Source organism: Spinacia oleracea, chromosome 6 (assembly GCF_020520425.1).
Source record: "Spinacia oleracea cultivar Varoflay chromosome 6, BTI_SOV_V1, whole genome shotgun sequence".
Classification (NCBI taxonomy): domain Eukaryota; kingdom Viridiplantae; phylum Streptophyta; class Magnoliopsida; order Caryophyllales; family Amaranthaceae; genus Spinacia; species Spinacia oleracea.
In genome coordinates, this window is record NC_079492.1 from 84,570,262 (window position 1) to 84,642,350 (window position 72,089).

Below are 72,089 nucleotides of genomic sequence, written 5' to 3' on the forward strand. Positions count from 1 at the left end.
CTTTGCTGCTACGGTTTTCTACAACAGGCATCAAACATCAAATCATGCTATCCTCCGAAAATACGGTTATATACCTGTATCTCCAAACACAAACAGATGAGCATTTCAAGAATACAAAGTCCGAAAAATACAACAATTTAGGCGTTCGACTCTCAACGGACCCAAGCTCCAGGAAAGTCAGCCGAAATTTCAAAATCTTAAGAGCCAATAAAAAGATCTTATCCCCAGTGAAGCACATCCCCAGCGGATCAATTCCGGGTATTCAAAATTCAAAATTCAAGGTTCAAGAGTTCGAAATTCAAAATTTTCGATGCCAAGCTCCGTCCTAAACCAAAGGTGGAAGAATAGTACAAGTATAAATCGGAGTCATCACGACCACACGGAGGTAGACTCTATCTTTTTTTTTCTAACACCTGTTTTGTGCATGTACCGGCATACGAAGAATGGTCTTGATTGCAGAACATCTTGACCGTTCTCCGTCCCAAGTCGAAAACTTTGACTTGCGCTTTCCTAACCGGACGCTCAGTCAAAGTGGGGGCTTCTGTAGACACCTAAATCGTGTCTCCCCATTGGGATGATGACGATACCATTATCCTTATTAGGCGGCTGGAGCAACTCCGTGTGGAAGTCCCAATTGCTAAGAACATTTCCAAAATCCAAGAGCCAAAATCCAATCCCCGAGGTCGTTCCCATTCCGGAACTCGGTACAAAATACAATTTCCAAAAATCAATTTCAAAATCCAAGTACAATCTCACCCAATGGACTATCCCATTGGTTTTACAAGGCCTTTTCCAGTCGAAATGACATTAAGCAACCTAAATTCGGGTGCCGACCCACAAAACCGAGCAAGCCTGGCCTCGTCCCGTAAATTCAAATTCAAAAACCTGAAACGGCTTGTTTTTAGACGCAAACCAAGCCTTAATCATAAAGAAAACACTACGTGCCAACTTCTTACAAAGGTACACCATTACAAGCCAAAAGCAAGGACGTCATCTTTCGTCCTTGTTTGGCAGCTTCAACGCCACGTCAGCAGCGCCTGGCGCTGGCAGCTGCACTGGACGCTGGCGTGGGCTGGCGTTTAGCAGCAAATTTTCCTATTTAAACCCCTAATTTTGAGCATTATAGGGAGGCAAATCGAAAACACAACGTCGTAATACAAAAATTGGCACTCAAATCAAAATACAAAAATCCTCCAAAATCACATACAATTTCCAAGTTCTAAGCAATTGGGATCTCTAAAAGGAATTCTTGCCTAAACCTAACTAGGTAATTCCGAATCCCAACCCTAATCTATCATGTTTCCTTGATTTTCTCTTTCAAAAATGATTAGTAAGTTGGCACTTTTAATCTTAAAAGTGTCACTTACAACAATCATACATTTCTTACAAAATCCAAACTTTATGTGATACAAAAATGCAAACTTTCAAGACTCAATGATGGTCAAGGGTGTTTGTAATTACTTCCTTGAACTAGAATCATCTTCAAAATATAGAGTAATCAAAGATGATGCCTTTCTAATGTTTAAAGGTTTAATCTTTGAGATTCAAGACTCCACTTTTCAAATTTCAAGTTCAAGTTTCAAGATCCAATAATGTTTAGGGTTGTTTGTAATCACTTCCCTAAACTAGGATCATTTCAAAATAAGAGCATATCAAAGACCAAACCTTTTCAACATTAAAAGGTCTAATCTTTGAGATTCAAGACTCTTAAGTTCAATATTTCAAGTTCAAGTTCAATATTTCAAAGTTCAACATTTCAAAGTTCAATATTTCAAGTCCAATATTTCAAGATTCAAACTTTTCAAGTTTAATTTCTATGTGCAAATTGTTAGGTTATGATACATATGACAATTCATAAATCATGCGGAAAAACCATATAGCCAGGAAAACATATTATTTACACATAATCATTTAGCATAGTTTAGATGCATATTCTTTGTTGCGTGCCTTCCCTAGCTGCGCCCGAACCGAACAAGAACAAGTCTTTAGGACTCCAAGTGTTGTCCCTCCGTAGATAGTCCACAGCACGTCCGGATCCGCCTTAAGATTGACCAACTAGAATCGCCCTTAAGGTACTATTATTTTCGGCATTTTATAGGCAAATGTGTGACTGAATTTTTCTCTCAAAAACTCACTTTGAATACTTGAATGCTCGATGTAAATATGTGACCCTAGGCACTTGTTTATAGAGTTTATGGAAAGGAATTATAATCCTATTAGAATACAAATCTATTTAATTATAATCCTACTAGGACTCTAATTAAACAAACTTTATCTATTAGGATTAGATTTAATCATATTATGAATCCCGGTAGCCTTAGGATTCCGAGTAACACACACGAGTGGCGCACAAGCACCGCACGCCCGCACGCAGGCCTTGCGGCCCACGCCGAGCGCACAGCGCATTGCCCACTGTCGCAGCCTTGTTCGCGCGCGCGCCCAAGCTTCGGCTGGGCCTGGCTTTTGCGCTGGGCCTGGTCGTATGCTTGGCGTATGGTTGTTGCGCTTGGCTTGCTGGGCGATGGCCCGGCTTCGTGCTGGGCCTTTGTCTGGCAGGCCTCGTCCGATGCTATTTCGTACGATACGCTTCCGATTAAATTCTCGATTCCGGAATTCATTTCCGATACGAACAATATTTAATATTTCCGATTCCGGAATTAATTTCCGTTTCGAACAAATATTTAATATTTCCGTTTCCGGAACTATTTTCCGATTCCGATAATATTTCCGATTCTGACAATATTTCCGTTTCCGGCAATATTTCCGATTCCGGCAATATTTCCATTTCCGATAATATTTTCCGATACGTACCATGTTTCCATTTCCGGTAACATCTACGACTTGTATAATATTTATATTTCCGATACGATCCATATCTCCGTTTCCGGCAATATCATCGTTTCCGAAGTATTCATTTCTTGCCTGTGACGATCTCAGCTCCCACTGAAACCAAGATCCGTCGATTCCGAATATCCATAGATGGAGTATTTAATGCCATTAAATACTTGATCCGTTTACGTACTATTTGTGTGACCCTACGGGTTCAGTCAAGAGTAAGCTGTGGATTAATATCATTAATTCCACTTGAACTGAAGTGGCCTCTAGCTAGGCATTCAACTCACTTGATCTCACTGAATTATTAACTTGTTAATTAATATTGAACCGCATTTATTAGACTTAACATTGAATGCATACTTGGACCAAGGGCATTATTTCCTTCAGTCTTCCACTTGTCCTTAGGGACAAGTGTGCATTTCCTAATTCCTTTGTCGCTCGATGCTTGCTCTTGAACATAAGGTAAGAGTTGTCATCCTTATTATGTCCAGAGGTGTTCCTCGGTTTCAGAGTTCAACTGATCAAATAAACAGATAATCACAGCCTATGATTCATCCGAGCACGGCCATGCATTTCACAGTTTCTAGCTCTCCGAGTGGCCTTGTACAACTTTTAAGCATCTCATCCCGATTTATGGGAGGACAATCCCAATCTTGCGATCTTGAGATTAGACTTCGTTTGATAGGTGATTACCTGAGCGTTGCCTTTATAGCCTCCTTTTACGGTGCGACGGTTGGTCAACGTCAAAGCAACCAGTTCTCAAACAAGTAATCTCAAATCACTCAGGTATTGAGGATTTAGTGTCTAATAATTTTAATGAAATTTACTTATGACAGATTTTCATCTCTTACAGTAAAGTTTCATAGGTCTTGTTCGATACTAGTCTTCCCAAAGTGAGTATCTATGCAAATGATTATGACATTGCCATGTCCACATAGTTCAAGAAACAGAACTACTAGTCATCTTGCATTCTAATCGTCTAACGTTTTCTATGCGTCCAATTTTATAGAAAACTCCGACTAGGGACCATTTTCAACCTTTGACATTCAAGTTCACTTGATAGACATTTCTTAGTCACAGGACTGGTCCTGACAGTCTATCTTGAATATATCGTCAAATTGAAGGGACTCATCATTTAATACTAAACCAAGATTAAATGGAATATGAAAATACATTTCATATATGATAAATGTTCAACCCCAATGTTTTACCACCATGGGCCTCAAACCCATCTTCTAAAACAGTTCATGGAATTCAAAGCTATGCTTGATTTCCAGTGCTACAATGTGAGTGTTGCTTTTCACTTGTTGCATAGGTTTAGTTATCATGCTTTGCCAATCTTAATATCCTTTTCATCGAATGTCTTTTCGAGATCTGACAGTCTATCTTTATAGAAAACTCCGACCAGGAACCATTTTCAACTTTTGACATTCAAGTTCACTTGATAGACATTTCTTAGTCATAGGACTGGTTCTGACAGTCTATCTTGAATATTTCGTCAAATTTGAAGGGACTCATCATTTAATACTAAACCAAGATTAAATGGAATATGAAAATACATTTCATATATGATAAATGTTCAACCCCAATGGTTTACAACCATGGGCCTCAAACCCATCTTTAAAACAGTTCATGGAATTCAAAGCTATGCTTGATTTCCAGTGCTACAATGTGAGTGTTGCTTCTCACTTGTTGCATAGGTTTAGTTATCAGGCTTTGCCAATCTTAATATCCTTTTCATCGAATGTTCTTCGAGATATGATGATAAGATCTTTTTGAGTTTGTTTATTATGTGATCTAGTCTTTCTTACTTCAATAGTGGTTCTACGCATTTTGCAATGAAGAACCATTAATTCAACAGACATGTGATCTACCCAAGTTCAGTGAAGAACTCTTTAACATAAACAACCCTGTTTTATTGCTTCTTAGGCAATAAGTACTTTTACTTCAACTGTATAGGTTGCTAGTGATGCTTTTGTTTGGAATTACTTATCCAAGCAGTTCACAGATATGTGGAATACTTTCCAGCTGTATCTTAGAACATAGAAATTAATATTTTAATATCCCACGCAACAACTCATGGTCTCCAATCAAGTTGTTTTAACCTTAAGGATTTGTAGACCTAATCAAGAGTTTATGACTAAAAAGGGCTCCCACTTAAACCAATAAATTCATATGCTTTACTAATTTTAAAGATAAAAATGTATTTCTAGTCTAACCGGAAACATACAAATTTAATTAAAATTTAAAGCTCATATAAATTTATAATTGAATCCATAAAGTTTAATTTAATTTCAGTCGTATTTAAATTAATTCATGATTTTAATTTTAGTAAAATAATTAGAATAAATAAAATTTATTATAATTACAATATTCAAAATTAAAATCCAAGAAAATTATTTAAATTATTAATTTTAAAATTAATTAAAATTACGTAAACTGAAAATTTCAAATTAAAATTTCAAAACGATCTAATCGCAACGCAACAACCTCACGCAACGCACGCCCATGGGCCACACGCACACAGCCATCGCTGGCCATGTGCGCGCAGCCCATGCGCTGCCTTGCATCGCTGCTGCTTACCATTGCAAGGCTTCACGCATGGTGCTCGCTGTGCGCGCCAGCGCTCAACGCACGCGAGCCATCGCTCGCTGCGCTCGCTCGCCAGCGCTCGCATCATGCGAGCCAGCGCTCGCTGCGCGCGCTCGCCATCGCTCGCTTTATGCGGGCCATTGCTCGCTGCGTGCGCTCGCCAGCGCTCGCTGCGCGCGCTTGCCAGCGCTCGATCCTGTGAGCCATTGCTCGCTGCGCGAGGCATCGACGCTGGGCGTAGCACTCGTGGCACGCGAGCTTGCGCTCGCTGCGCGCGAGGCTCCGCACGCTTGCGCGAGGCAGTGCGCGCTGTGGCGCAGCTCGCTTGCTGCCCACACGCGACTGTTGTGCCTTGCTTTCGCCCTTGCCCATTCGTCCATTGCTCACAGCCCACGACACAAGGCAGGGCTGCTGCCTTGTGCTCGTGCACCATGGCCTTGCTCATTGCATTCGTGCCGCATGGGCGACGAGCTCCCTTGCTCGTCGTCACATGCCCGCACTATACAACACCCTTAAGGGTAACACGTAGCGTCCATTGCTTTGTGCGTGCAAGTTATATGAGCGAATCGCATAAAATTTAAAAAAATTATATTTAAAATTAATGACAAATTAATAAATAATATTAATTTCATAATTTTAGGGCGAAAAAATCGAAAATTTATTATTCAATTGATTTCCGATTAACATGGATTCAAGTCTAGGTCATAAAAATTTAAAATTTAACATAAATTTACAATTTTTATGGTGGTTTTAATTCATAGGTATCTAATTAAATTATAATTAATTATGAAAATCAAATTAATTCTAAATTATTCTAATTTTCAACAAATTAATCATAATTACAAATTAGATTGCATAATTAACAAGGCTAGGCATTCAAACTTGTTAAACATATACAGTAGGTCAATCAAAAATTCAAGATTTATCAACAAGAATCGCAAATATTTAATTTAACGTCTTAAATTTACGAAATTTTGCATTCGAAAAACTAAAACCTCCGAAAAGTCATAGTTAGGCTTCGAATTTGAGAATTCTGGGTTCGGCAGAAAAATATTTTTTTTTTGTCAAAATTTTAGAATGCCTTTTACATGCGGAATTGACACAAAAATCACTCGATTTGGATGAGTAACGAAGAAACTGCCGAAAAACTGCGTACGTATAATTAAATAAACGCAATTTGCAATTAATTAACAATTACGAAAATTAATCACCCCTTTTAATTCTTGCAAATTTGTAATATTTAACCATGTTCATGCAATTTTAGATTATGAAAATAATAAGAGGCTCGTGATACCACTGTTAGGTTATGATACATATGACAATTCATAAATCATGCGGAAAAACCATATAGCCAGGAAAACATATTATTTACACATAATCATTTAGCATAGTTTAGATGCATACTCTTTGTTGCGTGCCTTCCCTAGCTGCGCCCGAACCGAACAAGAACAAGTCTTTAGGACTCCAAGTGTCGTCCCTCCGTAGATAGTCCACAGCACGTCCGGATCCGCCTTAAGATTGACCAACTAGAATCGCCCTTAAGGTACTATCATTTTCGGCATTTTATAGGCAAATGTGTGACTGAATTTTTCTCTCAAAAACTCACTTTGAATACTTGAATGCTCGATGTAAATATGTGACCCTAGGCACTTATTTATAGAGTTTATGGAAAGGAATTATAATCCTATTAGAATACAAATATATTTAATTATAATCCTACTAGGACTCTAATTAAACAAACTTTATCTATTAGGATTAGATTTAATCATATTACGAATCCCGGTAGCCTTAGGATTCCGAGTAACACACACGAGTGGCGCACAAGCACCGCACGCCCGCACGCAGGCCTTGCGGCCCACGCCGAGCGCACAGCGGAATGCCCACTGTCGCAGCCTTGTCCGCTCGCGCGCCCAAGCTTCGGCTGGGCCTGGATTTTGTGCTGGGCCTGGTCGTATGCTTGGCGTGTGGTTGTTGCGCTTGGCTTGCTGGGCGATGGCCCGGCTTCGTGCTGGGCCTTCGTCTGGCAGGCCTCGTCCGATGCTAATTCGTACGATACGCTTCCGATTAAATTCTCGATTCCGGAATTCATTTCCGATACGAACAATATTTAATATTTCCGATTCCGGAATTAATTTCCGTTTCGAACAAATATTTAATATTTCCGTTTCCGGAACTATTTTCCGATTCCGATAATATTTCCGATTCTGACAATATTTCCGTTTCCGACAATATTTCCGATTCCGGCAATATTTCCATTTCCGATAATATTTTCCGATACGTACCATGTTTCCGTTTCCGGCAACATCTACGACTTGGATAATATTTATATTTCCGATACGATCCATATCTCCGTTTCCGGCAATATCATCGTTTCCGGAGTATTCATTTCTTGCCTGTGACGATCTCAGCTCCCACTGAAACCAAGATCCGTCGATTCCGAATATCCATAGATGGAGTATTTAATGCCATTAAATACTTGATCCCTTTACGTACTATTTGTGTGACCCTACGGGTTCAGTCAAGAGTAAGCTGTGGATTAATATCATTAATTCCACTTGAACTGAAGCGGCCTCTAGCTAGGCATTCAGCTCACTTGATCTCACTGAATTATTAACTTGTTAATTAATACTGAACCGCATTTATTTGACTTAACATTGAATGCATACTTGGACCAAGGGCATTATTTCCTTCACAAATCTAGGATACTTTGATGAACAACTTGTCCTAAAGTTGAGATTTTTGGCTTTGAATCCGTGTCGAACGCACTTATTCTTAAGAAGTCGTTTGGCGTTCGGATCTCATGTGCTTAAGTTCAATTTCAATATTGCAATTTCAATATCGCACCTTTCAATTACGCACTTTCAATTACGAAATTTTTGTATTTACTACCTTAAAAATACACCACTCTTGTATTTACTACCTTATGAAATTTTTATTTTAAATTACTACCTTAAACTTCCAATTTTTTTTATTTACTACCACTTTACAGTTTTCTCATTTTAAAATTAAGATATCTATTTCGTTTCTTAATCGTTTAATGTGATTCAAAGTTCATTATTCTCCTTGCTCTATAGGGATTTCATTGAGAACGACATTTCAAAACAATTAATTTGATAATTCATATTTATTTTAGACTTTTACAAATAATATTTAATTCATTTTACGTTTTACAAAATTTTAAAAGCAAGATCCCTATGGAATCCTTACACATAATGAGAAGAATGGGCTTTGAATCACTTAAAATGATTAAGAAACGAAAGATATATCTCAATTTGAAAATGAGAAAACTATAAAGTGGTAGTAAATAAAAATAAATTGGAACTGTAAGGTAGTAATTTAAAATAAAATTTTCATAAGGTAGTATATACAAAAGTGGTGTATTTTCAAGGTAGTAAATGCCAAAAAATCCTTTCAATTATGCAATTTCAATAACGCATTTCAATTCCGCACTTTCAATTATGCAATTTCAATAACGCATTTCAATTCCGCACTTTCAATTATGCAACTTTACTTGCCTAGTCCTTCTAGGCAATGTGGTTTCCCACCTAGTCTATTTCTAGGTGGTGATGTATTTTACTAATTTCGCACTTATTTTCTATTGTGATGTTGCTTTACTTGTTTATTGCTTTCATCACCTCACATGCTAACTACAACAAAATACGAGGTTACACCACGCTTAACAAAGATAATTTCTTGGACAAACCGATCTTAGGTTCCCTTAAATTAACTTTAAAGCAAAGTGGTCACAATACAAAGTAGAAATTCTATGTGTTCTAAATTCAAACCCACATAGTCTAAACTGGGGTATTTTCGAAAATGTTGTGCCATGCATTTGAATTATTTCTAAAGCTCTCGGTATAAGCATCTCGTTCTCTTGCCCAGATCTCACCCATCCGTTTCTAAGATTTAATGCCTTATCCTAATAGAGTCACTTTTTGGTCTTTCCAAACGAGACCCTAAATAATGTTTGGTGGCGACTCCTTTAAAATACAAAGATACAAAGGTTCTAAAACTGCCCCCGTAGGAAGGGAAAAAGCAACGAAAATACCCCCTACAGGAGGACAATCCATTCTTGCAATCTATGAACACTCACTTTGATTCATAGTACGCCCAATAACTACTTATATAGCCTCCTTTTACGGTGTGACGTAATCTTCAAACGAGCAATCATAATTACTCTTGTTCTGAGGAATGGTTCTAATCACCATTAATGAGAACTGCTTATGACATGACTTTAATCTCTTAAAGTGTTCTCATGGTCAATCCGATACAAGATCCAATAAGTATTTATGCAAAAGATTTTGACATGCAGTCAATCCAGTTCAAAAAAACCGAACTATAAATCTACTTGCAATCTAATCTTCATTAGTCATTGGTCGTCCACCTTTCAATGACCTGGATTAGGGATCTTTTGTGACTTCAGTATTCAAGTTCACTTATGGGTGTTTATTTGTCGAAGAATCCATCTTGACATCCTATTTAAATGTTTTGAATCACTTGGACTTTTCATTTAATACTAAACCAAAATTAAATGAATAATGTAATAAAGAATTTCATAAATATGAAATGATTAAACCAATTGTTTTTGAAACACAGATCTAACAGATGTTCTAAAACAAAACTTAGCATATCAAAGACATTCCCCAATATGCTTGATTCCCATGGTTGCTACATGTGCGTTGTGCTTCACTTGTGGCAACGGTTTAGTCAATGGATCTGCGACGTTGTGGTCAGTTCCAACCTTGCAAATCTCGATTTCTTTCCTTTCAACGATTTCTCAAAGTAAGTGAAATTGCCGCAGTACGTGCTGGACTTCTGGTGGCTCCTAGGCTCCTTTTCCTGGGCAATGGCTCCGTTATTGTCGCAATACAAAGCCATTGGTCCTTAATGGAGGAGACAACCCCAAGTTCTTCGATGAACTTCCGAATCCAAACAGCTTCCTTTGCTGCTTCTGAGGCAGCAATGTACTCGGCTTCAGTTGTAGAATCCGCAATAGTGCTTTGCTTAGCACTTCTCCAGCTTACTGCTCCTCCATTGAGGCAGAACAATACACCAAACTGTGATTTGAAATCATCTATGTCGGTTTGAAAGCTTGCGTCCGTATAGCCTCTAACAATCAACTCATCTGTACCACTATAGACCAGAAACTGATCCTTAGTCCTTTTCATGTACTTTAGGATATTCTTGACAGCAGTCCAATGCTCTTCACCTGGGTCTGACTGGTACCTGCTCGTTGCACTGAGTGCGAACGAAACATCCGGCCTTGTACAAATCATAGCATACATGATGGACCCAATAGCCGAAGCGTATGGAGTTTCACTCATCCTTCTACGCTCATCAGATGTCTTGGGACACTGAGTCTTGCTTAGATATATGCCATGTGACATGGGTAGATGGCCTCTCTTGGCTCCTATCATATTGAACCTAGCTAGCACTTTGTCAATGTAAGTGCTCTAGCTTAGTCCAATCATCCTCTTAGATCTATCCATATAGATCTTGATGCCCAATATGTACTGTGCCTCTCCTAAGTCTTTCATTGAGAAACACTTTCCAAGTCAAGTCTTTACAGACTCCAGCATAGGAATGTAGTTTCCAATAAGCAGTATGTTGTCTACATGCAATACTAGGAATGCAATTTTACTCCCACTGACTTTTCTTGTATACACAAGATTCGTCCTGATTCTTGATGAAGCCAAACTTATTGACTGCTTCATCAAATCGTATATTCCAGCTCCTTGATGCCTGCTTAAATCCATAGATGGAAAACATGAAGGTTCCTAAAAGGGAGAAAAAGAAAAAAAAAAAAAAAAAAAAAAAAAAAAAAAAAAAAAAAAAAGAAGAAAGAAATTGAGGAAAAAGAAAAATTAAAATTCATTACTTTCGAAAAAATTCAAAGCATAGTTTCACTCAAGTGTTACTATTCTTTATTCTTGTGAGTGGACGGTTGTATACATAAAAAAAGGTGAAAAAGTATTGTATGGTTTGTTTGTTGCATTTTTATGTGTTGAGAGAGAGAGAGTTGTGGTCATTGTTCACTTTTTTAAAATGGGATACATTAGGAAGACCCAAGGTCTTTCCAAAGCTAATGCTATACGGTCACATTTTACCCAAATTCACCATACCCTTACCTAAGCCTTACATTACAAGCTTTGAAGACATTCCGACCTTTGTGCATATAGTAATATTAATGTGAAAGTAGTTGTCTATCAATGCAAGTTATGACATGACATTATTTCGAGTCGACTGTTAGGTTGAGTGCATGTCCTTTTAAACACATGAGTGTTGTGAGTTTGGGAGGGCATTGTTCACATAAATTATTGGGAGGAGATCGATCGGGTACATCTTTTACCCGCCACATAAATGAGTGAAGAGAAGAACTAGTCTTGAATTCCATGTGCACTTGTTGTTTGCTCTGCGTTATGATTGTTGGGGAGGATTTTGTAGTCGAATGGATTTGATTAGTTTACATTTATGCATATTTGTTAGATTTTACCTTGAATCGTATCCATTATTTTGAAATGTATCTGGGGTGAAGTTTGATCTATGTATTCATCGATGATTTGTTTGCTTAGGGACAAGCAAATATCTAGCTTGGGGGAGTTTGATATATGCATACTATATAGTGTTTTTACCCCCATCCTTTAGTACTTTTCTATGTCAAATGAGCTCTTAGGAGTCGTTTTTAGTACTAATGTGCGTTATGTAGTGTGCTTTGAGTTTTCAGGTTGTTTGAAGAGAAATTGGCCTTTTTGGGCTCATTTCACGATATTATGGGACACTACACGATCTCGAGCATGTTCGGGATGATCATTGTCAACTCTTGAGAGCCTAGGATGTTCATATTTTAGCCCCAAGAGTTAGACTTGGTGATTGGGAGGAAGAATGACGTGCCAAGTCGGTCGCCCTGCGATCTGTGGGCGAAAGGAGCCCAACCAGGCGTGCAAAAAGGAGAAAAGCTCCAATTAGCATGCGCCCGATCGGGCGCCATTCACCCGATACCCATCGGGCTCTGGGTTCGTCAACCTCTCCAAGGGCAGCTGGATGCTCTTCGGGCAATAATTAACCTTTCGGCAAGCGCTCGATCTGGCGCCGATCGCCCGGTGCCCATCGGGCTCCTGCGCTGCTGCATTGATTTCTGTCGAGTTGTTCGCCCGATCGGGGGACGATAACCTAGGCGCGAGTTTTACTTAATGATTTCCGATTTTTTTTTTTTTTGGGTAAGACTATAAATACTAAGTCCTGAGTTATCGGTAAACATCTTATTTTCAGCATTTAGACTCTTACTTAGTTTAATTATTGCTCTCCAGCTTTGTCAAACACTTAGTTTTATTTTCAATTCAAAGTTTCAATCTTTCGATTATCTCTACCATTCATCAATTAGGTATTGATTATTTCTTTCTTTTGTTATTCAATTTCAATTATTTTTCCATTAAATTTTTGTGCCTTATTTATTTCAATCATGTGAGAGTAGTTTTAATTTAGGATTTTGAGAATCCATGAACTAGTATGAAGGGATGATTGCTTATTGTTAATTGTTGGTATTGTTGGTTAATTTCCTATTGATTGATTTTATATACTATGCGATTAGATTTGCGCAGGTTTTATTGTATTAGTCTAGCAATATCAAGTTAAAGTCTGAGAGATGCAACTTGACGTTTAAGCTAGTTTTAATAGGTAGAATTGAGTTTTATAAATTGTGAGAGCCTGTTAATTCCAATTCTGTGATTAGTATTGATTCCAGAGAGCATGTTAATCTTATTAATTGCTTTATTGGCTGTTAGTGATTGTTTATCATCCCGGATATTGTTCTATGGTGAACTTATACCCTAGGCGTTTTATTAATTGATTTCTCCCTGTTTAATTATTATCGTAGTTTAATACTCAAACCAAATAAATTTCTTGTTACCTAGTAGTCTAGACCTTTCAAATTAGTAATAGGAAGAACGTTATTTCCCTGTGGATTCGATCCTTACTTTCCTTGCTATGTGGTTAGTGGAATTAGGTTTATCTTTGATTAGGTGATACGACTTTAGCCTATCACTGATGTCTTCTCTCCAGGTCCACACATTCCTTAATACTGACTTGCTGTAAGGATTTGAGTTCAGAAAAATATTTTGGAATTTTGACATATAGTAACTCCTATTTATAAAATAGTGACTAATGTTATAGTTACCGATTTTTCACATATAGTGACCCCAACCCTAACTACTGTTAAATTTAACTTTATTTTATATATAATGACCCCTATTTACATGAGTTACTCATTAATTAGCCTTGAAAGTTAACTTTCTAACATATTGTTATCTTTACATAGCCTATGTAGGATTCGAACCTACATTGTAGTGCACTTGCACTTGGCTCTACCAATTGAGCTAATAGGTTTTACCAAACTGAGGCATCCCTCCCATTACAAATCACCTCAGCCCAAACGAATACTCCACCATACAACCAACTGAAAAAACAAGCATAAAACTAACTGGAAAAAAAACCCAAAGTCAATGCGAGTCAACTTAATCATGATAACTAACATAACTAAAACAAACACTAACTTCAACACTGCTCATGCAGAACACAACACCAGAGACCTAAGTCAGACCAACACCACTGGAGCAAACCTTTAGTGAGCATATTATAACACCAAACCACAAGCATCAGGTCTGCACCAGTCAAGACCAAGAGCACAATACATGAATAATCACAAGACCAACAAATGAGCAATTAGCCTTGAAACTGAAAACGCAACAGACAATACAGTCTTCTATGAAACTGAAACTGAAACTAAACAGAGCCAAATTCAGATTGCACAACAAACTTGGTTAAACAGACTGCACAACATCAGACCGCAAAACAGTCTTCTATTCAACTATGTGTCTATGTCCAGGAAAAAAACTTCACCTTCCCTCTGAAGTTCAAACCAACAAGTTGCAATCAAGATTTAGAGCTAAGACAAACTAATGCACTGATTTATCAACAAAATGTATTATACATCAGAAAAGTAACCTTAAAAAGAAAACACAAGATTCAATCTATTACAAACATATATAGTGACCGGCCCTTTTGGTTGAATAGTCACCCTTAAAATTGAAAGTTTGTTTAAAAGTTCAAAACTGTAGACATGGTAATTGTAATTGGTATCATAGTAACCTCTACGAAAAAAACCCTAATAATAATTATAATCAAATCATTTTACATTAGTAACTAAAATTTTAGCATATTGTCCTTTTTTTTTTTTTTTTTTTTTTGCAGAGTATTGATGGAATAGCTATCCTTATAATTATGAGCAGTTACTATTTCATCAAATTTACACATCGGAATTAAAATAGTAGCATAGTAGCAAACCGCAAAATTAAACTTAGCAAAATGCATTGTTATTATACATACTAGTATTTGCCCGTGCATAAGCACGGGTTACATAAAATGTAAGAAGGTTACATTTAAAATACAAAAGGTCTGCGCGCACAAGGTGTACAAAGCATGTGAATTTGAGGGTTAAAACACATTCAAATACTAAGTTTTGGACGTGAATTAGAGATCAGTTAAAGCCTAAAGGGTATGGAGTTGTTTCTTTCAGATAGAAAAATAATTGATTTGGTTGAACGCTGTTGAAGACGCTGTATTTTAGTTATTTACACTAATATAAACCTGGTCCATGCTAACTTAGCGTGGACCAGGGCAACGGAGTAATTTGTATGGGTAACCTATGTAACTGTCACGTGACAGTTATTTTGTAATTTTAAATAGTAACTATATGCGTATTACAGTAACTATGTGTTTTAAAGAGTAACTATGTGTTTTGAAGAGTTTTAATGCGATTTGTGTCTAGCCCACTTTATATACGTTTTAAACTTTTTTATTTTTCAAAATTTCAGATCTACAATCTGTTCATTCTCTTTCATTTTCTCTCTCTTCATTTTCTCTCTATGCTTTTCAAAAGCCCGACTTTCTAGGTTTTGTTCGATTTTCTTCGTAATTATCTTATAGTTCTTATGATTGGATCTATTAGATGAGGAAAAATTGGAGGAAGTAGTAGATCAAGAAGGAGGTTCGTCGTTGCCGAAATCGAATCGAAGAATTTGCGCTCGCCTACCAATCTTCGCAAGAATTTTTAGAGATCACATCTCGGTTTGTTGTTTTTTAAAGAATTTTAAGTCTATTTTTACTTAAAATTGAAAATATTTGTTGTTTTGAAGAAATTAATGTTTGTGTTTTACCGAAGTATCGTTTTCACTTCGCGAATTCGATCAGTGACTTCACGATTTTAAATAGTAACTATATGAGTAATACAGTAACTATATGGATTAAAGAGGTACTATGTAATTTTAATGGTTACTATATGTGTACAATAGTTACTATATTATTTTAATGGTTACTATATGTGCACAACAGTTATTATATGTGTACAATAGTTATTATTTTGTTGAGTGATTCGAAATGTTTGTTGTTTTGTTGAAATTAGGGTTAGTGTTTCACATAGTTAGTATATAAATGATATAGTCACCTTTAATTTATGTTGCGAAATAGTGTTTTTAATAGTCACTGGAATGTTCGTTGTGTTTATGTTAGTAGTAGTTTTTAGAGTAACTGTATTTTTTAAAAAAGTTATTATAACTTTAAAATAGTAACTATGTGTTTAAAATAGTCACTATATTTTTTAGAAAGTTATTATAAGTTTAAAACAGTAACTATGTGTTTAAGATAGTTATTATGTTATGAACAGTTTATAGTGACTTTTTGATAAATAATAGTTACTATACGATTACATTATGTACTATGTTATTTAGAGTATGTATTTGTCCGCTTCTTAGATAGTGACTATATGATTATAATGGTTACTATATGTGTTCAATAGTTACTATATTTTAATAATAGTTACTATATGGTTTATATAGTTACTATATATTTGATATTTGTATAAGAAAAGAATACGAAGTATCAATCACATGTTATTCCAGGTCCTAAAGTTGCACTATCTAGTGACGAATCTCCAAAAATACTTTACAATATCATTTGTATAAGAAGAAATAATGCCTTAAATTTAGAAAAAAGAGACAAAGGCTGTGAACTTTAAGAATTGATGCAGCAAAGCACAAGAGGTAGAAATAGTGTTTGTTGTTCTGGTGAAATTAGGGTTAGTGTTTCATATAGTTAGTATATAAATGATATAGTTACCTTTAATTTATGTTGCGAAATAATGTCTTTAATAGTCATTGGAATATTCGTTGTGTTTATGTTAGTAGTAGTTTTTAGAGTAACTATATTTTTTAAAAAGTTACTATAACTTTAAAACAGTAACTATGTGTTTAAAATAGTTACTATATTTTTTAGAAAGTTATTATAAATTTAAAACAATAATTATGTGTTTAAGATAGTTACTATGTTAAGAACAGTTTATAGTGACTTTTTGATAAATAATAGTTACTATACGATTACATTATGTACTATGTTATTTCGAGTGTATTTTTGTCTGCTTCTTAGATAGTGACTATATGATTATAATGGTTACTATATTTGTACAATAGTTACTATATTATAATAATAGTCACTATATGTTAAGCTAGTTGTTGTGTGATTATAATGGTTACTATATGTGTACAATAGTTACTATATTAGTTACTATATGTTTGAAATAGGTACTATGTTTATTTTATCATGATTTGTTACCATATGTTTATTTTCTTCAATAGTTACTATATTATTTATATAGTTACTATATTATTTATATAGTTACTATATGTTTGAAATAGATATTATGTTTATTTTATCATGACTTGTTACCATATGTTTATTTTCTTTAATAGTTATTGTACGTTTTATATAGTTACTATATTTTTGAAATAAGTACTATGTTAGTTTATTATGTTATGTGCATGTTTTTATGTTATTCTATATTTTTAATGATATAGTTACTGTATTATGGATAGAGTTACTATATTATTATCACATCAACTATGTCTGCAACTCTGTGACTAAATGACCATCAATAATATTTATAGGTATTATATCTTGTATTATAGTAACTATATGTTTGGTATAGTTTTTTGTGTATATTATAATGTTCTTTTTATGTTCTTTGTTGTCTTCTATGTTATTAGTAATAAAAGTTACTATGTTATGATCACAACAACTATATGATCATAACAATAACTATATCTACAACCTTGCTCGTATATGACTATCATTAATATTAAGAGTTACTATATCATGTATAATAATAACTATATATATTTAATAGTTATTATCTTATCATTATGTTCTTTTAATGATCTTTCTTTGTACTCCATGTTATTATTAATAAAAGTGACTATATTATTTTGACAGTAACTATATGACTATAACAATAACAATAACTATATATGCAATTCTGCAAGTATTTTACCATCGTTAATTGTAAGAGTTACTATATGATGCATAATAGAAACTACACGTTTTACATAGTTATTATGTTATTTTTTCATATTTAAATGTTAAATTATTAACTTAGTTTAAATATTATTGATTCAGAAATACAAAGATGATGCACTCAAAATTGAAATCGTGCAAAGAATAAATTCTGCAAGGAAAACAAAAGCAGGAGGAGAAGAAGAAAATCCTGACAACAATGGAAACCAAGAATGTGGTAGAGGAAGCACATGATGTGTTGGTGGAAAAAAGAGACGTGGTCCACGTGGACGTGTCGATTAGTATTTTTTAGTTCAAAAAACATTTGAGTTTAACATGGTTTATTTAATAGATGCAAAGAATTAGAATGTCGTAGCTAAAACAACTAACCAAGTAGTTAATGTTTTCTTTATTATTGTTCAAGAGTTATAATTAGTGTTACTTTTGATATAGTTACTCTTTTATATTTCAGTAATTATGTGATATATAATAGAAAAAATTACTATATGACCTCTAAACCATCTATTTCATATTGTTTATTTTTATAATATAGTAATTTTTTTACAGCTAAAGTTATTTTTCTATATAATATAGTTAATCTTTGGATAGAATAATTGTTCTCATCGAAATTACTATATTATTATTATTATTATTATTATTATTATTATTATTATTATTATTTATTTCATAGTTACTATTCTGAAAATATAGTTACTTTACAGAACCTATAGTTTCTATAATTTACTCTTTTTGTCTGCAAGAATGAATATATAGTAGTAATTATTTTACAGTTAAAATTACTTTTCTATATGATATAGTTACTCTTTGGATAGAATAGTTATTCTTATCATTATTATGTTCATAGTTATTATTCTGGAGATATAGTTACTTTACAGAACCTACAGTTTCCATAATTACTCACTGTTAAAATTACCTAATTAACCTGGTCCATGGTAATCTTATGGTGGACCGGGTCCATACAAGTGGGATTGTGTTTTAGTTGTTGTGATAATGGTCTCCATAAAAATAGGATAAAGTAGGAGAAGTAGTGGTAGTTTCTTGTATGGGTGAGTTGGTTAATGAACGTGGGTTGATTTTTTTTTTTTTTATATATATAATTTATTTATTAATATCTATTTGAATTTTGGATTTTAGCGTATTTTGATTGGTTTTGGAGGGAGTGGATGAGATTGCTGGATTCGGGTTTTGGAGGTCTCACATACTCCAGTGACTTTTTTATTATTATATAGGATGTAGGATAGATATCCCTAATTGCTATACCCAGGTACAGCCAAGATGGCTGTACCCCCTGCCCAAAACGACGCGCAGCGTCGTTTGGGTAAAATACCCAGGTACAGCCAACTTGGCTGTACCCCCTGCCATTGTTAGGCGCGTGGAACCCACGCGCGGGTAAGCAAATATTGTGGCACGTTATGGGAATAAATTTCGCGCAAGAATCGCCTATAAATACAAAAAAAAAGGAGAAAAATCATTTCGAAAACCTTTCAAATTCTCAGCACGCAAAAAATTTTCTCTCTCCTCTGCCCACTCTTCTACTTCGTTGTTTTCTCTCTCTTAAAACCGCCATTAAACTTCCTGCAACCACCTCAATCAACTTTCTCTCTCTTCAAACCGCTACTAATCTTCATTATTAAAGCTGAATTTCCACAAAATATCAAGAGAAGAAATCTGTGACTTCTTTTTACTGAAAAAAAAGAGAAAAATGGATGTTCGTGACGAAATTGACATGAACAAGCTTCAAAATCCACCGAAAAGCAAAAAGTAAGTAATTACAATTGATTCTGATGTTTCGATTTTATTTTCGAACTAAAATGAAATCTAATTTTGCTTATTTTCGTTCTATTTCAGAAAAACGAAGATGCCGAAAGAAAAAAAGGAAACGTATGTAATTTAATTTCAGATTTCGAACATGCAACTGTTTTATTACTTAAATATTTGTTTAATTCAGTTATTTTAAGTATTTTTCTTTATAATGTTCAAATAATTTCATTATAATGGTCAATTTTTTGGTTTATGATGTTAGCAAACCCTAACTTCTGATTTTTTGGCTATAGGACTGGAAGATCTAGTGAAGAGCAAAAAATCGGGAATGCAAAGCAACCAGACATGAAGGAGTAAGTTATTTTAAGTTTTCGTAGATAAATTCATTTTAATTTACATATGTTCAATCAATTTTATATTAATGTTCAATCGTTTTTAATTTAATGTTCATTTTCGTTGCGTGATGATTTAACCAAACCCTAACTATTGGTTTTTTGATCACAGAACTGGAAAATACGAAATTGAGAAGGAAATTGAAGCTGAAAAGCAAATAGACACATTCCAGTAAGTAATTTTTATGTTTTTGAATATCTATTTCTATTTAATTTGCGAATGTGCCGTTTTTGACATTTGATACAATACAAATACAAATTAATGATACATTGTTCATATTCATAGAAATTTAACAATAATCTTATTGATGATTAAAATTTGGATTGGGAATGTCAATTAATTTAAATATTATTATAATAATGTAAATGTGATGAACTTTTGTTGAGTTTTTCTAATCTTATGTTAGATGTTCAATTTATGTGTAAAATGTTCATATTGTTTAAGCTAGATATTCATTTTGGTCCACTGAGTTTTGTTCATTCCTCTGTAAAATAAATTAAGTCTTGAGAACTCATGATAACTATCTTATGCAAAATGTTCAATTGATTATAGCAGAATATTCAATATCTTTTTGGAAAATGATCATATATTCCAAACTGGATATCCTTTTTGGTCTACTGAGATTTTCTTTAGGAATACTGAATTATTTCGAATGTTATATATATAATTAAAATGATTTGAACATTTGTTCATTCATATGTCCAAAAACTAAATCCAGAAATCATGGTAACTGTCTGTCTCCAAAATGTTCAATATATTTTGATAAAATATTCATTTTCTTTTTATAAAATATTCAATATATTTTGATAGTTCATTTTCTTTTTATAAAATGTTCAATTTTTTTTCTGGAATATATTTTGTTACAGAGTTTTGTTTTGGAATATACTATGAATTATTTCTAGTATTATATTCATAATGGAAATGTTCTTTGTACTAATATTCAATTTTTCTACAGTATAATTTTAAATCTACACTCATCTGCGAAAAATGTTCAATTTATTTTGCTAAAATATTCAATTCTTTTTAATAAAATGTTCGTTTACTCTGATATACTAAGTTTGGTTTAGAAATCTTCAATTATTTCAACTACTATATTCATAATTTCAATGTTTGAACTTTTGTTCATTTCTTCAGTCCTTTTTATTATTAAAACTCATGATAACTGTTTTTATGTTAAATGTTCATTTTGTTTTCATAAAATATTCATTTCTTCAAACTGAATTTTGCTCTGGACACTCATTAGTTATACATTTATAAAATCTAGAGAACAACCACAAAGGTTAATACTCAAATTTAAGCGAAGACCAACTAAATCCCAGCCAGAGGTTCAGAAAGTATTAAGGTATAAGATAATATCAATTTTTTATTAAATTTGAATGATTTTTAATATTATATAATATAATGTGTGCATTAACATCATATTAATAAAAAAATACAGTGAAGGAGATGGGAAGGCATGTACAACTTCTGAGACAGAAGTTCAAAAACCATTGAGGTATAATATAATGTCCATTTTTTTACTACATTATGCATGTAATATAAATGTTCTTTTTCTTAAAGTTATTTGTTCAATTGTGTATGGCTTAATATTCATTCATAAATTGAAAGTTTATCTCATCTGCGTTTATGAATTATGTTCAAAAAATTTCCTCCTTGTGTTCAAATTTTTTATGAATTATGATCAAAAAATTTACTTATTATGTTTAAAGCTTCTCCTATATGTTCAAAGCTTTTCTCCATTGTTCGTTCAAATTTTTTAACCTTTATGTTCAAAGTTTTTAGTCATATGTTCAAAGCCTTTCTTTCTGTTTATATCTCAGTCAAACTATTTGGTTATATGTTCAAAGCTTTTCTCCATTTTGTTCAAAGTTTTTAACCTTTATGTTCAAAGTTTTTAGTCAAATGTTCAAATTTACCTATTATGTTTAAAACTTTTCTCCATTTTGTTCAAAGTTTATTACCTTTATGATCAAAGTTTTTACCCTAATGTTCAAGTTTTTAGTCATGGGTTCAAATTTCACAGTATAATATAATGTCCATTTTTAGCTTTTTAAATAATTTTTTATTAATTTTATATAAAATGACTTGTACGTTTACACCTTACTATTCAAATTACAGTGAAGGAGATAAGAAATCTTCATCAAAATCACAACCTGAAGTTCAAAAAACATCAAGGTAAAAATTAATATGAATTTTCAATTTAGTTGAATCGTTCATAATTTTTATATAAAATAGCATGTATATTAAAAATATATTATTCAAATAACAGTGAAATAGATCAAGAAGAGTCTTCAAAATCTTTGGTACAAAGAAAGATTGCTACAAAAAATAGGTAGAATTTGGCATTTTTTTACAATTCATTTTCTTCTGCATATTTGTTCATAATGGTTTCATTGTTTGTTCATTCATTTGGAATTGTTTGTTCTTTATTTTTTATGGTTTATTCTTTATTATTGAACAACTCTTTCTTTCTTCTTTATTTGTAACTTTATATATAAATGATATTCTTCATACGTTTTCATATATATGATCACACATTTGTCGGTTTAATTTATTGAATTTTTTTGTTCTTTGTTTATCAGGGGCAACAACTTACTGAAACAACTTTTAGCAAAGAGCATAAAGCAGAACAACAAAAAAAAGGTTGCACAAATGGTAGCTGCAGCTGCTGCTGCTGCAATGGCCAGCAAAGAAGCTGACGAAAGGATAGATATAGCTGCCGTTGCAGCACAAATAGAAGCTGAGAAAATGGCACCTGCAGCTGATGCAGAAGACAAAAGAGTCGCTCAGGAAAAGGCGTCTGCAGCTGAGAAAGAAGCCAAAAAGAGTGGCTGAGGAAAAGGCATCTGCAGCTGATGCAGAAGCGAAAAAACTGGATGAGGAGAAGGCATCTGCAGCTGATGCCCAAAGAGAAGCTGAGCTGAAAGAAGCTGAAAACAAGAGGATCGAGGCTAATAAGAAGAAGGAAGAAGAAGATAAAGCTGAAGCAATGAAGAAGGATTTAGAGGAAAGAAAGAAAGAATATGAAGAAAAAATTAGCCAGCTTATGGCTAAAAACAACAAAGAGTTGATAAAGGAAGCGGAAAGGAAAGAAGCTGAGAGAAAGAAAAGAGAAGATGAGAGAAAGAAAAAAGAAGACGATGATGCCACAAAAGCAATTGCCATGGTGGTTGAAAATGTAAATGCTTCAGAGAGTGAAGCTCAAACCATTGGTGGTAAAGGCACAAAAAGAGGAAAGAAGACAACAGCTACCAAGAAGAAGACCATTCTAAGTATTACTATGGATGAAGAACTACAAAAGAAGTTGCATAACATATCAGATTCATACAATCCGAGAAGAAGTACAAGATCAATAGTGAAAGTGCAACAAAATGTTTGTGCTGAAGTAGTTAGCAAAGAAGAATTTGAAGGCAAAGGTAACTATTTACATTGTTCAATCTTATTTCAATAAATATTCAAAATATATTATTATGTAAGTTGTACTTAGTATTTGTTAATAATGTAGATGTTTCTGGAGTTACTTCCAAAGTAACAAATACTCCAAAGAAAAGGAAAGCGGTTGAGAAAGAAGATGAGGATGAGCCTTTGGATGTTGAGATAATAAAAATAAAAAAACAAAAAGGTAAACATATTTACAAAAAAACATTGTTAAAAAATAATCTAAGATATTTGATAAAATGTTAATATGTTAAATACATTGTAATTTTTTTTACAGGAGTTGAAAAAAAAGCACCTGTTAAGGGAAGAATTCTTCCTCTTAGGAGTGCATTGAAAAGAAATAAGAAAAATGATATTGAAGAAGTGAAAGAAGAACAGAAAACAGGTATTACATTTAACATTGTTCAAAGTTTTTTCAAGGAACGTTCATTTGGTTATCATAAAATGTTATTTTTGTTTGGATAAAAATTCTTTCTGTTTTTATCTCACAGTTATTCAAACTATTTGGTTATATGTTCAAAGTTTTTCTCCATCATGTTCAAAAGTTTTCTATATTAAGTTCAAAGTTTTCTCCATTATGTTCCAAGTTTATTATCTTATGTTCAAAACTTTACTATTTCGTTCAAAGTTTTTGGGTAATATGTTCAAACATTTTTACTATTTTGTTCTGTTCACAGAACTTGCAAAAGTCAATGTTAAAGGGAAAAGGAGAATGAAAAAAAGAAAGGAAGAAGAAGAAGAAGAGGTTCAAGAAGAAGAGGAGTTAGAGGGAAATGATGAAGAAGAGCAAGAAGAGGAGGAAGAACAAAATGAGGAAGAAGAGGAAGAAGATGAGGAAGATGAGGAAGATGAAGAATGGGAAGAAGAAGAAGAAGAAAAAGAACAAAATAAGATGCCAAAAGGTATATTTAGTATACTAAAATATTAAACATTGTATTACATGTTTATCAAAACTTCTTAATTGTATGTTCTTCTCCAACAGAGAAAACGGTACCGGTGAAAGATAGGTTGGTTCAGTTTGAAAAACAAAGACAAAAAATAGGTAAAATTAAAATTTATTTGTTCTCCATAAAATTAAAAATTCTACAATTGTTATTAAAACTTACTTATATGTGTTCCTTTTCTAGCATCAAAAAGAACAGCAACAAAAGCAAACCTACCTGCTGAAAGAAAAACAAAAAGGAAAATAACTGATGAAGAATATGAAGTGAAGGAAGAAAATATAGAAAAAGGTAAAATAAAAATACTTGAATGAATCTATGTAATTTATTTTTATTCTTATTATTCCTGCATTAATTTTTGGTTTTGTTAATCAGCTTTAATTGTGGAACGGGAGGTTTCCCCTTCGGCGATGATTACCAAAGAAGTTCCTGCAAAAAAGAAACCAAAGAAATCAATTGCTGTTTACAAGGAGAGAGTAGCAGAAGAAGAGGAAGAAAAAACTGGAGTTAGAGGAGGACATGGAAAATTCATCACTTTCATTTCCATGATGAATGAACAGAAGAAGGAGGCCGTTCGGAATATCGGTCTAGGAGCATTGCTAGATTTCCAGCTACCTACTTCATCCCAACAATTTGTTACATGGCTATGTAACAACTTTCAGGAAAACAGCCAATATCTTTATCTGCCGAAGAATGAGAAAATCCTGATAGAATTTGAGGACGTGAAAAAGATATATGGCCTTCCTAGCGGTGAAGTAGACATAGTTGAGGCAAAGTCTGACAAGGCTAGTGAAGAATTTTCTGCATTCATGGCAAGGTAAATGATCTTAAATCTATACTTAAATTTTCAATATATTATAGACTTCAAAAATCTAACTGCATTATGCATGTACTACAAATGTTCTTTTTCTTAAAGTTATTTGTTCAATTGTGTATGGCTTAATATACATTCAGAATTTGAAAGTTTAACTACAATTATAATGAGAAAAAGTTTTTTCTGTGTTTCTCATAGAATTATTCATAGTTTTTCCTTCTTATGTTCAAAGTTTTTATCAATTATGTTCAAAAAATTTCCCTAATATGTTTAAAGCTTCTCCAATATGTTCAAACCTTTTCTCCATTATGTTCAAAGTTTTTTTCCTTTATGTTCAAAGTTTTTAGTCTTATGTTCAAAATGTTTTCCTTAATTAAATTTTGTTCATTAACAAAAACAGATGGAAGAAGACAGTAATACATGAAAAGTGGAATCCTAAATAAATTTTGTTCATATTTAATTAAATTTTGTTTTTCTTAATTAAATTTTGTTCATATGTCTATGCTTGTTCTTTTTCTATAACCCTGATTCATATAATTGTTCATAATTGTTCATAGTTGTTGTTGAGTTTGTTCTTTCTTTTTATATTGGTTGTTCTTTCTGTTTGGGAATGTTTATCTTAATTAAATTTTGCTCATTTAAAAAAACAGTTGGAAAAAGATCTTTATAGATTCAAAGTGGAATCCTAATGGGAATAAGGTCCCATCAGTTCAGAAAATTTTAAAGTACTACAGTCAAGAAGACCAAATTGAGGCTGGACAGGATGCAAATTTCATTACAAGCTTCTTGGTGGTCACTGTCAACACGTTGATCAAGAGCACGTTGTCAAACCAAGCATACTTCAAATTTTTGTTCTCAATGATGAATCATGAGCAAATCCGGAACTTGAATTGGTGCAAGTATGTGTGGGAGGCACTGCTCTCAACTACTGCACAGTATAAGAAAAACCTGAAACAAAAGGACAAAGCAACATTTTTCACAGGACCATTGCCGTTATTGACGGTATAACTTCATTTACACCTTCTAAATTGATGATTTTAATGTACTTGATCAATCTTAGAGATTTTCTAACACTTATACTTTGTATGTCAGATTTTCTATTTTGACAGAGTTCAAAGAATGAACTTTTTTCCTCCAAGACGAATTCCACTTGTGTCCTGCTGGACAAAGGAAATAGGACACAAACGGAATAAATTGGAGGAAAGTGGCTTTGGATTGGGGAAGGTGTTACCCAAAATCAATATTGAAGAAAAACAAACTCGCAAGGTATTACTAAATACATCAAATTCTAATAGATTAAATTTAATTCTTCTGCCAAATATAAATATGGGTAATATTAATTTTATGTTCCTTCCTTTAATATGTTAAATAATATTTTTAGAACATATATAAATAAATGCTCATAACCCTTTGCTTAAATGTTCTTTATTTTTGCATATAATGTTCATACCTCTCTAAGACATATCATAACATAACATAATGAAGAATTAGTGCAATATATAAAGATAAAATGTTCAAACTTCTTTAGTTATTTATTCAAACTGTATCAATAAATGATAAAAAATAAGTGTTCAAGCCTATTTATTTATATATTGTATATGTGCACAAGTGTCATTCAGTATATATAGTTGTTCATACTTTTACTTTTAAATGTTCAAACTGAAACACCTAAAAGTTTACTATTCCCTAATATATGTCAATGGGTTTTAAAACACAGGAGTTTATGGATGAGTTTGTCGGTATAATTCAAGCTGTTGGTGACAATTTGTCAAAACTTTCTGATTCATTGAAGAAGGCGCAAGAATTCTTCCCAGGAAATGAGTTGGTATCTAAAGTGGAAGAGTTCTTGTCAAAAATGGCAAAAGAACCATCATTAAGCCAAGATGAGTGGTCTGATGACTTCATTAAGGCTCTGTTGGAAAAAGAAAAAGAGTTGTTGGATGCAATTGAGCTGGAGAAAAACAAAGCAAAAAAGGATAAGCAGAGATATGAGTATGATATCAAGAATGCATTCGACTTGGGACTTTCACCATCACCGATAATAGATGATGACAAGTTGAAACGTGAGAAAGCTGGTACATCCACCTCTACGCCAAGTTTGTCACTTGAAGAAATAGATGAATCTTTGGCTTCTGCTATGCTGAATCTAAAACAAAGAAGGGAGGAAGAGAAAAAAGAAAATGAAATTGCAAAAGCTAAGAAAATGATGCAAGCAGAATCAGAAGTGAGTGAACCAGCTTCAGAAGAACCAAAAACAACAGTGGAGGAGATTGTTGTACAAGAAGAGAAGATTGTGAGCTCGGATGAAGCTACAGTGGAGCCTGAGTTGCATGTATCAGAAATGATGCCTGTAACTAATGTAATTGAAGAGGAGCCTGCACCAGAAGTGAGAAATGAAGAGGATTCTGCACCACAAGTGATTGAGAAGAAGGTTACACCAGATGGGGTCGAGGAGCAGCCTGCAAAAAATAAGACAAATGAAAGTGCTGAACCACAAGTGCTTGAGAACACGGTTGCACAACAAATGGTTGAGGAGCCAGCAGAACCTCATACTCCTACACAGCCGTAGGTGCAACAACCAGTGGAAGCTGAACTATCTGTTGGTGCAGAACAATCTTTTCTTCCTTCACCAAAAACTCCATTGAATGAAGTCTCAATATCAACATTAATTTCAAGCACAAAAACAGATTTGAAATTGGACGAAATTTTTGAAGACAAAGGAGAAAAAGAAGATGAAGGAGAAGGGTAAATTTTAACTGTATTAAAACTGAATTAGTATTTGTGAAACTTTGGTTATATTATGAAAACTATTTTAAAGACATAATAATGTTTTGGTTATTTAAAATGTCATAATAATATGTCATACTCTTCTAGTTTTTGTTCTATCTTTTTCAAACCTGTTAAATTTTTTTGGATCATTCTTTTGGAATGTTATGTTCTTTCTTTTTGTACCTTTTGTTCATTCTTTTTACTTTATATGTTCATACTCTTAATATTATATGTTCATACTCTTAATCTTATATGTTCATTTTATAATTATGTTGATTTTTTGTTAAATTTTTGGTACTCTTAATCTTATATGTTCATATTATTAATCTTATATGTTCAATTTATAATTATGTTGATTTTTGTTAAATTTTTTGTATATACAGAAATGAGAAAGGTGACAAAGGAAAAAGACCTCAAAGGATTCACAAACTACCGGCTACCTTCTCTTCTCCATATTTGGTCAAGTATCGAGACTTGTTCAAAAATCTGGACACAATGCATCAAAGCCTAGCAGATTATGTCTTAAGTGGTCAGGACAACAGGTATTTTCTTTAATTTCACGTAAAAATAATTTAAAATTTAAATTCTTATACTTCCTCCTAATTTACTTCCTGTTTGTAGTGAGGTTCTTTATTTTGATGGATACAACTACATCAATAGAGAGGACATGAAAACACTGGTTGATGAAGCGGAAGTGGTTGACTGTGTGATTGATTCATGGTCAAAGTATCTAAATGCAAAGGGCCATAAAGATAAACTCTTCCTTTCAACAGTTCCATATGTAAGTATAATAATTGATGTTATTTAAAATGTTCATTTTGTTTATATAAAATGATCAATTTTCTTAAAAAGAATGTTCAATATTAAAACAAGTAATGTTTAATATATTTAAATAGAATGTTCATAATTACAATACATAATGTTCAAAATTTTGAAATACAATATTCATTATTGAAATAATTAATGTTCTACAAAATTAAGATAAAAAATACAAATGATTAAATTGAAATTTTCATTATCATTGTAACTAATTTTACATATATTTATAATTGAATGTTGATTATCTTTAAATGCAGCATATTATGTGCACAAACAAGGTGTATCCAGCAGGATCCTCCTACGAAAAAAGGCTTGAGGATTTTAACAGAAGGGTTAACGAAGAACTGGTTAACTATAATTTCAAAAACATTCATCAATTTAAACAGGTAAACCTATATAACTACTAACCCATTCTTCAAACTTTAATGTTCATTTTAATGTATGTAATTTGTTCATTGTTTTTAAGTTAAATAATTACCTCTTTTTCAGATATTCATCCCTGTTCTTGCTGCAAAACACTTCTATCTCCTAGTCATCAACCATTACAATGCAACTGTGGATGTAATTGACAACAGGCCTCTACCAAGAAATGTAAAATTTGAGGCTAAATATGAGGGACACCCAGAAGTTGTGGTAAGAAATAAATCATTCATAAAATGTATATTTGAAACATCGTAGATAATTATCTTACATTTATGAAAATAAATTCCAGTTGGATGCTTTTGCAAAATATATGGGCACATTTGGTTATGAGGTAGAACCAATGCAAAAGTATGAAATGAATTTGGTCAAGATGAAATGGAGAAGCATGAAAGACTATACAAACTGCGGTGTGTATGTCATGAAGCACATGGAGACCTATACTGGTGATCCAGAACATGAATGGATCTGTGACTTGAAGGCAAATGATGTAAGTTGAATTTTGTTCATTCTTCTTTTGTATTTTGTTCATTTATTTTTATTGTTTTGGTCTTTTCTGTTTTATTGTTCTGCCTGTTGAATTTCTTTTATATTCCTCAAATTTATAATTTAATATTTGGATTTTATAAAACATTTTTTATTTTTTTATTTTTATTTTGATATACAGACAAATCAAATAAGGAAGCTTCGTGTCACTTTCTGTGGTCTCCTAATGCTTTCAAAGCAAAATGAAATGCATGAGTCAAACATAAATGAAGCATGGAGGAGTTAATGAAAAATTAAGCAGATAGTATTTCAAGGTTAACAAACAATAGATAGATTTTTAGTACAATGTAAAGACAATATTTTGGTATTTTGGTGGTTTGTTCAAAAACATATAACTTGGTGTTCATTTCTTTTATGTTTAATATTCAGTTTCCTTTGCTGTAGAAAATCCAATGCACAAACAAATACTCCAAATCAATAATGCATACAAAATAAATGTTTTTTAACTGCTTGATTTATGAAAGTTACATATAATGATTAATATCGTTAAACAATGTTCATTGTAAAAATAGGTAATAATCAATATGATTCATACAACGTTCAATTATTAAATTACTGATATTTATTGTATTTCAATAAAATGTTCATTATTAAAATACTTAATGCTCAAAATTTTCATATAGAATATTCACTTTGAAATACGTATTGTTCAAAACCTTTAAAGAAAACACATTGACAAATACGTATTGTTCAAAATCAAGTGAACAAAAGTAGATAATGTTGAATATATTTGACTAAAATGTTCATAAACTTCAGAAGGATGCCTTAAAAAAAAAAAAAAAAAAATTCAAACATAAAATATTATGAAAAATGGTGATGTTCAAAATGTTTGACCTCAATGTTCATTCTATTAAAACTAAATGATCAAACAGAAAAAGAGCACGTACTACTTGAACTCAATGTTCATTCTATTAAAACTATATGTTCAAAATGTTTGAACTCAATGTTCATTCTATTAAAACTAAATGTTCAACTCAATAATCAACAGTTACTAAATCCTTGACTTTTAATGGCTTCTTCAGCAGCCATTGATTCATCAAAAAGAGCTAAGAAAGCATCATACTTAAATTTCAAATAAGCTTGATCATTAGCAGATTGATGAGATCCTTTAGTACCCAACGGAGGTTTAGTAACCAATGAAACTTGAGGTCCTTGAACCTTAGATCCAACTTGAGTAATTTTTTCAGCCTGAATAGATCCGTGAACTGTAGGTACTACTTGAATAATTTCTGAAGCATGAATAGGTCCTTGAACTTTAGCTTCAGTACAAGATGGAGCTTTAGTAACAGATGAAACTTTAGTAAGCATCGGTGTTGGTGAAAGTCCCAAGTCAAATGCACTCTAGATATTATACTCAAATCTCTGCTGATCCTTTTTTGCTTTAGTGGCTGATGTTCCTTTAGTAGCCAATGGTGCTTTATTAACCGATGGTGCTTTAGTAGCCGATGGTGCTTTATTAACCGATGGTGCTTTAGTAGCCGATGGTGCTTTAGTAGCCGGTGGTGCTTTAGTAGCCAATGGTGCTTTAACTTTTGTACATGCATCGGTTTTAGTACTTCCATGAACATATGAATCATTTGATGTTTCATTTGTTGAATTGTTTTCCTAAAATTGACACAAAATGTAAAGACATTCAAAAACAGAAATTTAAATATTCACTTTAAAGAATTAAATATTAATATCTACCTTGTCCGATGATTCCACATTTTTATCAACAGCAGCACCTCTTCTAAAATATTTTGGAGGTGGCTTCGGAAAAGAAGCATCAACCTGAAATAATATAGTGATCATTTATCAGATAAATGTTACTATATTTATAACTAAATGTTCAAACTTCGCAAGAAAAAAACCCTAAAATAGTGATGGATCTAGTACAACTAGATCAGATGAGTCATTAAGAGAATTAGAAAAAATCACAGGAGCACCAACTTCATCCAACTCCTGCAAAAACCAAGCAAAAAAAAAGAAAAACAAAAATGTTCAATTAGTTATAAGCAAATGATCAGTTTATAAAACATATATGTTCAATATTAATAAATATTTACCATGACTGCAGATTGAGCCTTAAACCTTGTTGCATCTGTAAATTTTGCTTTCCTCCTCCTCCAATTCCCTTTAGCTTTATTGTAGATTTTTTCAACTGTACCCTTCAATCTGTCATTCCTCTCACCTTTTTTCCTTAAATTCTGTGGGTTTTTTTACTAACGGCACAAAGATATCTTCACCCTCTTTAGGATCAGAAAAATCAATAGTACCCCTAATACTCTCCACTTTTTCTTTTAAAAGACCAAAGGCAGAATCAACCTCAGTCCTAGCTTGAAGAGAATCTTGACTAGACATAACAAGCTTAACAAAATTCCTAAGGGTCTGTGCCCTCCAAACAGAAGCCGCAACTATATTAGACTTTTCACCATCATCTTCAACCAAATGACTGCACATAGCCGCTTTTGTCCACCTCTTCAATATATAAAGATTGGGAATCTCTGGGACACAATGCACATGATAAACACGAAGCGCATGAGAACATAAAAAACCCATTTCAGTAAAGTACTGACAAGTACAATCCACTGCAAAAGTCTCTTGGTTAAACCGAACTTCATGTTTAATCAAGTCTTTTTTAGGCCTCCACACATAATAATTTTTCTCTATAGCTGTGTTTCCACGTATTTCTTCTTGAGAACATGCCATCCCTTTAAGAAATTGTTCTTCAAACAAAACATATGCTTCTATAGTGTAAATCTTTCTCGCATGAAGAAGAATTCCGCAATTTGCAGCTGCAACTTCTGGTCTACCTTTCCAATTTCTGTAGTCATGACCATTCTCTTTGCTCCTCCAATAAGAAATAACATCCAAAAAAACATGATAAAAATCACATAACCCTTGTGTCTTATCAAGTCGATGGGAAACTGACTTGTTGGTAGTTTCACAACGCTGTGATGATAACACACCACCAGACCAATAATTCTTAGAATAAGCAGGACACCACATCTCTCTAATTGTATATAAATTCTTCAACCATGGATTTTCAACGCATTTATAGTGAGTCAACATTCTGAAAAACAAAATGTTCAATATAAAAATCAAATTTGTTCATCAGAATATACCTATTTGATCAAAGTCAGAAAGCATATAACTTAGTAATAACATGAAATTCCTAAATGTTCATTTGTTTGTAAGTAGATGTTCATAAGGTTACAAGTACATATTATTTATTAATTAAAAGTAAATAAGTAATCCAAATTAATTACCTTGGCCAATGATATTCAAACTCAGCAGCAGTTTCACAATACTTCAGAAGATAATTGAATATGTCAGAAAAACCATCTAAAGCTCTATACTGCCCAATATGCTTCTTTGAATTCTCCCCAATATGCCACGTACATAATCTATGTCTAGCATCTGGAAAAACATTCCTTATCCCAGCAGCAATGGATGGAGCTTGGTCTGTCATAATGGTTATTGGGGGATTTCCACCCATGGATGTAAGGAAAGTTTGAAAAAGCCAATTAAAAGATTCGGTTTTTTCATTGATAACAAAACCCATTCCAAACATAACATTATTAGAATGATGGTTCATACCAACAAAAGGAGCACACACTAGTAGAAAAACATTCATTTGAGGCGTCACTTTTATATTCATTAGCGGCGTTTTTGGCGTAGCAGCAAATAGAGTGGCAGCAAATGAATAGGATTGATTTGCGGCGTTTAAAAACGCCTCAAATGAATAATTGATTTGCGGCGTATATGTAGAAAAACGCCTCAAATTAATAGTATGGTTAAGCGGCGTTTTCTACCTAAACGCCTCAAACATTGTAAAATGGCTGGACATAAAACGCCGCGAATAATGTGTAATATTTTTTTTATAAATAATTTCTTTTCTGTATTCAACAAACCCAAAATGTAGAACCTGTACTCACGCCACATTTATACAATGTCCAAAAGTATCATCAATCACCAATAACTTCCAAGAAACTTTGATTTTTACATATAATACCACCATCATATGTTTACAAAAATAAACCACCTAAATAGTTTCAAGTTGATCATAACTATATCTTTTACACTTCGTACGTTACAAATTCACACCAAAAGTATAATAAAACAATTATATATAATTTCAATAGCAGGAAACATCCAAAAAAAGAGACCGATGAAGTGTTAATTATCTACAAAAAATGTTCGGTGAAGTATGATGCCCATTTGTCTCGTATTTCATCAATTTGCTCATCGGTGAAAGGATCTCCACTTAGTGACGGGAAAAACTAACAAAATAATATATATATATATCATAAAATAAGTTATCTTCTGTTAGATGATCTAAAAACAGCTAGGAAAATAGAAACGTACCAAAACAAGAATCACAAATTATAGAAGATAAAAGTGCGGTTGTCATCTTCATCCAGCTTGTAACATAATATATAGTACCAAAACAAGACCTCACAGAAATTCAGGAACCGAAAGTTATATTTAAGAAAGTACCACGTGACAGCTAATTTACAATGCCCTAAAGTATAAGTGTTACTTATGTGCAAGGAGGGAGTACATGGTTTTTAAAGGAGATGGAAAAGGAAAAAAAAGTAACTTCACTCACGGTAAGATAAAGGCTCCACCAAAACAGCCACGAGTCCTTCTTGTTCATGCGAGCCAATGACTATACAACACAAGAAGATGATATTACAAAGAGAAACTCAACAAGTCGTACCTTTGGGCTAAAAAAACATTTAGAACTTACCATATGGCCAAATTCATGGAAAAGACTAACAACTTTAGAGAATCGCAGTAATGCAGGAAAGTTAACATCCCCCTTTAAAATATCAGACATCAGTAGAACAACTGGAACCTGAGTATAGAATGATGATGCACGGTGAAAATCCAGTAAAGAATGTGGAATTCGGATAACACGCATATATCAAATTTTTAAATGAGAAGACGTATGCGTATCACCTGTCTAGCAACATTTGCTGATAATGAACCATTTTGGAGAGGCGAAACACAAGTCTGGCCATATTTTCCTTTCCTGGATTAATGACATTGTTGTCAGACAGTTTGTTAAGTACAATGAGGATAAGGTCATCAGAAAGAGAGATAGTTGCAGAACCTGGAGTAGAGATCGAAGTACGCATAGCCCATAAGTTCAGAAGAGCTCAAATCAAAGACAAGAGGAAAATACTCTTTAAGGGATCCAAAACCTAGATGGAACTTATCTGCTTCATCCTTTTTTACATAATATAGCAAGTCCTCAATTCCAAAAGGAATGTCTCCTTCCTCTGTTGTACAACTTTGACCAGAACTAACATGCAATAGAATGGCTGCGTGTGTTCTGTTGTGTGTGTGTTCTGCTGTCTGTGTTACCTGTGCTGTGTGTTTGAGTGTGTTGTGTGTATTTCAGGTGTGTGTGTGTGTGTGTGTGTGTTCTGCTGTGTTGTGTCAGATAAACGTACACATAGCTCAAAACAAAAACAGAAGCTTGCATCTGATCAGAACTAAAAGTCTAAAACTGATCAAAACTGAAAGTCTAATCAGAACAAAGCTTGAGTTGATCAGCACTGAAAGTCTGAAACTGATCAGAACTGAAAGTCTGATCAGAACAAAGCTTGAACTGATCAGAACTGAAAGTCTGAAACTAATCAGAACTGAAAGTCTGATCAGAACAAAGCTTGTGTTTTGTTTCTTTCAACTGCGCCGATATGAATATTCTCCCAGGAAACTTTGTCATTCCTTCTTATCTTTAACATTTGAGATTCAAATTTTCTGTTTCATGCTTAAACAGACAACTATTTTTAATTTTATGCAAGACCTTTTCTCTTAGGTTCATTGGAAATCAAAGGATTATTGATGCATAATAATGTGAACTCCAGTATATGACAATACTAACCATAACCATGAATTTTCACCAGATTGATGCTTCTCTGTAAAAATATTAAAACTAAGAATCAAAATTGATGAATGGTGTAACCATAAAGAGTCGAGAGTTCCAAATTAAATTTAGATATTAAACAACTAATTCCTTATAATACTGTCCGTTCAAACTTATAATTGATTTGCACCGATAGAAACTCACAAGATATAGATGAGTTTTTATTCAAAGAGACAAATGTGTCTTTTTTTTGGAAATTAACGTCTGAGTTCTAACTATCGTCATTGTTAAATCATATTCTTTAAAAAATTGTAACTTTGCAAGCTTTCCCATAAAAAGTGGAAAATATATCAGCAAAAGAAAATAAGGTTACAAAATAACTAACCTCCCAAGAAAGGGCTCAAGCCATATATTATTAACAACATGAAAGTTTCACAAAATAAGAGCAATTAGACCATGACCAGCCGGATAAAAGTTAACATATGAAGTTATCATATTGGATGTTGGTCATTAAAAGAAACAAAAGTGGCAATAGTCAATAAGCTATACTGTAGTTTGTCACTTGTTTCCAGCAATAAGATGAGAGAAGGGGGTGGGGGGGGGGGGGGGGGGTGGGGAATGAGTAAAGATCACCGAAACACTTAGGTAGCAGATAGGAGATCTAGAGTACGATTGCATGCATATGCATACACATATAAAATGGTGCGAATATCAGTTTAAACAGATTTGTGATAGAAAAATTTGCCCACATGAGAGATCAAACGTTATCATACACTACCTCAGCAGTGCCAAAAGCTTCAGTATTTGAAATCAAAAAAAAAAAAAGCAGTCTGAATTCCTTTAGCTCAGCTTCTACAAAGGCATAAATTCTTTTTAAACTGAATTTCTCCTTTAGGATATCAATCCACAACTTCCAAGATTATTCTACTTGCTCTGTATCAAAATTCCAAGGTTCATGATAACATGTTTCTAGTCCCAACACTGCACCAAATTCTTCCCTCCTTGGAATAAGAAAGCTCCAAATACCATGCTTGAAACACATGCGAGATAAAATTAAAGATAGCTTGGAAATGAGGGGGTTAAAAGACTTGAAAGTGATCAGGAGTCAAAATGGCATCTTACAAACTATGAGCAAGTAAATTCCTTCATTTCTAGGCCTTGTGTCAAATTTAATCAGCAACCAACCAATTTACCTCACTTTACAAGTTTTCTAAAGAAACAGGTTTACGACATATACAAATACACAGCAGAAAATTAAGAATGATGAAACGGATTTTTTCAAATGGAGTTGCATAACAATGAAGACGAAGAAAAATGGTATCTAATGCTGATCCAAAATAATTGGTATCTAATTCTAAAGTTGGGATTCATTATGGAGTTGATCATGGTTCCGGACTTCCGGAAATACAACTTCAATGTTCTTAAATGTAATTGTAGTATTATTAGCAATCAATATGAATAAGACTTTCAGCTTCAAACTCAAGTTTGCACTTGAGAAACATTCCCTGACAGATATAAGTTGTAGTGCACACCAACCATCATACACTATGCAATCAAATGAAAAAACAAATGGCAATCAGAAAAAGCAATGAATCATAAATATGGCATCCTTAGTTCTTTATTCTGGAAGATGATACTACTCACACGAAGAAAGGACAGACAAAGGACAGAAGTAGATGACAATTTTGAAACATAAGTGCAGAAAATAAATAAAATAAAATATCATGCTGTTGTATGAGACACTTAATAACTAACAGGAACACTACCTGCAGCTTCTAGATCAGCAGTTAATGTGCCAAGCTTCACAGCAAGTGGGTATTTTGTCTCATTGTAATGCTCGACAGCATGGTTGTTGCCACCAGTTCCATCCCAATTTTTTCTACCACAGAGGATCATCCCATCTGTTAAAGTTAACCAGTAGCTAATTTCGGGTTACCTAATAAGTATATAAAAGATTTGTTTGTTCCATAGAGGTGTTACCAATCTCCTAAATTAAGCGATTGGAGAAGAAAAATAAACAAAACCTCGAATAAGAAACACAAGCCTTCTCCAACGACATCCATGTTGAAAATAAACCAGAAAAACCAGCTCAACAGATAACTCTGAGAAGGGCAGCAGCATCAGACATCTACTCATACACATCAAGACGACGCAATACTGTTATAAATTTAGAAGAGTACAGAACTGTGATATTTTGCTGTACAATGAGATATAGGTAAAAAAAATGGTATGTCTGGATTATACATATACGATTTTCACCACATCCATTAATTAGTTGGAAAGACCAGCTACACTGATACTCTTCAATTTATTCTAACCTGATTCTTTCAGTCTTTTATTGCTTAATGGTAGTTTATATAAAGTAATAGGCAGAGTATTTGTTTTCTTGTTTGAATTTTAGAAGAAATGTTTAACTTATTTACCACCTTATTTGGTTCTTTGTTTGCTTCCATCCATTTGCCCAGTTAATTAGAAGGTACAGTTAATGTTCTATTTTGCTCTCAATAACCACTGCATTTATAGTGAAGTCTAAAACTAAGTCATAGCCAAATGTAACCCAAGAACAAATTCAGTCCATGTGGACACACTACCTAGCATGACACGCATCTAATTCAACCCTAAACTGACCTAGAATGACACGAATTTAATTTCATGCAGCAATATTGTTTCTGAAAATGAGACTAAAGATAGCAGAACAACCTCCATGTTTTTTTAGACCACAACAAATCAATAAATTTAATTCAAAAATTCACCTCCTGAATTATCTTCTAACACTTGAGGTTGCAACAGCCTCCATCATTTCTGCACTAATTTCAAATCAAACCCAGAAAATATAAATAAACAATTCAACAATTAAAGTAAAATTAACAAAATTAGTAGAATTTCAGCAAGAAAAATTATGTCTTACTGGAATAAAACTTGTGTTTTTCTTAAATTTGTGATCTTCTTTCTTCGAAGCACCTCAACTAAACATCAAATTTGCAAAAGAAATTAGACATACGAAATTACCTTACCTCAAATTTGAAGCAATTTTAAGGTTCTTCTAAGCCAAAATTTGAATTTGATAATTAGGGTTTACATTTTCGGTGGAGATAGGAGAGGAGAGGAGAGAGCAAGAGAGATTCGATAACTCATACACAATTCATGTTAATTGAGAGACTGAAACGAGGGGAATAGAGTAATTGAACCGAATAAACGGCAAGGATGAGGAGGAGTCAGAGGAAGCATAATTTACCTTAAGGAAGAACAGTAGTAGTGGAGATGAGGTCGAAGGATAGTGACGGCGTAGATGAATCTGAAGCTTCACTTTCCCGGTGAATTCGGTGGTGGAGATGAGGCGAAGGACAGACGACGATGGTGGAGATGAGGTTGAAGGAAGAAGAATGTGGTTTTGTGAAAGGACGAGAAGCAAAAGAAAGAAGCTAAACGCTTGGTGAATATGTTTGTTGGGACAACACTTTGCGGCGTTAAACGTGATGACGCGGCAAACTAAAATGGTTTGAGGCGTCATAATTCAAGATAACGCCGCAAAGGAATCTTTTTTCACCTAATTCATCTACTTTGTCATTTAGTTAGAGGCGTTCTCAAATTAACGCCGCTAAGTCATGGCAGCAAATAAATAATTTTCTACTAGTGACAAATCATATCATATTTATTGGTCCTATAAGTAGTATCAAAAACCAATAAATCCCCAAAATAATCATAATCTCTCTTCATCCGACCATCACGCCAAAAGAAACTTAAAAGTCCCTCTTCTTCACTAAGCTCAAAGTCATAATAAAAACCTTCTTCACTGGAATTTCTCTGAGAAAAATACTTGATTAACTGATGACAGTCATGACCTTCAAGTTTATTAGCTTTTGCACGTGATAAAGCATTATAAGCATCACTAGCTGTAAAACCGACCATAGGTGATCCGCCTACTTCTTTCCTCAAAACCCTCAAGGTATCAGACACTTTAACACCACTAGCTTTTAAAGTAGACATAAAGTAAAGAGCCTCCTTACTAACCTTCCTTTGTGATCTTATCAAATGCCTCTTATTTAGAGGAACCATAGCATGATTATGAATCATATTATGATTCACAACCATCCATACACCATCTTTACCAATAGAAAACTGAACAAAAGCAGTACACCCAGTACGCGTATCCAATCTAGCATAAGACCTTGTTCTCTTCCTTTTTTCATCTTTAACCCCTTCACAGCTACACAAGAACCGTTTCATAGTATAAAATTCACTGTTTTGACGCTTCCGACCTTTCCCAACCCTAATACCAAAACCTTTACTAAAAGCATATTCATTATACAAATCATAAGCTTCGTCTTCATTTTTAACTTCCTTCATCATTAACATAGATTCTGACCCTTCAACAAAAAGACTTACTTCCTTATTCACTGCGAAAGGAAGAAATGTTCAATGTTAAACTAGTGATTGTTCAATGTTAAAATAGTGAATGATCAATTTCAATAATAACTAACAATGGAAAATTGAAATGTTCAATATCCTTAAATAAAATATTCAATATTAAAATAGTAATGTTAAAAATAGAATGTCCATTGCTTAATTAGGTGTTGTTCAATGTACTTAAATAAAATGGTAATTACGAACATAGGTAATATTCAAAATCATTAAATAAAATGTTCATTATAAATTATAAATAATGATAAAATACTTGAATTAAATGTTCATTGTAACATAGGTAATGATCAATAACTCTTAATAGAAAGTTCAATATAATACAATACAATGTTCATTATCTAAATAAAAAATATTCAATATATTTCAATGCAATGTTCATTACTAATATATGTAACATTCAAAGTCATTCAATAAAATGTTCATTATTGTTGTAGACAATGTTCAATTTCCTTGAACTGAATATTCATATATTTGTTAAGAATGTTATAAGTAAACAATGAACAATATTTTCTTTTGGGACAAAACAATTCAAAAATTCATAACATAATATGTATTTTATCAAAATATATAATGTTCATAAGATCTGAGCTAAAAATTCATTAACATTATATACATTGATAATAAATAAAATTATGAATAAAAATCGAACAAAAAATAACGTACAATTGCAAAAAAATAAGAAAATCTGCAGAAAACAAAAACAAAGAAACAAATCAAAATCGAAATATCCAGCGAAAACACGAAAAATAACAAAATTCTAAACACATTTTATCCAAAATCAAAATATAAAATCGAAAACAATCAAAACCAAAAACATTGAAATCAAAACAAATAAATGAAAATAATAAAAATATAAACTTACGTTCTGACATCAATGTACTTAAAATTCCAGAATTAGATTCGAAAAGAGCTTCAGAATTTTCCATAACTGCGAGCTCCATGGAAACAGAGGAGAGAGAAAATAGGAGAGAAAAAATCGAAATAAACCCTAAGAACAAGATATATCGCAACTTGAAAAAGAAGAAACAAAAAAAAAAGGGTTAGAAAACTTAGGAAACTCAGGAAGGGGATAAAAATACGCTGAACGACGTCGTTTTCGGGGGGTACAGCCAGCGCTGGCTGTACCCGCATCACACGACGTCGTTTGATTAGGGGTACAGCCAGCTTGGCTGTACCCGAGGGCAGCCAAAAAATTGCGGTAGGATAGGATAAGCCCTAATTTTGTGAATTAGTAAATCAATCAGATGGGCTGGCCCACAGCCCACGCACGATTTGCGAAAGACAACATTGACAAAGACCAAAAAGAAAAAATATCAACGACGACAACAGCAGCAACAGAAACGGTTGCGGTAGCTGCTGACGGTAATCGGACGGTGGAGGATACCAGTCACTGCTGGCTGGTGAGGGCGGACGACAGAGGACATTGGATTTCGCTGGAATAGTGAGAGTAGCACATTATAGGTAATTGTGTTGCTTCTTTTTATTGTATTGGGGATTTCGATGATTCTTTCTTCCAATTCTTCTTTTCAATGTCCAAACTTATAAAAATATATTTATGGAATTAGAACTTTTTTTTGTTGTTGATGTTTAATCTAATTCATGTAAAACTGTTAATTCTTTTATTGCTTTTGTTTATATTTATAGTTTTTGTGGTCGCAAAACTCGTAATCGTCGGCGATAAGGGCTATTTTTTGTATGGATGAGATCAAATTCATTGGAGATAATCATCCTGAAGATGTCAGATGGCTTTGTTCACTGTCCGAGTCCGAACTAGTAAGCTCAACCTTACTTGTGGGCAATGTCCGTGCTTTGTGATCAGATGACTGAAGTCTTTCACTTGTGTTGCTTATGTAGTGTATCAAATACTTTGAAGTTGTTGAGTTCTATGTTAATAGGACTCGGGTATTTGTGACGGACACGAGTGTGTCCATGAGTCAGACTAATGAAGAGTTGGAATGCCCATACCCATGCCGGGGCGTGGAGGGTCTGACACGGGTATTGAGATAAAATGAAAGTCCGAATAGCACAGATTGAGTTTAATTGTGGCTAGCTGATTTATTTGAATCATCTACCCATCTCTCTTCTCTTATCGCCTCCCCTTTTCTTTTTTTAATCCAGACAAACATGTGATGATAGATATTCATTCATTTCCTACTTTCCAGATCTAGGAGCTTCCTTTTTGGTACTTAAGTGAAGTTCTATCCGGTAGAACGAAAGACGTTTTGGTGCTTTAAAAGAGGAGCTTGGATGCTTTGTTTTAAAATTTGGAATTTAATTTATCTGATATTTAAAAAATTCTTATTTACAAAAAAGTTAACTCAAAATGTTTAAAAGTTAAGCTTATTTATGTAAAAGTTATCTATTTTTTATTGATAAATTTTTTCATTTCAGTAAAAACATATTTGTTCAAAACCACTAATAATGTATAAAATTAATCATTTAATCATTTCTATCAACATTTTTACTAATATAAAAGTTAATCAAAACTAGGTTAAAGTTACAAAAAAATGGGTAAAAGTTATCTTGGTGTACAATAAATTTATTGTACACCTTGTGCGCGCAAGACCTTTTGTTCTTTTATTTCCGAGGAGCTTGTATAGTTGGCGCATAGCACTTTACTGCTAGTCCGGAAACAGCCTTGTGCCTATGATTTTGCAGATAGGATCAGGCTTGGTTATAAGATTGAGAGGTTGATATTGTCTAAGATTTTTGGCTTGTGAAACTTTTAAGTGACTTTGGGGGCATGATATGTTTTTTGACCATGTCCTGTACTGGGTGGACAATCACTTAGTGTGTTTTTTTAATGATAACCTACAGTTTATCTAACCAACATAAATATCATAACAGTTGCCCGTTTAATATGTGAAGTACTTGGTTTTGCACAGTAGGAGTTCACTAATCAATACTGTCAGGAACTTCTGTATTATTTTTGTGATTATTATTTCGTCTATTGATGTTCACCTGTAAGTTGAGAAAAGGTGGTTGCAACTATTCGAAAGTTATGCCTGATGCACGGTAATTTGATTCATAAGTGTGAATCAAGTTATGATGGCAACTAATTCATGCTGATCTTGTTTTCATAAGGCTGCACTGTTGCGCTCCACTGATACTAACCCCCCCTCTGATTCCTATGGCTTTTGCATCATTTACTAGTAGAGCATCCTACTCCTAGTTGAGTCATAATCAAGTAACTTCTTTTAAATTGTCATTGTCTTCAAAATGGATAATACCTGCCAAATTAGAAGTATAGAAATCGGTGACCTGGAAGTTCCTTATAGCAATAATATAAATAGATTAACAGAAATGTTCATCTTCTCTTGTTAAAGAACTAGAAGTCTTATGCTCAATATACTTGCTCATATGCTTGTAAATTTGTGTTTACAGAATTACAAATCTATAGTAGGGGTGTGGTAGATAAAACATTGTAGAAGGGGTGCATAGCAAAAGCCGAAGGAGCCTTCAGTTTGTTTTGTTAACTTTTGGTCGTGTTGTAGTGAAAGGTGGTTAGAAAGGATATGCAGTCTCATAGTGAGCCCATTAATTAGAAGTCCATTCTCATAATAACTTTCTAAACTTATATTATAAGTTTTCTGGACACTCCTACCTTCAGTGGCGGACCTAGGCTTGGGCAACCTAGGTCACGTGACCCACTAATATTAAAAAAAAAAAAAATTAATTTTGAAAACCCAGAAACGCGGAAAGCAAGCAAGCAGTGTAGCAGCATCCAAATCAAAACAGAAAACCTAAAACTTCTCCCTGCCTCCCTCTCTATTCGACGCAGTCACGCAGGCCGCAGCCACCGCCCACCGGCCCACCAGGTCATCCGACCACCGAAGTGACCGAACCCAGATCCCGTAATCCGCAGCAGAACCAAGTCGGAGGCACCGTGGTCGCGGACTCACAGGGAAGAGGAACCGAGCACTCGAGCAGCGTCGAGCATCGAGGAAGAGGAGGAGGAGCGACTAGCCGAGCCACCGAGGACTCGAGGAGCGGAGGAGGCGAGGACTCGAGGAGGAGGAGCCGTCGAGCACTGCTGCCGTCGAGGAGCGGAGGAGGCGAGGACCGATTTTGAGGTATAACCGTATAAAATATATAATTTTAATTATTAAACATTAAATTTTTAATTACTGAACCTATAAATTTTAAACTATTGATAATAATTGAATTTTGATTTGTGAATTTTTGTGAATTGTAATACGTTGATAATTTGTAAATTGTGATATTTGTGAATTTGTGAATTTGGATTATTTACATATTGTTTGTATATTGTGATATTTGTGAATGGTGATATTTGGGAATTTGTGTTGAATTGAATTTTTGAATTGAATTGAATTTTTGAATTGAATTGAATTTTTGAATTGAATTGAATTGTTGAGGAATTAGGAATTGAATTGAATTGAATTGTTGAATTGAATTGAATTTTTGAGGAATTAGGAATTGAATTAAATTGTTGAGGAATTAGGAATTGAATTGTTGAGGAATTAAGAATTGAATTGAATTTGTGAGGAATTGAATTGTTGAATTGAATTGAATTGTTGAGGAATTGTTGAATTGTTGAGTTGAATTGAATTGTTGAGGAATTAGGAATTTGTTGATTTTGATATTTAAATAGTTGATTTAGGAATTTGTTGATTTAGGAATTTGTTGATTTAGGATTTATATATTGTTTCAATGTTAAGTACTCCCTCCATTCCCTTTTGTTCTTCCCCTAAAGAATGTTGGGTGTGGTTTAAGAAAACTGAATCTTGGTTTGTATTGGGATATGAGTAATGATTGGGTGTAAGAATAATGATTGGGTGTAAGAAATTGAATAAAGTAAAGAGAGAGAAAGTATTTAATTAATAGGGAGAAAAGTAGATATTTTATTAAAGTAATGAAAGAAATCAGCAAAAAATTTCAGTCACATGGGGTATGGGGACCCATCAGATGTTACATGGACCAATCAGATTTAATCATACAATGACTCACGTTTTTTTTGGCTGGAAATTAAGCCCAAACAATTGATTTCAGTTTTCCCTCCAAATTTTCCCCCCAAATAAAAAAATAGGGGATTTTTAATTTCCCTCCAAATTTTTGAGGGGTTGACATAGTGAATTCCCTTTATAAATAGGGTCACTTTCCCCCCACAAAAGACCAAAATCTGACTTTTACCAAGTTCAATAAATACAAGGAAAACACCAAAATTTCTTCCTCAATTCAGCATTAAATAGCAAAAAAACAGGGGACTTAATGGCTTCAGATCAAGAGGATGACGATTTCCTCGGATTTTCTGATGATGAAGGCGATGGCATTAACTCCGATTCTGACTCAGAGGTAGGTGATGATGCTGCTGACTTGGTACAAGCTTCTCAAAATACTGCTGCTGATTTTGGGGACATTGGGTTTAATGAAGATGTACCAAACAGCACTGAATATGTACAGCAAGTACTAGAAGTAGAAGGGGAAGGGCAGCAGCAAACTACCAACTTTCAAGAGGTACCATTTCTTTTTGATTTGAACTTTCCACCACCATCAGAAAATGCATCACCAATTCATCATCAAACAGCAACACCCAGAACAGATCATCATAAGCCTAGGACTCCTAGAATAAATAATGAATTGAAGCTTGAAATTTTGGTGTACCTGCTGAATAGAAAAATTCCAGATTCAGAAACTCTTTTGTTTGGGACAATAAGGGATGCAGCCATAGAATTTGATTACAACAGAAAAACCATAGGGTCAATATGGGACAAAGCAAAGAAGCAGAAGGCAGCAATGAATTCATATGTGGTGGAAAGTAAGTATCACAAGTGTGGCAGGAAAAAGGTTCAAGTCACATATGACTCTATTGCACAAATAGCCATGGGGGACAGAACATGCATTGTAGATCTTGCAAGAATGCTCAATTTGGGACCAACAACAGTATGGAGGCTCATCAAGAGGAAAATTATTAAGCCACACTCAAGTCCCTTGCATCCAGGCATTTCAGATGCATGCAAAATGGCAAGGATGAGGTGGGTACTCAGACTAATAATGGATTACACTATACCACAAGAACCAACATATTACAGCATGTATGACTTCATTCATATTGATGAGAAGTGGTTTTATTTGACTCAAAAAAACCAGAGAGTTTATCTTGCAAACAATGAACCCTATCCACATAGAAGTGCAAGTTCAAGAACCAAGATACCAAAATTCATGTTCATGGCAGCAGTAGCCAGACCAAGGTGGGGTGAAAATGGGAATTGTGAATTTGATGGTAAAATAGGCATATTTCCATTCACAAATGCAGTTGCAGCCAAGAGGACATCAAAAAACAGAGTAAAGGGGACCATTGAAACAAAGCCAGTGAAGTCTGTGAATCAAATTGAAACAAGGGCAATGATGATCAACATGCTAATTCCAGCAATCAAGGCAAAGTGGCCACCACATGAAGGGGAAAAGGTCATCTATATCATTCAAGATAATGCAAAGGCACATATATTGCAAAATGATCCTGAATGGCAACTACACTACAAACAAGATGGGTTCACTTTTGTGTTGACTCAACAGCCAGCAAACAGTCCAGATTGCAACATCTTGGACTTGGGATTTTTCAGGTCAATACAATCACTTATGCACAAGAAAATGCCTAAAACTGTGGAGGACTTAAGTGGAGCAGTGTATGATTCTTTTAATGAGTTGCATCCTAAGACATTGTCTAATGTGTGGATGACATTACAGTTTGTTTCTAATGAGATTCTAAAACACAAAGGCAACAATGATTACCAACTTCCACACAACAAGAAGAAGATTTTAGAAGATGAAGGCAGACTGCCAGAGCAAGTCAAGGCACCTATATGGGCAGTTAATGAATGCATGCAACTCTATGATGAATGGAAAGCAAACCAGTGAAGCAAGGTGAAAACAATTAGATAACTTTTTGTGTTTTGGGGACATGTTTTTAAATTGACAAGTAAAACCAATGTGTCACTTTTGTAAGCTTAAATGCAAGCATAACATGTAGGCAAAACATTTTGTAAGCATATCTTTTGGAAGCATCAATGAATGAATCTCATGTTTAAGTTTAGTAAAGTTTTTTTCCATCATTCTTATTCACATCAATGTAGAGTAATCAAGGCAAGGCAATAAATATCAAATGAGTACATAACAAGAACAAGGCAGCATTGGCAGAAAAAGAACAAGGCACAAGAGGTAAGGCAGCATTGGCAACACTATAAACAAGGCAGCATTGAGTTATTAAGAACAAGGCAGCATTTGCAATATCACAACTCTAAACACATCGGCTTCAAAATGGAAATAAATAATAATATCACATCATTTTCAGATGGAAATTATTCCCATTTTGAAACCGATGCGTCAAAAGATGTAATTTTGACAAAAACAATCAATTCATCATTGATAACACATGAAATATGCCTCACATAAACAAAGAATCATAATTATCTCAGAATGTCCCCAAAAGTCATTGAATCAAACCCTTTCCAATTAAACTTAGCTCCTGAAAAACATCATGGATGCTAATGGTGCATGAGTTTGATTGAAAAACATAGGGTTTGACACTCATAAAATGAAGACTCATCACAGATCACAAGGCATAAGTACACAACTTTAACACATCACATCTCTAAACACATCGGCATCCAAATGGAAAGAATGTATATCACATCATTTTCAGATGGAAATTCTTCCCAATTGGATGCCGATGTGCCAAAAGATGTAATGGACAAGGAAACAAGAACAAAGCAGCAAAAACAAGGAAGCAATGAACAAGGCAACATCATTGAATCTCAGTTAAGTTGTTTTACATCATTGACAGATTTGTTTCTAAATGATTTACAACCTCACCACCAATTCACCAAAGGGGATACTAGATCAATCAATGATGTGACATGATCTGTATTCCCTTTGGTAATTGGTGGTGAAGGACATGTTTAGAATCAAATATCTCAGGTTATCAACACATACATCACAGAATATCAACACTAACATCATTGAATATCAGAAACACATTATACATGTTTTGCAAGACATGAATTGCCTCTCCTGTCAAACATGACATAAGATCTCAGAATGTCCCCAAGCATCATTGACACAAACCCTATCCCCTAACACTTAGCTCCGGAAGAGCATCAATGATGCTAATGGTGCACAAGTGTTATTGGAACATTGGGTTTGAGTCTCAGCAAATGAAAGACTCATCACAGATCAAGCATAACAATAACAATCAACAATGCATCAGATCACCATGAACTGATCAAAACATAGGGTTTGAACCTCATCAAATGAAAGACTCATCATAGACCTCCACTGATTCATGGGACATGAAGCATTAAACAGATCATTAACATGTAGGGTTTCATTTCTCAGACATATTGACACACATCATTGATCAAGTAGTTTCAATACTATCATATCTTTAACATTCTTCTGCGAACGGAATGATTGATATTCACATTCCATTGTGTGAAATGACATTCACTCCGTTCGACAAAAGAAGTTAAAGGACAATTATCAAAACAAAGATCTCAGAATATCAACAATCACATCATTGAAGATCACAAACCTCCTAATATTGATCTCAGAATGTCCCCAAGCATCATTGAAACAACTCCAAACCACAAACACTTAGCGCCCGAGAAATATCATTACTGATACTAATGGCAGCACGAGCATTTGTGGTTAGTAAGACTTGTTCCTCAGCAATAAAAAGACTCATCATCGATCACAATAAATAAAGGGACATTACTGTATCCTAAAGGGACATGCTTGGACATTAAGCATTCAACACCAGGCCACACTGAGAGGACTGAAATAACTCAAACCCTATCCCCAAATTATATTCATTTCATGCCTTTACTAATCCAAAACATAGTTATACTGATCAAATCTCATACTCACCAAAGCATCATATTTATCATACACAAAACATACCATAAAACAGGGGACATTAAGCCATCAAATCATGTTCATCACACAGACAACATTCCACAAAATTTCATAACCATATGGAAACACCATCATCCAATCATCATTATCAATATCAATATCATAACATCATTATCTAACATCAACATCCATACAACTAATCACAACATCATCATCCAAACAACAACACCCCTGGCCAACAACAGATCACAGTTGTTGGCATCCACCTTATGACTCCACAGCTAGCCAGCATTCAATAAAATGAAAAAAGGGAGAAAGGAGACAGACTTATCTAAGCATCATCAGATGCTGAAGCCGATTTTTTGGTTATTCCTCCTTTCTTTGAGGAGGGATAACCAGATGAAAGTTGTCCTGGAGACCCAACAGCATCACCATTCTCATTTTCACACTCTCCAACATACACCAGATCAAATGAATCAGACCCACTTGGTTCCTTGCAATCAATAGGGGACAAACAACGTGATTAGTGCCATCATAAAATAACAGGGGACCATGAATTAAAATCAGATTTAATCAAACAACTCAAAATAAAGTTCCAAATAATTTCAGATCACCATGGTTACCACATGCAATGAGATAAATGAGAGCAAATCACACAATAATTCCATTAAAATCCAACTAATTTTCCGAATACATCCAGATCCCATTTTTACCCAAAAAATGTCAAATAATATCCCAAATACATCCAGATCCCATTTTTAACCACATGCAATGGGAAAACAGATCAACAAAACACATGAATATTCCGATTTTCTTCAAATAATTTCCAAATATCTCCAAATAAAATCAGAACTCAATTTTAACAACATGCAATGAAAAAACAGAGCACAAAATAAAATCAGAACTCAATTTTAACAACATGCAATGAAAAAACAGAGCACAAAATAAAATCAGAACTCAATTTTAACAACATGCAATGAGAAAACAGAGCAAAGAATAACATAAAAAGCCCGAATGAATCCAACAAATCTCCAAAAAATTCCCAAAAAATTCGAAATAATACCAGATCTGCATTTTTAACACATGCAATGGGAAATCAGAGCAACTTATCCAAAAAATAATCCGAGTTTAATGAACAATACTCCAAATAAATCCAACATTTATCAAATCCCACTTTTTTAGACATGCAAACAATCATCAAACCATTTTAATAAAACCGACATCACTAACCCTAAATAAATCGCAAAAAATCAAAAGTAATACCTCATCGGAATCTCCTTCACCGAAAAAACGCAGATCTGAGGGAGTGGGTTTCCGATCGTCATATTTTGACTCAACCTCCTCTCCTGGCTCCACTTACCTCTTCCGAAACCATTCTTCCAAATAGTTTCGAGTACTCGTATTTTCTTTTTGGGCCAAATACAGATTGTTTTTATATTCGGCGGAGTAGGAATGCTCGTTATTGGGACAGTTGCACTTGGATCCCCAATCACAGTTGGAATCGGGGATTCTTTGACCAGTAGTTCCCACCCCAGAATCACCTCGAGTTCTAGACAAAGAAGAACCCATAACGTACCAGAAAAACAAAGATCAGCGACGATTAGGGACCAAAAAGGGGACAAAAATAGAGGGGATCTGATCGGAAAATGAATCCGAGTAATTTTTATGAAAGTTTTTCGGCGAAAACGTTTCAGATTTGTGAGATTTGGAGAGGAAAACCCAGATCAGAGGCGGAAAACCTAGGGTTTTCTCAAAAACAGGGGAGGGATTTTAAGAGAGAGAGAGAGAGTGAAATAAGAGAGAGAGAGAGATCCGAAGAGGTGAGAGAGAGAAATCAGAATGAGAGAGAGAGAAATCAGAGGTGAGAGAGTGAAATCAGAATGAGAAAGGGACGGGTAATAAAGGGAGGGGGGATAGGGTTAGGTTAAATAATTAAATAAGGTGGGTGGGGTAAAAGTGGGTGGGAAAGGGTAGAATCTTAGGGTATTTTTGGTAAATAGTGGGGAATCTTAGGGTAAATTGGTAAAAAAACTATGGCCAAAAATAGTAAAGATTCAGTAGGGGAAAAACAAAAAGAAATGCTAAAAAAGGAAATGGGAAGAACAAAAAGGAATGGAGGGAGTACTTGATTGTATTTGTGACTTAATTTTCATAATGAAAAGGAAGAAAACACAAGATATTTCTAGTTTTTTTCTTAAAAAAACGCCTCCTCAACAAGATCATCCTCCTACACAAGATCATCTTCCTCCACAAAATCCCCCTCCTCCTCCACAAAATCCTCCCTCGCCTCAAGCAAGTGAACAAAATATTCCTCCACATCAAGCAAGTGAGCAACAATCTTCTCCTCACATAATTCTTCTCAAAATCAGATTTTTTTTAAGTATTAATATTTTTTTAATTTAAACATTGATTTATGATTGTATGGTGAGTGGCGTAGAATGGTGACCCACCATCCGTGGAATCCTGGCTCCGCCACTGCCTACCTTTGGTTAACTTGTTAAAAGCTTTCTAATGTAACCTTCCCTTTTGTTTCATGGGACTTGGGATTTCTTGATGTCTCTTGAATCAAGGAACTTTTTTTGAAATTGTAATAGAGTTGTGTTGCTGAAATCTTTAATTCTTGAGAGATAGATACTAAAGAGAGCGACATAGCAGATACTTCTGTTGTGTCGCTCCTCGTAAAATAAAATCTCCCGCTGTCGGCATTTGTTAATGCTCACCATCATAACCTTCCTGTTGATTACTTTGCTGAAAAACAAATTAAATTGGTCGTCATTTTGATTTTGGGATAATGGATCTTGCAACACATCAAATTAGTGAAACAATTGAAGTTATAGTATTTAGGACAGACGAGCTTAGTTGGTGGCAATTAACAGATTCAGGTTTTTAAAGTCAAGCAGAATAAACTAATTGTTTTGAAATTGTCTTTACTTACTATAATGCTGTTTATTTCTCTCTCTAAAATCTAGAAGCATTTAGATATCCATGTCATGTTTTTCTACACTAGCTAAGTAGCTAACTAGCACCAAGTCCAGTAGCACAATTTTCAATGTGGTGCCAGTGCGAAAAGGGGCTTTTCTGTAGTAATTTAGGTCTGCATATTCATTAAGGATCTGCAACTATTTGTTGGGTTCACCTATGTAAAGATTGATCTGACTACTGCAGAAAGCTATTGTTTTCAAACATTTTATGATTTCGTTGTGGCTAGCTGATATTATATACTTCCTCCATCTTTTAATACTCGTAACGTTTGGACTTTTACCACTATTCATATAATCTACTTTGATTATTCGTAGTGTTTTTTATATAAGATAAAACATAGTCATGTGGGATCTTGTTAGATTCATCTCAATGTATATTTTCAAAATATCAACTATTTATAATTTTTGCATAAAGAGAATTTAAGATATAAATGATCAAAGTTGTGCATTGACATGCGTGAAACTAACAAACATTGCGAGTATTAAAAGACGGAGGAAGTATGAATCATTTACCCCTTAACGTTTATAAATATGAATCTCATTGATAAAACGTAAGGTAATATTTCCTTGATGCTTAATTTGTACCCAGAATTTTATTATTGACTCGGTGTCTATACGATGTTAACAGGACATGCTGATCAGCCTGAAGAAACTTGCCCTTCAACGAGCTCTAACTGTAGGGCATGAAAGTCTTGCCCAGAAGCAGGGGCGGACCTACGTACCTCTAGAGGGGTCCAAAGGGACCCCCATTATTTTTGAAAAAAAAAACTGTAAAATTAATATTAGGGTAATAAATTACACTTGAAATAGTTAAGTTATGTATAATTAACTTACACTAATACCAATGAAATGTACTTGAAGCATAATGGTTCTGTGAATATTATGGTTCCCATGTAACCAAGGTTCAAACCCTTATAAGCAAGTTAGAGATTATTTTTTTCCATTTATTTTTTTTGTCTTTTACTTGTCCCCTTTGTTGATCATCTAAATTCTTTATGTTTATTTTTTTTCTTCATCGCTTTTTTTTTTCTAGAATGGTTTATGATTTTGCTTTTACAAAAAAATAAAAAAATAGTAATGTTATTTTTTCTTCAAAAATATTTTGTATTTTTCATAAGATATACTTCTAGTGGTAATTATTGTAATAAAGTAAATCTCATTCAAAGTATGAAAAACTCATTTTTTTCATTTTAAATTGAAATCGCGCCAAGTTATTGTTTGCAATTTGGATTAGGTGTTGAGTTTTATTGCTATGAAAATCCAAAATTAAAGTTCATATATAAATCCTCCACATATTTTACTTATGCGTTTTTAATATTTCGAGTACTTACCTCTCAACCTTAACCCTCTATAAAGAGCAAATATGAAAAATTAGAAAGCAAATCATAATTTTTTTTTGACCCCATTCATAAGTTTCTGGGTCCGCCCCTGCCCAGAAGTTTGATCTGAAAATGCTTCGAGCACTTGGCACGTTCCATCTATGTTTTATATAATGAAATAACAAGTTGGAATGCCAAATTTTCCTCTCTACTTTCTTACATTCCTTTTTCTCTCCTCCCATCCATCCTCTCCTTTCCTTGTAATTTCCCTTTTATAATTTTTTTTTGTAAAAAAAGAGTCAAAAGAATACGTCTTTTGCGTTGAAAATCGTTTTCCAATGAAACAAACGAGGCTAAGTGGAATATTCACCCCTCTGGATCATTATCTCTGTGCCTATTATTTCTGTTATATTGTATATCCTAAATCTTAAATAAGGTACTTGGTCAAATCAAGTTATCTCAGACCTTTGTGATGATGATGCACCTTTTGGGTGACAGCTAGGAGTAAGAAATCTGGAAGATTTATTTGCATAATTCAGTATTGTGCCTTTTGTTTGCTATGCTTGTTTGAAACTAAAATGTGACATATTTTAAAACCAAACAGCTTGCACTACACATAATTTGAACAAAAAAACTGGAGTTTGCTCTGTCTAATTGATAAATTTCCTCATCTGCGTGCTTTTGCAGGGTTTATTTTGATGCAACACGTTAAAGGAGAAGTGAATGACTTGTAATTGCCAGGATTAACTTGTTAGGTTATGATACATATGAATAAACATAAATCATGCGGAAAAACCATAAAGTCAGGAAACATATTATTTACACATAATCATTTAGCATAATTCAGATGCATACACTTTGTAGCGTGCCCTCCCTAGCTGCGCCCGAACCGAACAAGAACAAGTCTTTAGGACTCCAAGTGTCGTCCCTCCGTAGATATTCCACAGCACGTCCGGATCCGCCTTAAGCTTGACCAACTAGAATCGCCCTTAAGGTACTATAAATTTCGGCTAAATAGGGCAAGTGTTTGTGGTTGATTTTTGCTTGAAAATCTTACCTTTGAATACTTCAATCCTCGATGTAAATATGTGACCCTAGGCACTTATTTATAGAGTTTATGGAAAAGAATTATAATCCTATTAGAATACAAATCTATTTAATTATAATCCTCCTAGGACTCTAATTAAACAAACTTTATCTATTAGGATTAGATTTAATCATATTACGAATCCCGGTAGCCTTAGGATTCCGAGTAACACACACGAGTGGCGCACAAGCACCGCACGCCCGCACGCAGGCCTTGCGGCCCACGCCGAGCGCACAGCGCAAGGCCCACTGTCGCAGCCTTGTCCCCGCGCGCGCCCAAGCTTCGGCTGGGCCTGGCTTTTGCGCTGGGCCTGGTCGTATGCTTGGCGTGTGGTTGTTGCGCTTGGCTTGCTGGGAGATGGCCCGGCTTCGTGCTGGGCCTTCGTCTGGCAGGCCTCGTCCGATGCTAATTCGTACGATACGGTTCCGATTAAATTCTCGATTCCAGAATTCATTTCCGATACGAACAATGTTTAATATTTTCGATTCCGGATTTAATTTCCGTTTTGAACAAATATTTAATATTTCCTTTTCCGGAATTATTTTCCGATTTCGATAATATTTCCGATTCTGACAATATTTCCGTTTCCGGCAATATTTTCGATTCCGGCAATATTTCCATTTCCAATAATATTTTCCGATACGTACCATGTTTCCGTTTCCGGCAACATCTACGACTTGGATAATATTTATATTTCCGATACGATCCATATTTCCGTTTCCGGCAATATCATCGTTTCCGGAGTATTCATTTCTTGCCTTTGACGATCGCTCCCACTGAAACCAAGATCCGTCGATTCCGAATATCCATAGATGGAGTATTTAATGCCATTAAATACTTGATCCGTTTACGTACTATTTGTGTGACCCTACGGGTTCAGTCAAGAGTAAGCTGTGGATTAATATTATTAATTCTACTTGAACTGAAGTGACCTCTAGCTAGGCATTCAGCTCACTTGATCTCACTGGATTTATTAACTTGTTAATTGATACTGTACCGCATTTATTACACTTAACATTATATGCATACTTGGACCAAGGGCATCATTTCCTTCAGTCTCCCACTTGTCCTAGGGACAAGTGTGCATTTCCTAATTCCTTTGTCGCTCGATGCTTGCTCTTGAACATAAGGTAAGAGTTGTCATCCTTATTACGTCCAGAGGTGTTTCTCGGTTTCAGAGTTCAATTGATCAAATAAACAGATAATCATAGCCTATGATTCATCTGAGCACGACCATGCATTTTACAGTTTCTAGCTCTCCGAGTGGCCTTGTACAACTTTTAGCATGTCATCCCGATTTATGGGAGGACAATCCCAGTCTTGCGATCTTGAGATTAGACTTCGTTTGATAGGTGATTACTTGAGCGTTGCCTTTATAGCCTCCTTTTACGGTGCGACGGTTGGTCAACGTCAAAGTAAGCAGTTCTCAAACAAGTAATCTCAAATCACTCAGGTATTGAGGATTTAATGTCTAATAATTTTAATGAAATTTACTTATGACAGATTTTCATCTCTTACAGTAAAGTTTCATAGGTCAGTCCGATACTAGTATTCCCAAAGTAAGCATCTATGCAAATGATTACGACATTGCCATGTCCACATAGTTCAAGAAACAGAACTACTAGTCATCTTGCATTCTAGTCGTCTAACGTTTTCTATGCGTCCATCTTTATAGAAAACTCCGACCAGGGACCTTTTTCAACTTTTGACATTCAAGTTCACTTGATAGACATTTCTTAGTCACAGGACTGGTCCTGACAGTCTATCTTGAATATATCGTCAAATTGAAGGGACTCATCATTTAATACTAAACCAAGATTAAATGGAATATGAAAATACATTTCATATATGATAAATGTTCAACCCCAATGTTTTATAACCATGGGCCTTAAACCCATCTTTAAAATAGTTCATGGAATTCAAAGCTATGCTTGATTTCCAGTGCCACAATGTGAGTGTTGTTTCTCACTTGTTGCATAGGTTTAGTTATCATGCTTTTCCAATCTTAATATCCTTATCATCGAATGTTCTTCGAGACAGGACGATAAGATCTTTTGAGTTTGTTCATTAAGTGATCTAGTCTTTCTTACTTCAAGAGTGGTTCTACGCATTTTGCAATGAAGAACCATCAAGTTAGCAGACATGTGATCTATCCAAGTTTAATTAAGAACTCATTAATATGAACAACTCTGTTTTATTGCTTCTTAGGCAATAAGTACTTTTACTTTAACTGTTTAGGTTGCTAGTGATGCTTTGTTTGGATTTACTTATCCAAGCAGTTCACAGATATGTGGAAGACTTTCCAGTTATATCTTAGAACATAGAAATTAATATTTAATTTCCCACGCAACAATTCATGGTCTCCAATCCATGTTGCCATTTCAAAACACGATGCTTTATAGCTCGTCCTTGCCAATGGTTAACTCCAAAGGAATCTTGCTTGATCCTTTGCCAGTGTTTATGCGTGTAGCATCAATATTTAGCATATCTTTATTTCCTTGAATCAAGAACTGTTCCTATGTACCTTTTCAAGTACCATAAGTTTTTCTTGATCTAGTTGATCTTCACTTAGATCAATAGAGATTGGTATATGTTCGTCATGCCTAAAGTCATACGATACATTCTTGGCGATCCTCATATTATATCATACATGATAAATTCTTTGGCAGAATAATTCCCAATTGAATTCTATTCATGTAACTTTAGCTCATTCAATTTCAGTAGATACTGAATCCAGCTAAATTCTTTGACATATAATATAGGTTAAGAATCTTACTTAGATTCTTTGATGTTTAACTTAGTAAATGCTTATACATAGTTCAAACATCCTTTACTTAGATTTATTCATATGGGTCAAATGTCTCCAATGGAGTCTTTCTTGTTTGATTTAGTAAATGCCATTACTTAATCCAAAACAATATTATAAGATCTTTGTAAATAGACCTTAATACCCAGTATGTACTAAGTTTCGCCATGGTCCATCATTGATGAATAATTTCAAATCTAAGTCATTAGCATTTGAATGTTATTTCACAATGTATGTGATACATATAGGACCAATTAAGTTTTACGTACTCCCACTAAACTTCTTATATATCTATAAGAATTATGTACATTTTATGAAACTAAAATACTTATTAGCTTCACTAAGATACATTTCCAATTCCCAATTGCTTGCTTAAATCTGTACTTACATTTCATAAGCTAGCTTTCCTTTTCAAGCATTTATTTGGATCCACAAATCCTATGACATACCATGTACATAGTTATTCCAATATTTGATTGAGGAATAAGTTTTGTCATCCAATTGCCATATGTACCAATATGCAATCATTGCTTGATTTATAGACTTGAGCATTAGGATTATGCATGAGGTTTCAACACAATCCATGTCATGAATTTGCTTGTGACCTTTAGCAATTAATCTAGCTTTGTATGTGAACACAATTCCATGTTTGATAGTTTTTATCCTTAAAACAAACTTGCAACCAATAGGTGTGAAACTATTCTTGCAAATCAACAAAATTTCAATTTTGTCATCAAAACATTTAGTATGTTTTATGGCCTCTAACCATTTAAAACATTTGAGTCTATATATGGCCTCTAACCATTTTAGGGAATCTGGGTTTCGTCATAGCTTTCTTACAGGTCACAAACTCATTAATCTACATGATAATAGTTTGACTGCAAGTTGTAGGTTTCTTTACTATCTAATAGAAGAATCTCATAGTTTCAGTGATTTGATCACTATGCCTACTTGGGTATAGAACATCAAACAATAGAATATCAATAGCCACTTGAAAGTCCTTTGAATATTCTGTTCTCCTTGAAGCACTTGTAAAGTCTTCTAAGAGATGTCTATTCTTTAAAGCCACTTCTAAACTCCTTAAAGAATAAGTTCGGATTTTCTGAAGCACTTCGAAAAGCCTCCGGAATGTCCGTTTATGTTTGTTGTTCGCCTCGAAGATTTTCGAGTTCTATTTTCTCCCACTTGTCATTTTGGAAACGAATCTCCAAAAGGACATCATTTCGAGCAAACAAACATTATGTTCTCAAAAATTCGTGGTAGAAACAATACCCTTGTGTCTCATTTGAATAAATCACAATGAAACATATATCTACACTTGGGCCTTAGTTTGTTGAATAACAAACACTAAGCTCCCACTGAGTTTAGGAACTCTGTAGATATATTATGAAAAGATATTCTGAAATTACTTTTCAATAGCTTTGACGAATTTGGTTTAGTTTGGTGGTAGTTGAGCATTTTGTTTTAGAAATTATAGGAAAAGTCTTTATGATTTATCATTGATCGAATCAAGTACTAATTGACTTCGATCATTCCACTTAGATATGCCATATCTCATGGAGCTAGATTGTGAAATTACAACACACAATCATTGATGATCATTTTTGGTCTCAAGCAATCATTAACATGATCTATCCTAGATCTTTATGATTTTTTACCAAGTGGGATTTATACTTCTGAATCTTTGAACTTGCCAAACAGATTCAAACTTATATCACATTGAGTAAATAAACCTATATTCACTCAAATCTGTGTGAAACAGTAAAGTCATAAAACCTTTCTTTAGCTTTGAACTCTATTGTCTAGGCGTTCTAACAATAGTTCATATCTTTTGTTACTTTCAACAAGTAAGACTAGTTGTCTTAAATTGATCTAGAAATCAATGAACTTTCAAAAGTCCATCAAAATAGAGCTTTTGAATGTTAACTTGTTGATATGGTCTAAGCAACAATGCCAAAGATTAGTGGAACTCAAATCAAGGGGTTGATTTGAACCTAGTAAAGTTCTTATTGTTAAAGAGTTGTTTGTTTTAATCAAGCATATTGACTCAACCCGTAATTGACCATTTCATTCAAATAAACAAACAAACATTGTTTTTGTTTTTCTTGAATGTGAGTCTTTCTGTGTTTGAAAACAGAAATTTAGGTATGCTGATTATGGAACAAAATAGCCATTAAGTTCCAGCCTTTGAAAGGACTTAAAACAAACTAGATGACCCTACAACTAATGTAGCATTGCCATGCTTCATTTCCCACTTGTAGGCCATTAGTGTAGCCTAGCTTCCATTGTTTGAGTTATTACCGAAGTAAGAACCTCAAGCGGTATATGATATCAAGGAAGTTTGATTGCTAGGTCACTTCTCTTTAAACATAAACTTATAGGTAGAAACGGAATCGTAAATTCCTTTCATTTGTTCCTTGTTTTCCTATTTCTTGTACCCTTTCTTATAGTCTTAAGAATTGAATTCTTTAGTGTTGACTTTTATACTTTGTTAGACATGTCCAATGTCACTCCAACAAGGTTCTTACCATTTAATTTATGTTGAATATTTTGTTTCAACTAGATGATCTTACCAGAAGCTTCTAAAGTTCTCTAAGCATCGATCTATTCGAATGTCTAGGGACTAGACTCATTCGAGAATTAAATGGACAAAGATATTAGGTTGTTAACCATTGGTAAGGCTGAGCGTTTAAACTCAATGCTTTATGATCTCAAAACTACATTGTATTTTGAATTCACAAGCACCAATCGGTTTGCCATTCGACTTTGATACTCGAAAACAACCATAAAAGTCGCTAAAGGAAACGTACATTTTAAATTGCTCACATCTCTCATTTCCATGAATCGTTCTTGGATTCACTACCAATCGAGGAAATTTACTGTTACCTTTCTAAAAGGATTTATTGCAGTGCAACATATTTAATTATAAACAATAATTAAAACATATATTGAAGCATGCAAAGTCTAAACATTTATCATGAGTAATAACTTGAAAATTAAACCAATCATGCAATTTAAACAAGTTATTAGAATTTTATTCGATTTTATTGTTCCGGTAGGTGTGAATAAAATGATTCCAAGACCCTAAAACCATTGAAGAATTAAGCACATTATGTATTTTGTCTCAATTCTAAAACATTTTAGGTAAGCAAAAGCCTTTTGCTAATAGTCTAGAAACTACTCTTGGTTGATAGGTACGTCTAAGAACTTATTAGGTAAACCTATCGATTTTGCCACGACATAAAAGGACTCCTTACTTATATCGTTGAGTTTCACCAAAACTAACATGTACTCACAATTATTTGTGTACCTTACCCCTTTAGTATCGATAAGTAACACCTCGCTATGGCGGAAACCTATTACTAAGATCGATGTAAAGGATATCCAAGTAAGTGTTATTTTGGCATGACACCTTTTAACTCAATTTTTAAGTTTGGAACTTAAGACTCTTACTATGCTGGTTAGATTTTAAGTGAACTAAAATCCTTAATCATGCAACATAATCAAGCTTCAATCTCATGCATATTTAAGACATATTTAAAAGCAATAAATAACTTAAAGCATGCATAAGATAAATGTGATCTAGTATGGCCCGACTTCATCTTGAAGCTTCGACTTCAAAGTCTGTCTTGAAAATGGATTGGAAACTCCATCTTGAATTTCACCGTGGGAGGCGCCATTTTCTTCGAATAGGATAAGCTATAATTAAACTAATTACAACTATTTGATGGTACGCAGACCATATTTGAATTGAAAAACAAATTTGGTGCTTTAGACCAATTACATTCAAATTAATGGTACGTAGACCATATTTTCTATCCTATTTGAGCCATACTAGTCACTTCATAACCTGCAAAGCAGTACATATACAATATATATCATTCATCCATTCATTATCATGAATGGCCCACATAATTGGTTAGTTAAAACACATTGTATGCATCACATAAATATTTGCAGCAATTAATTAAGGGCACCAATAATCTACCAATTATTCAGTCCTTATTAATTCTAATCAAGTTGTTTAACCTTAAAGGATTTGTAGACCTAATCAAGAGTTTCTGACTAAAATTGCTCCCACTTAAACCAATAAATTCATATGCTTTACTAATTTTAAACATAAAAATGTATTTCTAGTCTAACCGAAAACATACAAATTTAAATTAAAATTTAAAGCTCATATAAATTTATAATTGAATCCATTTTATTTAATTAATTTTCCAGTTGAATTAAATGAATTTAAATTAATTCAAGGTTTAATTTTAGTAAAATAATTAGTATAAATAAAATTTATAATAATTATAATATTCCAAATTAAAATCCGAGAAAACAATTTAAATTATTAATTTTAAAATTAATTAAAATTATTTCCGAACTGAAAAATTTTAAATTAAAATTCAAAACGACTCAATCGTAACACGACGAGCACTTGGGCTTGCGCCCAAGCCCTGTCGAGTGCACGAGGCTTAACGCCCCTCGACCGATCGTACAACACCACGCAAGCAGGCCACACGCAACGCAGCAAGCACAGGCCACGCTGTGCGCAGCCCGCTCACTCGTCGCGCCTGCTTGCTTCGCGTCTGCTTGCTTCGTTGGGAGCGGCAGCGCGCGCTGTGGCGCAGCACGCTTGCTGCCCACACGCGTCTGCTCGCTGGCTTGCGCCTTGGCCCACCGCCCTTGCCTACTCGCCCATTGTACGCACAACACTCGACACAAGGGTAGCGTGCTGCCTTGTGCTCGTGTACTATGGCCCTTGCTCGCTGCATTGTACCGCATGGGCGACGAGCTCCCTTGCTCGTCGTCGCATGCCCGCACTATACAACACCCCTTAAGGGTAACACGTAGCGTCCATTGCTTTGTGCGTGCAAGATTTATGGGCGTGTAATATAAAATTTTAAATTATTTTAATTCAAAATTAATGACAAATTAATAAATCATATTAATTTCATAATTTTAGGGCGAAAAATCGAAAATTTATTAATCAATTAATTTCCGATTAACATGGATTCAAATCTAGGTCATAAAAATTAAAATTTTAACATAAATTAACAATTTTTATGGTGGATTTTAATCATGGATACCTAATTAAATTATTAATTAATTATGAAAAACAAATCAATTCTAAATTATTCGAATTTCAACGAATTAATCATAATTACAAATTAGGTAGTATAGTTGTGAGGGGGTCGAAAAAGCACGAGGCTAATGCGTGACCTCGTCCCTCGTGGGTGTGACGCTTCTTTTTGTCAAATCAAGTGTAATTGGATTTCCTGTGAGTTTACACCCAATTGACTAGTAATACAGGAGTCGCCATTCAGTTTTTAACGACAATGAGAAACACTGACAAAACCCGGTTATCGTGACATAAAGGGAGTGCAATTATGTTTGACCACGACGGCCGTAGGTTCCCTTGTGATCCCTGGTGGTGGGGATCGCTCAACGTACACCCGCATGGTAGAGATTGAGGGTTCGGGGGACTGTAACTACCGAGAGGAGTACTCGCTCTTCTATAACTCCAGAGGCAGGATATCCTTACTAGCTCAGCATAAATAATTGAAGGGACATGCGTTAACTATTAAACTAATCTGAGTTGATTTTAACAATATGCAACATATAGTACTAGATCGAGCGCGATTATCTGATTTAGATTGTTTTAAGGGACCTAGCATGATAATCCAATTTCCCAAAAATATCATATTTATTAAGCGTGATCGAACAATCAGATTTAGTTAGTTTAACAGTTCATAAAAGGGCGAGGAAAGCAATTAAATCATAGAAAAGGGACACATTACGACGCACCCTTGAGAGGTGCGTCACAGTTCTCAGAAAACTAACCACTTTGACTTTGCTATTTCTCCTTTTATTTAACGAATCTCAAATTATGGGACGGGATAAGTTCTGTTCGATTTATGGATCGATTGCGACAGAACGCGTGATCGGTTTTGCAGCGTGAGGCTTAGGCTTAGGGGTTCAGATAGGGATGTCAATGGGGCGGGGCGGATGCGGATGTAGGTCCCTCCATCCCCATCCCCACCTAAAATTTTCATCTCCATCCCCGCCCCATCACCCATGGCGGGTACAAAATTCATCCCCATCCCCGCCCCAACGGGTATAAACTAAAATCCATCCCCGCCCCACCACCCAACTGGGTATCCATCCCCGTCTTATCCCCGCCTCATACCCGCGCCAGTACCCGCCAAATTTTTCTTATTTAGCAAACATTTTCCATGTATACGGAGTAATGAAAGTTAACATTCGAAAAAAAATACCGTATGACTAAAGTAACATATATAATCGGAAAAAAAAAATGTCATAACAAAAAAAATCTCACCTAAATTCATATTATCACCTAAACATGCAAATAAATCCAAACTCAACCCATCACCCATGGCGGGTAAGAAGCGGGGCGAGTGGGTATGGGGCGGGGCGGGCGGGGATGGGGCGGGTTCCACACAAAATCCACACCCGCCCCATCACCCATGGCGGGTACGATTTTTATACCCATCCCCGCCCCATCACCCGCCAAACCTACCTCCATCCCCGCCTACTTGGGGCGGATGCGGGTCGGGTCTCCTGCGAAACCCGCCCCACTGACATCCCTAGGTTCAGAGTCAATACTCAGAAATATAATTGTGTGTTGTTGTTTTCACGTCGAACTTAAGGCTCTATTTATAGAAAAGAGTTCGTGGAAAGATAGATTTGTAGAACTCTAATCCACGAGGAATTAGGAAAAAACACGTACCAGGTATTTTCAGCGCCCAGGCCTGGGCGACGAAGATTTTGGCGCCCAAAACCAGGCGTTGAAAATAGGATCTGGGCTGTTTTCTCAGTCAGATTCGGATTCCTAGAATCCGGAGTATTTGAGATTTAATTGAGTCTTTTAGTGCGTATTAACCTTGTGACGGGATGCGTCTGGGCCCGTTACGAACTCTAGGCTCGGTAGGATTTTAATTAATACGTGACTCTTACTTTCGAATCATATTAGGAATAGGATTCTCTCGCAATTTCTATCTCATTTAGGATTTATGTTGGAGTGCAACACCTAATTCTGATAGGTTTCTATCTTTTATGACTTGCCACTTTTAACAACTACCATTACGGCAGTTACTATTTTTAGCAGGTTTCCATAAATAGAAGGTTTCTATAAATAGCAGGTTTCGGGTGAAATGAAAAGGGGAATTGAGATTCGTTATTTTATAGGAGATGCGTTGTCAAGTGGAGATTTACGTTTTCATCATCGAACCTTTCCCTTTCGGGAATGGGGACAAAAGTAGGTGTCTACAGTTAGCCCCCACTTTGACTGAGTCTCGGGATGAGACGATGGTCAAAGTACTGGACGGAGTGCGCCACACAAGCCATGGTGTATGTGACCTGTTTTGCGAGGGTCTCACGAGCCCCCGAGTGATAACATTTGACTTAAGGGTCATCACTTGAAATGTCGACATATCCCTCACGTGTCATTGGGATTTGTCAACGGATAGTATAGAATACTCCCTCACTTTGTCATTGGATCTAAAGAGGCGTAGAAACTCCCTCACTTTGTCATTGGGAGTAGCTACAGATATTTTCGAAATCAAAGCTATAAAGTGTAATTGGGCCTGGCCAAGCCCAACCACGAGGTAAAAATGTTTTTTAAAGATTCTCATTTTCAAGGCTAGTTAAACGAGAAAACCCCCTTGTTTTTATGGGACGTAAAACGAAGGAAAATCCAGCACATCGTTCGTTTTTGGAAAAACGGAAAACCAATCCTTTAATTTTTGGAAAAAAGGGAAAACCAATTTCATCGTTCTTTTTTGGAAAAACGGAAAATCAATCCTTTAATTTTTGGAAAAAGGGAAAACCGATCCTTTAATTTTTGGAAAAAGGGAAAACCGATAAAGGTTATCGCTGCAGCGACTAAGGACCTGCGCGGTTAGTGACGAGCCTGTCCGCTAAGGGTGGACACCCCGTCCGATAGAAGTGGACGAATCTATTTTGAAATTTGTTTTGTGTTTATTTTTTAGAAAATGAGGACCTACGTGGTTTGTGCCGTAGACCCCGCCGGCTGAAGAATACTCCCTCACTTTGTCATTGGAAGGATCTAAAGGTGTGCAGAAACTCCCTCACTTTGTCATTGGGAGTAGCTACAGATGTTTTCGAAATCAAAGCTATAAAGTGTAATTGGGCCTGGCCAAGCCCAATCACGAGGTAAAAACGTTTTAAAAGATTCTCATTTTCAGGGTTAGCTAAACGAGAAAACCCCCTTGTTTTTATGGGAAGTAAAACGAAGGAAAATCCAGCACATCGTTCTTTTTTGGAAAAAACGGAAAACCAATCTTTGGAAAAAGGGAAAGCTACTCACATCGTTCTTTTTTGGAAAAACGGAAAACCAGAAAAATTTATCGATGTAGCGACTAAGGACCTGCGCAGTTAGTGACGCAGACCCCGCCGACTAAAGATGACGAGCCTGTCCGCTAAGGGTGGACACCCCGTCCGATAGAAGTGGACGAATCTATTTTTGAAATTTGAAAATAAGGATCTACGCGGCTTGTGACGTAGACCCCGCCGGCTAAAGATGGCGAACCTGTCCGCTAAGGGTGGACACCCCCGTCCGATAGAAGTGGACGAATCTATTTTGAAATTTGTTTTGTGTTCATTTTTTTTGAAAATAAGGACCTACGTGGTTTGCGCCGTAGACCCCGCCGGCTGAAGATGGCGAGCCTGTTTCATTTTGTTTCTTGAAGATTTTGTTTTTCGAAAACTGAGGATCTGCGCGGCTAGTGACGCAAGCCCCGCCCGCTGAAGGTGGGCGAGCCCTGTCCGCTAAGGGTGGACATCCCTGAATTCGTTTTTTCTTGATTTGGAACTCGTGTGGTTCGTGACGCGATCTTGCCTGATCGAGGTGGGCAAGTGTCTATTTTTTGTTCATTGTGATTTCTTTTGAGATTTCCTCTTTATCCATTCTTCGTAGGAGCGAATTCTTCCGAGGGATGCTCGGATTTAGTTGTAACCTGAACGTGGGTTGACAACGGATTTAGACGGACCTTTGTCTTGCGACCGTCTGCTTTCGTGGTTTTGAGCTAGTCTTTACGGCTCGATTTTTGCCACCACTTGGTCTTTGATCAGAGGACCATGTACAAGTGTCCGTGACGACCCTTTTCTGCGGTCGAACCTGTTCTTTTGAGATCATCCAAACATGGGACGGCGTATAGCGCAGTCCGGGAATGTGATTTCGATTGCGCGCTTTTTATTGGAGTATACTTTCCGCGAGCCCCCAAGCACTTGGGCTTTGTTAGTCATTTTTCGCACACTTCATAACGTCTTTTAATCATGTTTGGGGTCGTGCTCGTATGTGCGAGCGACCTTTCATAGTGGTGTGCTATTTTGGCGAATTCGTGGGGTGCAACTTCAGTCTTTGGGCGACAAGGTTTAATATCATCTGGTTTATCTTGGCCCGGATTAATCTTTTGACAGACAAACATTTTTTTATTTGAGAAACCAACGACTTAACAACATTTTTTGGTGTTTCGAAGAATGACCTTGATATTTCACATTTGTTTTGAAAAGTGTACATATATGTTGCTGGAGACAAGTCTAAGTTTCGACCAAGTTTTACCATTTATTTTTGCTATTTGGGAGCTTAAAGGTGCTTTTGGGCTTGATCTTAATTGTACATAGGGCCTCGTGTCTAGCAACACGGTTTTAAGTCTTTTCCTGTTCCGCGTTTTGTGAAATCTGGGCCTTGGGCTGTATTTTCGGCGCCCAAGGCTGGGCGTTAATTATTTCGGCGCCCAGCTTCGGGCACTGAAAGTCCTTTCCTGGCGAATTTTGACTTTCGGATTTCTTAACGCGTTTCCGAATGGGATCAGGATGTCACTTGATGCGTTCAACTATATATAGGGGCTAGATACGTCCCTATTTTCCATCACTCTCAATTTCCTTCTTTCTTTGCTGTGTTTTAGTTACTCCTTGTTTTCGTCATGTCGATTCCTACTTTCTCACTCCAACGGGCTGTCAGGCGTTGGCTACGGGCCCTTAATCCTACATAAAAGGCTTTGTTGAAAGAATACCACTTAGAGGCACTTTTAGGCTTACAACTAATTAACATTGACTATAATTTTCTGCACGCAGCCCTAAGCTTTTGGGATTCCGATCATCATGTTTTTGTCTTTCGGGGCAACGAAATATGTCCTTTGCCAGATGAATTTGCTGCGATCCTTGGTTATCCTACTAATGCTACCCCTGCCACTCCTGGCACTATTGAAGAGAGTAAAACAACCATAGGGGCTTTCCTAGGACTAGATGCTAACATGCTTGCTGAAGTATTTGTAGGTGATGAGGTTAATTTGGAAAAACTTGTAAAATACCACTTTAGGCCTAGTAAGAATATGACCGAACAGAAATTGAATATTCGAGCCCTTGTATTTTGCTTGTTGAATCATTATTTGCTGTCGAATAACAATGGTGAGTTCGGTAACATAAGGTTGATCCCCTTGATTAGCCAGATGGAAATTTTCTATTCTATTATGCCGTTGGTTGTTGCCGAGACTTTGCTGAGTGCGGATGAGCTGAAGAAGGATGCCAAATCTGAATATTTTAAGGGAAGCCCCCTATTACTGCAGGTAATCGATTTTTTTCTTTGCGCATGTATACGTTTTTTTTTGCATATATATTTTCATTCGCCCTGCCTTGGGGCTGAGTTTCAGCGCCCAGGGCTGGGCGCTAGAATTATCGGCGCCTGGTCCTAGGCGTTGAAACTGCGCCCCAGGAACCGTTTTCTTTTTATTTTATTTTTTTGATCGTACCCGTTTTTTGCAGATTTGGCTCGTGGAACGGCTTAGGCTCTTAGAAGCTCCTGCCGATCCTAAAAATTATCGCCCTATAGCCCTGGGTAACCGAAAATATTTGCACCGAGGCCAGGATGAGGCCGAATGGGCCTCCTTTTTTACTCATGGCATTTGTTCTATTAAGTGGGTGGTACCATGGTGGGGTTTGACTACTATGACGGGGGGTTCTGATGTATCGGTTTATGTTTCTTTGTTGGGGCTATCTCGGCCCATTTATATTTTCCCTTACCGAGTCATGCGTCAATACGGTTTAAGGCAGACTATCCCCTTTTCCGATACGGTACCACCTAAAGTAGCGGCCTTTTCACAAGCACGGGTTCAAGCGTGGGCTAAGTATTATGATGGTCTCCCGCGTTGGGCCATAGCTACAAATGACTTTGTGGGTCTTTCTGAAAACTACAAGTTGTGGATGAGCTCCGATGATAAAGTTGTGAGGACCGAGGCTCGAAATGGGGAGCCGGCTGAGCTTTTGATACCTCGTATTCGTGTTAAGTATGAGGGTCCTGATTCTGCCAAACCTCGTACCCATGGTATTAAGACTATGAAAGCTCGTCCTGATCGAAAGCGAAAGGAAGTTCCTCCCCGTTCCAGTTTCAGGCCTAAAAAGATGCCTAACATGAAGGGGCCTGATGTTGTTAAAAGAAATGCAAGCTCTCGCGGAGATCGTCGCCGGAACAATGATGGGTTAGGAAGGCTGAGCCGCCTGTAGAAACAGCGACTAGTCTAGTTGATGATAATAATCCTTCTCCCACCATTGTCTGTGCCCTTGAGGCTGAGCGGGCTATAACTGAGAATGTTTCTGAAGCCTTGGCATCTTTGGAAGTTAGTGTCCAGGAGCCGGTTCTTATGGAGATTGATATTGGGGCAGCGCAGAAGACTGTGGGGGTGGATCCTGCGAACATTGCCCTCTACAAGACTTTATTTGATGATCCGGAAGAACTAGAGTAGTGTAGTTCTTGCTAGGGTGTAGGTGCCCTTTATTTATTTCAGTTGTGTTTGTTTTTTCATTTCTTAGCACTTTGTTTTCCTTCTTATTATTTTTCAATAAAGGTGTATTTTATTTTTTCATTTTTATTTTTTTGTTTCTCCTCCTTTTTTATATTTTTACATGTCTAACACTTTTTGCACAATTTATGTATGTTTGTTTTTTTTTGATTGGACCGAATCCTTGGTAAGGATTGCCTACGTATCTTGTCAGAATCAGGTCGCGCGTAGTTCTAATAAGTTCTAGGATGCCAGATTTTAATAGATATGCCCTGAGGTGGTAGCATATTACTTAATCGGTCAAATGAGTGAAGTATTATCATTATTTTCGTCTGCCGTTTTTTGTTTGCCGTAAGTCGCGTGAAAAATGAAATTCGACTACTTTTTGTATGGCTATATTTTTTGGTGAGCCTATTTGGATACGTGCTGTACCCCCCAAGTGTTCGTTATTTTTCCGTTATGTGCGGATAAAATGACGAGCACTTCTAAAAAAAATTTAGGCAGGCAGAGAGTTTCAACGCCCAGGCTGGGGCGTCAAAGATTTCGGCGCCCAGCCCTGGGCGCTGAAAATGATTTGGGCGGTCGTTTTTGACGCTTTGCTTCACGTGTTCTTGCATTTATTTCTTTTTTTTCGTTTTAGTGCTATGCTTTTTTTTACTTGTATAAAAATTGATTTTGAGGCTATTTCGGAGGCTTTTTTTTACTGTTAGCGTGAGATGCATTTTTGTCCGGATTTTTTTTTTTCTATCCGTGACTCGAAACGGATTTAAAAATGGAGTTAGGGTGTGGAAGATATGAAGATCTTTGTGTAGGCTTTTGAGTGGGTTGAGGTGCGTGTCGCTTTTGAAGGATATGATGGGGTTACATTTTATTAATTCCCTTTTTAAGCAACATTTGTATTTGTTTTGGATTTTGATTTCCTTTGATTTCTTTGGGTTGCATGGATTGACTTTTATGATGACACTGGTTGACTTTTTAGGTTTTGGGGATATGAATGGGATGGTGCGATTTATTTTGTGGGTTTCGGGAATTGGTTCCCATGGCACTATTTCAAGACCGAATGGGCCTCGTTTGTTGGGCCTGGAGTGGGCCGCCTCTTTATTTTTGTATTTTGCAAGTACATTTGGTGCTTACTTAGTGTTAGAATAAAATTTTAGGAGAAATATTACGCCTTTATTAATTTGGAAAGTAAGGAAAACACACTGAAATAAACTTGACCTATATTTTAAGGGGTCTTAGGACCATCTAAAGTCTTTATTATTTTTCTACCAATCTAAAGAACTACTAGGCGCTTTTTATCAAAGTGCTCTATGTGGCTCAAGCCTTGGGTTTAGTCTCGTAGAACTTTGGTCCTTCACCGGTACTCATCTTGAATTCTATTCCTTTTGCATTGACCCACTGATATGTCTTCACCCATCCGTTCTCGATCTCTTCTAGTGTTGATGCAGGAGCGATTAACCGGGTTGGATCGAAACCTTCATCTTGTAAAGCTAGGGTAGTCATCACAGTCTCGTCCTCCATAGGCCTCGATTCGTTAAACAATGTCCATAGAGCCTAGTCGTCCAATATTTCAGTTGTTTTAGTCTTGGTGAGGTGGGGTGCCTCATCCAAGGTGTGGCAGTCATGGAAGATTTCAAATCCTGGTTTTAGCAAGCCATCCTAAACAAAGGGTTCATGGAAACCACATTATGGGTGTCCTTCTCCTTCCTGAACGAACATCCCGTTAAGGGTTCTTTGATACAGGGGAAGGAGGGTGGTTTGTTTGGCCTTGTTAAGGCGTAGCCCAGACAGGCGGTCAGCAATATCTTCCTCCGTTGGTTCATAGCCTAAGCCAAAGGGAGTAGATTTTTTGGGTAAACGATGGAATGTGCATTCCTTCTTCCTTATGCCCAATGGGGTTCCAAGGAAATAGCCTTGAGCTAACAGCATTCTAGGGATGACTCGGGATGCGTGCGGGTCTAGGAATGCTGGATCATAATCTTCGATGAACTGGATTATTTCTTCCATTTGAAACCCGTAAAGGTCGTCTGCAGTTTCGGCCGTTCCAACCATAGTACAACTGACGTCGAGAGGAGGGGCGCGGATTTCTAGTATTACCCCGTTATGGTTAAGTTTAACCATTTGGTGCAAGGTAGAAGCCACACCTCCTAAGTCATGGAGCCAAGGTCGCCCCAAGAGGAGGTTGAAAGTGGGCTTGATGTCGATTATTTGAAACTCCGTGGTGCATGCCACAGGCCCGGTTTGTATGGTAAGGTTGATTTTTCCCAATACAGGCCTTCGGGAGTTATCATAAGCTCGTACCCCTTGCGTGGAGGTTTGGAAGTCATCGTTTCCTAGCCCTAAGCAATGGGCGGTTCGCAATGGGTAAACATTAACCGCCGAACCATTATCTACGAGTGCTAGGGGGATGTTTTGTCCTTTGCATCCAACTACTAGATAGAGGGCTTTATTGTGAGCACCCCCTTCTTTGGGCAAGTCTTTGTCAGTGAAAACTATGGCCTTTTCTCCAGCATCTCTCGTAACGTGGTTAACCAATGAGTCAGGTGTGATATCTGTAGGCACCGAGATGAGGTCAAGTGAGCGAATAAGCTTTTCGCGATGTTCCTTTGAAGTACACATGAGATCCCAGATGGTAATCTCGGCCTTGGTTCTTTTTAGTTGCTTCAAGAGAGGATTTTCAATGACTTCCGCGACGGTGGTGTGCCGTCCATTCTCAGGAGTTTGTCTGACTGGGATATCGTCCATAGGAGGTGGGCGAATATCCGATTGATATATCCTTCCGGATCGGGTGAGATTGTCGACTTCGGGTTCCTGAGGGGTGGTGTCAATGAGAGCATACCCGGGCCAAGTTTCATTAAAGAGTTCTTGGCCCGATACTTGAGATAGGTAGATATCTTCAGCGTCATCATCCCACACACCGCACACTTCTTTCTCGATTCGATCCAAAGGGACCACGGCGAGTGGTGCACCTTGTGGTGTAATGTACACCGTAGGGTCAAAGTTCTCATTTTCTGGTTGGTCGAGAGAGATGTGACAAGAGCCGAGTGGGCTCTTGTTGTTGTTGGGTTTGCCAACGTTAGGGAGAGGTATCACTTCATCCTCTATCTGTTAGGTTATGATACATATGACAATTCATAAATCATGCGGAAACAACCATTAAGCCAGGAATACATATTATTTACACATAATCATTTAGCATAGTTTAGATG

General features: G+C 35.3%; 5 protein-coding genes and 2 long non-coding RNA genes across 12 annotated transcripts; 4 read left to right on the forward strand and 3 right to left on the reverse strand.

Moving 5' to 3' along the window:
- Nucleotides 1-19,268: 19,268 nt before the first annotated feature.
- On the forward strand, nt 19,269-22,989 carry LOC110798681 (uncharacterized). 5 transcript variants are annotated; one of them, XM_022003866.2, is made up of 9 exons: nt 19,269-19,587; nt 19,675-19,707; nt 19,881-19,940; nt 20,092-20,151; nt 21,245-21,322; nt 21,419-21,475; nt 22,099-22,155; nt 22,250-22,312; nt 22,563-22,988. In XM_022003866.2, the coding sequence occupies exons 1-9, from the start codon at nt 19,529-19,531 to the stop codon at nt 22,813-22,815; spliced, it is 720 nt and encodes a 239-aa protein (XP_021859558.2). In that variant the 5' UTR covers nt 19,269-19,528; the 3' UTR covers nt 22,816-22,988. The 5 variants fall into 5 exon arrangements, with proteins under 5 accessions (XP_021859558.2, XP_056687598.1, XP_056687599.1 ...); XM_056831620.1 differs by lacking the exon at nt 22,250-22,312; XM_056831621.1 differs by lacking the exon at nt 21,245-21,322.
- Nucleotides 22,970-23,999, forward strand: LOC130463324 (vicilin-like seed storage protein At2g18540). The gene is made up of 3 exons (XM_056832419.1): nt 22,970-23,396; nt 23,486-23,602; nt 23,696-23,999. The coding sequence occupies exons 1-3, from the start codon at nt 22,970-22,972 to the stop codon at nt 23,881-23,883; spliced, it is 732 nt and encodes a 243-aa protein (XP_056688397.1). The 3' UTR covers nt 23,884-23,999.
- A 2,873-nt stretch (nt 24,000-26,872) lies between these two features.
- On the forward strand, nt 26,873-28,750 carry LOC130463325 (uncharacterized). Its single transcript, XM_056832420.1, has 3 exons — nt 26,873-27,738; nt 28,326-28,484; nt 28,564-28,750. The coding sequence occupies exons 1-3, from the start codon at nt 26,873-26,875 to the stop codon at nt 28,748-28,750; spliced, it is 1,212 nt and encodes a 403-aa protein (XP_056688398.1).
- A 2,318-nt stretch (nt 28,751-31,068) lies between these two features.
- Nucleotides 31,069-33,205, reverse strand: LOC130463326 (protein FAR1-RELATED SEQUENCE 5-like). The gene is made up of 6 exons (XM_056832421.1): nt 32,976-33,205; nt 32,032-32,779; nt 31,773-31,913; nt 31,603-31,668; nt 31,414-31,497; nt 31,069-31,332 (listed from the first exon to the last, which is right to left on the reverse strand). The coding sequence occupies exons 1-6, from the start codon at nt 33,203-33,205 to the stop codon at nt 31,069-31,071; spliced, it is 1,533 nt and encodes a 510-aa protein (XP_056688399.1).
- A 1,083-nt stretch (nt 33,206-34,288) lies between these two features.
- On the reverse strand, nt 34,289-34,876 carry LOC130462595 (uncharacterized). The gene is made up of 3 exons (XR_008923137.1): nt 34,672-34,876; nt 34,460-34,567; nt 34,289-34,378 (listed from the first exon to the last, which is right to left on the reverse strand). It is a non-coding gene; the product is annotated as an uncharacterized lncRNA (long non-coding RNA).
- A 4,338-nt stretch (nt 34,877-39,214) lies between these two features.
- On the reverse strand, nt 39,215-40,947 carry LOC110806235 (protein FAR1-RELATED SEQUENCE 5-like). Its single transcript, XM_056832422.1, has 2 exons — nt 40,869-40,947; nt 39,215-39,981 (listed from the first exon to the last, which is right to left on the reverse strand). Exons 1-2 carry the CDS (start codon nt 40,945-40,947, stop codon nt 39,215-39,217), a joined length of 846 nt encoding a protein of 281 aa, XP_056688400.1.
- A 179-nt stretch (nt 40,948-41,126) lies between these two features.
- LOC110781284 (uncharacterized) lies at nt 41,127-52,801 on the forward strand. 2 transcript variants are annotated; one of them, XR_008923867.1, is made up of 4 exons: nt 41,127-41,467; nt 41,651-41,779; nt 43,391-44,079; nt 52,487-52,801. It is a non-coding gene; the product is annotated as an uncharacterized lncRNA (long non-coding RNA). The 2 variants fall into 2 exon arrangements; XR_008923868.1 differs by having other exon boundaries at nt 41,157-41,467; nt 43,788-44,079.
- The last annotated feature ends 19,288 nt before the right edge of the window (nt 52,802-72,089 follow it).

Coding starts and splice junctions, on each gene's coding strand:
- LOC110798681 (XM_022003866.2), top strand. CDS start 19,529: ATGGATGTTCGTGACGAAATTGACATGAACAAGCTTCAAAATCCACCG. Junction 19,941..20,091: donor AAGCAACCAGACATGAAGGA/GTAAGTTATTTT, acceptor TTTTGATCACAG/AACTGGAAAATACGAAATTG. Junction 22,313..22,562: donor AAGATTGCTACAAAAAATAG/GTAGAATTTGGC, acceptor TTTGTTTATCAG/GGGCAACAACTTACTGAAAC.
- LOC130463326 (XM_056832421.1), bottom strand. CDS start 33,205: ATGGGTGGAAATCCCCCAATAACCATTATGACAGACCAAGCTCCATCC. Junction 31,914..32,031: donor CTCTTCAAGCTAGGACTGAG/GTTGATTCTGCC, acceptor AAAAACCCACAG/AATTTAAGGAAAAAAGGTGA. Junction 31,498..31,602: donor ATGACTCATCTGATCTAGTT/GTACTAGATCCA, acceptor ATATTATTTCAG/GTTGATGCTTCTTTTCCGAA.
- LOC130463325 (XM_056832420.1), top strand. CDS start 26,873: ATGGGTTTTAAAACACAGGAGTTTATGGATGAGTTTGTCGGTATAATT. Junction 27,739..28,325: donor CCTCATACTCCTACACAGCC/GTAGGTGCAACA, acceptor TTGTATATACAG/AAATGAGAAAGGTGACAAAG. Junction 28,485..28,563: donor TTAAGTGGTCAGGACAACAG/GTATTTTCTTTA, acceptor TCCTGTTTGTAG/TGAGGTTCTTTATTTTGATG.
- LOC130463324 (XM_056832419.1), top strand. CDS start 22,970: ATGAAGAAGGATTTAGAGGAAAGAAAGAAAGAATATGAAGAAAAAATT. Junction 23,397..23,485: donor AGAAGAATTTGAAGGCAAAG/GTAACTATTTAC, acceptor TTAATAATGTAG/ATGTTTCTGGAGTTACTTCC. Junction 23,603..23,695: donor AAAAATAAAAAAACAAAAAG/GTAAACATATTT, acceptor TTTTTTTTACAG/GAGTTGAAAAAAAAGCACCT.
- LOC110806235 (XM_056832422.1), bottom strand. CDS start 40,947: ATGGAGCTCGCAGTTATGGAAAATTCTGAAGCTCTTTTCGAATCTAAT. Junction 39,982..40,868: donor AAGTACATTGATGTCAGAAC/GTAAGTTTATAT, acceptor TTCCTTTCGCAG/TGAATAAGGAAGTAAGTCTT.